At 36.9% G+C, this 67,847-nt stretch overlaps 10 protein-coding genes and 1 pseudogene across 21 annotated transcripts in view; 9 read left to right on the forward strand and 2 right to left on the reverse strand.

The window, feature by feature from the left end:
* Positions 1-7,808: 7,808 nt before the first annotated feature.
* Positions 7,809-12,812, forward strand: LOC147275794 (serine/threonine-protein kinase Nek2-like). 2 transcript variants are annotated; one of them, XM_086253012.1, is made up of 16 exons: positions 7,809-7,854; positions 7,893-7,929; positions 8,533-8,675; positions 8,760-8,826; positions 8,962-9,027; positions 9,126-9,172; positions 9,296-9,341; positions 9,467-9,547; positions 9,631-9,673; positions 9,797-9,846; positions 9,931-10,012; positions 10,144-10,193; positions 10,448-10,521; positions 10,803-10,854; positions 11,362-11,823; positions 11,942-12,812. In XM_086253012.1, the coding sequence occupies exons 3-16, from the start codon at positions 8,590-8,592 to the stop codon at positions 12,575-12,577; spliced, it is 1,842 nt and encodes a 613-aa protein (XP_086109138.1). In that variant the 5' UTR covers positions 7,809-7,854; positions 7,893-7,929; positions 8,533-8,589; the 3' UTR covers positions 12,578-12,812. The 2 variants fall into 2 exon arrangements, with proteins under 2 accessions (XP_086109138.1, XP_086109137.1); XM_086253011.1 differs by lacking the exon at positions 7,809-7,854 and having other exon boundaries at positions 7,895-8,052.
* A 141-nt stretch (positions 12,813-12,953) lies between these two features.
* Positions 12,954-14,614, forward strand: LOC147275795 (2-oxoglutarate (2OG) and Fe(II)-dependent oxygenase superfamily protein). Its single transcript, XM_086253014.1, has 2 exons — positions 12,954-13,327; positions 13,407-14,614. The coding sequence occupies exons 1-2, from the start codon at positions 13,058-13,060 to the stop codon at positions 14,379-14,381; spliced, it is 1,245 nt and encodes a 414-aa protein (XP_086109140.1). The 5' UTR covers positions 12,954-13,057; the 3' UTR covers positions 14,382-14,614.
* A 3,030-nt stretch (positions 14,615-17,644) lies between these two features.
* On the forward strand, positions 17,645-20,932 carry FKD1 (FORKED 1). 2 transcript variants are annotated; one of them, XM_086253013.1, is made up of 7 exons: positions 17,645-18,056; positions 18,168-18,293; positions 19,383-19,824; positions 20,024-20,263; positions 20,371-20,420; positions 20,529-20,586; positions 20,675-20,932. In XM_086253013.1, exons 1-7 carry the CDS (start codon positions 17,694-17,696, stop codon positions 20,881-20,883), a joined length of 1,488 nt encoding a protein of 495 aa, XP_086109139.1. In that variant the 5' UTR covers positions 17,645-17,693; the 3' UTR covers positions 20,884-20,932. The 2 variants fall into 2 exon arrangements, 1 of the variants encoding a protein (XP_086109139.1); XR_015123759.1 differs by lacking the exon at positions 20,675-20,932 and having other exon boundaries at positions 20,348-20,420; positions 20,529-20,557.
* A 1,428-nt stretch (positions 20,933-22,360) lies between these two features.
* On the reverse strand, positions 22,361-24,085 carry BIL4 (Bax inhibitor-1 family protein). The gene is made up of 4 exons (XM_086254133.1): positions 23,524-24,085; positions 23,317-23,430; positions 22,850-23,007; positions 22,361-22,737 (listed from the first exon to the last, which is right to left on the reverse strand). The coding sequence occupies exons 1-4, from the start codon at positions 23,771-23,773 to the stop codon at positions 22,531-22,533; spliced, it is 729 nt and encodes a 242-aa protein (XP_086110259.1). The 5' UTR covers positions 23,774-24,085; the 3' UTR covers positions 22,361-22,530.
* Positions 24,086-26,004: 1,919 nt separating this feature from the next.
* LOC147275798 (chlorophyllase-1-like) lies at positions 26,005-27,447 on the forward strand. Its single transcript, XM_086254643.1, is given in 3 exon segments — positions 26,005-26,329; positions 26,557-27,130; positions 27,133-27,447. Coding segments are annotated over 3 exon segments (939 nt in total). The 5' UTR covers positions 26,005-26,083; the 3' UTR covers positions 27,252-27,447.
* Positions 27,448-28,058: 611 nt separating this feature from the next.
* On the forward strand, positions 28,059-29,837 carry LOC147275799 (putative F-box protein At5g55150; annotated as a pseudogene).
* Positions 29,838-31,130: 1,293 nt separating this feature from the next.
* On the forward strand, positions 31,131-36,040 carry LOC147275800 (uncharacterized). Of its 2 annotated transcripts, XM_086254044.1 has the most exons (9): positions 31,131-31,201; positions 32,060-32,581; positions 32,668-32,817; positions 32,911-33,063; positions 33,215-33,310; positions 33,647-33,760; positions 34,035-34,364; positions 34,497-34,858; positions 35,335-36,040. In XM_086254044.1, the coding sequence occupies exons 2-9, from the start codon at positions 32,071-32,073 to the stop codon at positions 35,944-35,946; spliced, it is 2,328 nt and encodes a 775-aa protein (XP_086110170.1). In that variant the 5' UTR covers positions 31,131-31,201; positions 32,060-32,070; the 3' UTR covers positions 35,947-36,040. The 2 variants fall into 2 exon arrangements, with proteins under 2 accessions (XP_086110170.1, XP_086110171.1); XM_086254045.1 differs by lacking the exons at positions 31,131-31,201; positions 33,647-33,760 and having other exon boundaries at positions 32,050-32,581.
* A 2,423-nt stretch (positions 36,041-38,463) lies between these two features.
* Positions 38,464-43,258, forward strand: EOL1 (ETO1-like 1). Its single transcript, XM_086254844.1, has 5 exons — positions 38,464-39,310; positions 39,418-41,133; positions 41,440-41,731; positions 41,969-42,278; positions 42,839-43,258. The coding sequence occupies exons 1-5, from the start codon at positions 39,177-39,179 to the stop codon at positions 43,057-43,059; spliced, it is 2,673 nt and encodes an 890-aa protein (XP_086110970.1). The 5' UTR covers positions 38,464-39,176; the 3' UTR covers positions 43,060-43,258.
* A 109-nt stretch (positions 43,259-43,367) lies between these two features.
* Positions 43,368-52,767, reverse strand: LOC147275802 (kinase superfamily protein). Of its 4 annotated transcripts, none has more exons than XM_086253056.1 (22): positions 52,447-52,767; positions 52,022-52,280; positions 51,824-51,929; positions 51,585-51,726; positions 51,213-51,477; positions 50,633-51,000; positions 50,149-50,222; positions 49,345-49,495; positions 48,971-49,157; positions 47,928-48,025; positions 47,790-47,830; positions 47,188-47,691; positions 46,834-46,891; positions 46,252-46,336; positions 45,801-45,854; positions 45,624-45,707; positions 45,325-45,468; positions 44,938-45,010; positions 44,361-44,443; positions 44,207-44,261; positions 43,950-44,073; positions 43,368-43,863 (listed from the first exon to the last, which is right to left on the reverse strand). In XM_086253056.1, exons 1-21 carry the CDS (start codon positions 52,730-52,732, stop codon positions 44,008-44,010), a joined length of 3,183 nt encoding a protein of 1,060 aa, XP_086109182.1. In that variant the 5' UTR covers positions 52,733-52,767; the 3' UTR covers positions 43,368-43,863; positions 43,950-44,007. The 4 variants fall into 4 exon arrangements, with proteins under 4 accessions (XP_086109182.1, XP_086109181.1, XP_086109184.1 ...); XM_086253055.1 differs by having other exon boundaries at positions 45,801-45,875; XM_086253058.1 differs by lacking the exons at positions 43,368-43,863; positions 43,950-44,073; positions 44,207-44,261; ... (1 more) ...; positions 44,938-45,010; positions 46,252-46,336 and having other exon boundaries at positions 45,416-45,468; positions 45,801-45,875.
* Positions 52,768-56,963: 4,196 nt separating this feature from the next.
* AT-HSFA7B (winged-helix DNA-binding transcription factor family protein) lies at positions 56,964-60,378 on the forward strand. 6 transcript variants are annotated; one of them, XM_086253062.1, is made up of 5 exons: positions 56,964-57,634; positions 58,505-59,081; positions 59,615-59,671; positions 59,793-59,883; positions 60,000-60,378. In XM_086253062.1, the coding sequence occupies exons 1-3, from the start codon at positions 57,332-57,334 to the stop codon at positions 59,668-59,670; spliced, it is 936 nt and encodes a 311-aa protein (XP_086109188.1). In that variant the 5' UTR covers positions 56,964-57,331; the 3' UTR covers position 59,671; positions 59,793-59,883; positions 60,000-60,378. The 6 variants fall into 6 exon arrangements, with proteins under 6 accessions (XP_086109188.1, XP_086109191.1, XP_086109187.1 ...); XM_086253065.1 differs by having other exon boundaries at positions 59,793-59,873; XM_086253061.1 differs by having other exon boundaries at positions 56,964-57,276; positions 57,351-57,634; positions 58,505-59,671.
* A 4,802-nt stretch (positions 60,379-65,180) lies between these two features.
* IDD12 (indeterminate(ID)-domain 12) overlaps positions 65,181-67,847 on the forward strand; it is a 3,984-nt gene continuing 1,317 nt past the window's right edge. Inside the window, exons 1-2 of the mRNA XM_086254308.1 lie at positions 65,181-65,885; positions 66,001-66,400. Of these exons, the coding sequence (XP_086110434.1) occupies positions 65,690-65,885; positions 66,001-66,400 (596 nt within the window). The 5' untranslated portion in view covers positions 65,181-65,689. The remainder of the gene's footprint in view (positions 65,886-66,000; positions 66,401-67,847) is intronic.

Below are 67,847 nucleotides of genomic sequence, written 5' to 3' on the forward strand. Positions count from 1 at the left end.
ACTATTGACTGTTTATGTTGAATCCGAATCCTTTGTTAGGCTTTCCTCTGCTTGTTTTTCTTCACATTTAACTCTAGCTATATTATTAATGCAGTGGTAAATTTATAAAATTGTTATTCATATGGTCACATATATGATATATCTATATATATGAATTCACCACCACTAGATTTATAATACATAATTAGAATTAAAACAAATAAAAACAAGCACAACAAAGAATTATTTTGAATCTATCCAAAAAAAAGCAAATCATTTTGAATTGAGTAATGTTAAGAAGATTATATTTTGGTACAACATTTAGTCCGCTAGGTGTCAAAATATGGTCTTTAGCAACCCGGTGGGGTAGTTCGATCAGTTGGTTAAGCCTTGGGTTTGCTCCCCAATGGTCATCAGTTTGACTCCTCACAGGTCAGGCTGTGAGAGATTTATCTCTCATGAATTACTTAGTCTCGGCGTAAATGGCCTGCCTTTAACCGGTTCGGAGAGGGGATTAGTCGAGGTGCGCGCAAGCTAGCCCCGACACCCCTGACCCCCTAATAAAAAAAATATGGTCTTTAGCATTATTGCTTCGGATTAATTATATATGTTATGATGTAAGCTGGTCATACCCTGATGCATGATTGTTATATATAATAATAGTACCGCCCAATTACCTGCTCGTAGAGACTGAAGTTCTGAACTTATGCATGCGCACTGCCTCAACACGTGTATGCCTTTATCTATTTTTAGCTTCTATAATTCTCCATGAAAAAAGGACTTCCCAATTTATAATCATGTTTAACACATGTTTATGTTTGGTCTTAGCCCTGGAATATATTTCGGAGTCGCACTCATATTTGGAAATTCTTTTTTAATTACCTCATATTTGGAAATTAATTAAAGAAAGTAAATGCAGAATATAGATTATAAAGAAATAGCAATGATCATACTAATTTAAACAAGATCATTAATAAACATTTTGCGAGAGAAATGTGGTTATTTGTGGAATATATTTATGCATGGAAGTTAGCTAATTTAATATAAATATGATATGTATATAGACAGTGAAGACCAGAAAATTCATAAATAACACTACTGAACATGAATGTGCCAAATTTGTAGAGTTGACATTTTCTCTGAATTTGTTAATTAACTTGTATATATTTTTCGAAACTTCATGTGTTTTTTGTTTGCTATTTTTTGAATTATTATGTCCCTGGCTTTTGTCATTGGTAGGAATCAAATCGAATCCATGATCCCACTTCAATAGATTAATGCCATTGCTAGAAAAACTTTCTGTTCAGAAACACCCTGCTCAAGTTATAACCTTCCTGGACAAAACCTTACCATGGTTTCCATGAAATTTCCATAAAACCCTTCCATAATTTTATTTTTCTTTCGCTTTCAATATGTAAATCATGTCAACTACATTCTGCAGCGTGCCTTTTTCCCTCTAATTCTGGTGTCCTAACCCCAAGTACCTTGATTATCTTAATTTTTTTTTGTCCTTACTTTTAAGCTCATGCATGATTCCATTTAAAATATATTTTTTTACCCCCCACTTAACCTTGATAATGGTTGCTCAAGAAATACATGAACCTGATAATTGAATATAAAATCCAAAACTTTGGGCTGGTGCAATGAACAATCATGCCATATATCCATTAGTCATTAAAGTGACACAATTATTGAAGATAAATGCCTCTATGCAGCAATTCTGCTTTCATTGTTTTGCCCTTCAATTTTGCCTTCAATCTGGATATAATAAATCCATTGTGGATACCACTTATTGGGAACAGGCAAAGTAATAATTGTTGGTTTGTAGTGTTTGCCTACAAGAGGCTAAAAGGCTAAAAACCCTGCTTGTTAAAGAACCAATGGATCATGTGGTAGGTCTTCTCTTCCTCTTTTACTATGTGCGTCTGATGTCTCTTACTTTAGAAACCCAAATTTGATATAATTGTGCAGAACATGTTGAAGTTAGTGACAACAAACTTATATCAATACATTTCCTAGGTTTAACTGATCCGAAAAAGTTCTAATATGTGAATAAACAATGACTTGATGCAGCCTAAGAGGTCCGTTGGTTTGAAAAGCTAGGACTCAAAATTTGTATTAACTATAGGCCTTCTTCAATTGGTTGATTGAAACGTGTAGGTATGAGGAAGCTGTATGATTATCAACTATTCATATGCAAACTGTTAACTTAATTTACCAACTGATATGACATTGACAATTAATGTTTGATTCAAAGCATAACAATGATGTGACTTACTATTTCATTGTTGAATTCAATAGGATCATTCTAATTCTCGTTCTCATTCTCATTCATTTTGCTTTGATGAATGCAGGATTTAACTCATTCTCATTCATTTTGCTTTGATGAATGCAGGATTTAACGTTGACTTAGTTTTTATCTTTATCTGCATTATTGATTGACTTCAATGAAAGATTTCTAGCATTTTGAGGACACCATAAGTGAGTTTCCAATTCTAAAAGAAAAGTGAGAGCATGATAATGCATTTTGGGCATCAGAATTGGTGGCTACAGATAAGGTACTGCATTGACCACAAAATAAACAATAAATGCTTTCCCAAGAGGGGGAAAACAAAACCCAAGCTCCAGCAAGGGTTTCATTTTCCCCCAATAAGAGAAATCATTTCCCTTGGGCGAGGAAATGATTTCCCTTCCATGTACTTACCAAACATGAGAATGAAATTAATTTCTCATTCTCAGGCCTCCAAAACTTGAATCAAACTGGCCCTAATGGTCTAAAATATATTATACCTGAATTATGGTACAAACTCTGCTTTTTTCTGCAGACATACAAGTACTGTTTCCACAAACCCATTATGCTATAATTGAGTAACAGGACATGTGAAAGTGTGAAACATGACCCCCATTCAAATGTGGGAACACTGTTATTTGCATCACACAATTTGTATATTATTGAGTTAAAGATATGTTATGTGGTTGTTGGGATCATTGCAATGCCATGTGTTAAGAGAGCATTGTATTTGTGCCTTACATTGAACCATTGGTTTGTTTTCGCCAGGTATGTAGAACAAAGGAGATAGGCCCCCCAACAAAAGGAATATATGACCACTTCAATAAAATCAGAAAGTAATAGCCTTGAAAAGGATATATGTAGGTGGTGGGGTGACCCATTTTAATGTTTGGGGTGGAAGACCTCTGGCCCCAAATATTATGCTGCTAATATTGCCTTCTCAACTTATAGAAACAAAGAGCAGGTGTGTCCATTGGCAAAGGTTGAACTCTAAAGTTCGAGAAGGAATGTATGGTTCCAATGCTGTCCTTTCTTCAAGGCTCATGGAGGTCAGAGAATATGTGGTTACATAAAAACAGAGGAAGAGTGGAAGAGATTGACAAATATCAAAGTAACCCGGTTCAAGCTGTGTTAAATGACAATAAAACAAACTAAAGTTTGTTCAAGAATTTTGTGTTGTCACTATTTAAATGGATTTAAATTCTAGTGAAGTTTATCAAGTAACATTTGCTTTATTATATATGGTCACAGACTCACAGACACAGAGTGTTATCACTATTATGAGCAATTTTCGTATGAGCTTCTCTTCCTCCATTTTCATTAGAAAACACCTAGGCCTTATCAGAAATGCTCTTTTCAGCCATATTAGGCCCATCAATGCATTGCCATATCTCTTGCTACTTTCTGGAAAGTTAGGAGGGTAAGATCCCCCGAACTTTGTACTCCATATTTCAGCATCCCATTACTTTTTCTATAAAGAATATATAAATTACAAGATATATGGATATATACACAGCCACACACAAGTTTTTTCTTTTCTCTTACCAAATTTCCTTTGCAGAATGTTATAATGGCATAGTTATATGATCCCTATACCTAGAGACACATGTTCTGATCCATTGCAGGATACCCAGGTGGCATTTTGCAGATAATATGTGAAATTTAATGTAATTATTTATTACTTTTGCATCTTAAATTGATATGATTCGACTGCTATATACCACTTTTGGGGACTGTTCTCTCTCCAAGAAGATATGAGTATAAACTAAATATATTATAACACTACTGATCAATGCAGAACATCTAATTTCTCATAAATGAATAAGAAGAGCATCAGCTTAATGTAACCATATTATAACCTTTTCCCATATAGTGTAGGCAGACAAAAGATAATGTGTAAGATTGGATCAAGAAGAATAATACAGAATAAAGGAGTGAAAGATATATAAATTAGAAAAGGATAGAGATATATAGGTGAAAAGTGAAAGAAACTGCCACTTCTGCTATACTACTGGCTACTTCCATCACTTGCTTTGCTATAACCAATAAGCCAATACATTTTCCACATGCCACTTCCTTCCCTGATAGAGACGGTGCTTATCTCTTGTCCTTCTCCAAAGGCCTCTTTCCTTGATTTTTAAAAATATTTTCCATGGAAACAAACACACTCTTTGTGACTTGTTGTGCGTCAGATTCAGGCTAACTAACCCAGTACCCACCATTTGTGACTATAGAGCATCCTAAGCAACATATAGTGTGCGTGCACAAAACTACTGCAATTGAATGTGGGGTGAGGATAGCAGTGGTCCTGCAGATTCGGAAATATGCTAATGGATCTCTTGAAGATTGTGAAGAGGCATTGATTCATTGCCACCCCCTTAAACCCACTTTAGAGCAACATTTCAAGATTGTCCCTACCTTAAACTTATTACCTTCACAAATTAAGCACCATGGATAGACAGCTACGTCTCTATCCCATGCCTGATGATGTATCATTCTATATGGTGCCACTTGCAAGTTGGCTTGGTACACAAGTACCCTGGCTGCTGTCTGGACTCACCACGTACAAGAAAACAAATCAAACAGAGTATATAAAAGAAAGTTTCTTGCATTTTTCTCTACTAAAGTGGAACCAGCCAACCAGGTGCATGACCCTATTTATTGGGGGTGGAGTTGTTGGAAAGTTAAAAAAAAAAAAGGAGTTGTTGGAAAGTTTAAATGGGCTTCTGCAAAGGACTACATGTGTGATGGGCTTATTGCAGTTGTGAAATATATGGTAATTGCAATGAGACACTTGGGTAGGCATCACCATAATTTACAGCAACAATCATGAATGCTGAGGTTGTATTCATGTATATTGTAACAGCAGACACTTCTTACCATGTACCCTTTTCTTTTCCTTTTAAGAATTGCAGTCAGCAATGGAAGAGTTCAAAAGTGCTTTAGAAATACACTGGCATTCACAAACAATAAGCAAACGAAGTGATGAATGCAGACTTGGGTTGAAATTTCAGCCCAAATTGGTTCATGAGTTGGGTGGTTCTACTAATCAGGCCAAAAGGCTCAAAACTTGTTGCTGCTGCTTCTGAATCCTGCACCAAGACCATGTTTAGAAACAATAGAAAATAGAGACAAAGTAACAAATATCCAAACGCACTATTAAGCTGCCAGATTTTGAGATAATCAAAAATGCTAATGGAAAGTTTATCTGGCAAAACACCTACACTATCGATGAATCTGTACAGAAGTTTGTCTTATCATCAACCCCTTCTAGTTCGACATTGGATTACATAGTCATGCTTCTTTATGGGTCTGATAGGTTGGCATTTTGCAGACCAGTAGAAGATGAATATTGGACAAGTATAGCTTTAGGGGATAGATTAATATTAGATGTAACTTATTATAAGGGACCGTTTTATTTGGTGGACGTGAATGTCAGTGTTTTGTTTTGTGTGAATATTTCTTGTTTCTTCTGTATGTAAGGCCAATTGCATATACTTCATGTTACAAAGAGAAGGAGAAAATAAAGACATGAATTGTTTTAATACGGACGATGGAAGAATCGAGCAACACTTTAGTTTATTTTTTTAAGGAAGCGAAACCCTAATTGTCGAACACCCAATTTATGGATTCAATCTAATTTCTAAGTAGGGATGGTCACGCCCTTTCTACCATCCGCTTCTATATATTTATACTAGTGGGTGGCATTTGGTAGTTGATCCTGCTAGTGCTACTGCAAAGCTTTTACTTTTCAAACCCAAATTTGGTATAATTATGCAGAACCAGGTTGTATTTAGTGACAACTAACTTATATCAATTTAATTCGTAGGTTTAACTGGACTGAAAAAGTTTTATTATGTTACAAAAAAAAAAAAAAAAAAACAGTTGGGGCAACCTAAAAGATATTTTGGTTAGATGAAAAGGATTTAAAATTTGTATGATCTATAGGCCTTCAATTGGTTGATTGAAACATGTAGGTATGAGGAAGCTATCTTAACAACAATGGAAATTCATAAAATGCATTATCTCCTTTTTGCAATTTAATTAAGTGCATGTCAAATGAATTATTACCCAAACTGTGACAAAAAAAATGCTTCACCTACAAAATTATATTATTCACCAATCACCACAAATCAAGCAAGCAACAATCTCTTTGGTGTCATCAGCAGCTAGACCCAAAATATAAAAAACACCACATCAAACAACAAAGTCAACAAAAGTATAAAACAGTAATATGTACAATAATAAATCGTTGTACAAGATCCGAGGTTGGTTGGGGGATGACCACCTTAAATATAGTCTGAAATTTAGAGGCCCACTCACCAAATTCCACTTTCCAAGCTGGACTGATAGGGATAGATTGGTTTATTAAGGTTTTTGGATCCAGTAAAGGCCCACCAAGCCCATTATGGATATATAAATCCGTTGCTCTATACACATCACTTCATTTTCTTTTTAAGTATTGTCTTTATGAAGAAAAAGAAATATCATATTATTGAGGTGGTTTGTTTAGGGAAAGAAGTATTGAAGATTTGGTCAAACTGAGCATTTTAGAATTGTGATATAATCGGAAAATATTATAATGATGTGATATGTTGATTTATTTTAGGTGTAATACATGAATGATTAATACATCTTTAACTAACAAAAAAAAAATTATAAAGACTTGATATTTATTTTCAACAAGATAAGCATGAGAGGTGAGGGTTATACATCTTTGATTAATACAATTTTTTTATTCCATTTCCACGTTTGATTGTGTGAATATGAAACAAAAAATGTTCAGTTTTTTAATTATACTATTATTTATTAAATATATAAATTATTCACATTTTACGAAAAAATTTGTATTTTGGATTGTTAAAATGCGTAATTTTGTTTTGAAAATTTGTAATAAATGTTTTCCATGAGAAAGGGAAATGAAACCCAAGTTAGTTGGAGATTTTATTTTCCACCTATCCAAACATTATTTTCCTGCGAAGCATTAATAATTTTTTCATGATTATATTTATTGAAGATGGACGCGAAATTATTTTTTCATTCTCAAACTTCAATGCCAAATGGGGCCTTGCGGTAGAGTACTTATATGTACTTGGCTGACTCTTAATTCGACTTAAGGTTGCAACGATTGAACGAGTTGAAAAGTCGATTGAAAATCCAAACTCAATCCATTTTTCACAATTCAAAAGTCAAATAATGTGTGAATACACCTTATTGTGATAATAAATGAGTTTAATAAGTCGATGTATAAATAACCATCGGATCCGACCCAAATGCAAATCCTAATCAGGCCTCCGTGAAATTTGAAAATCCCGACAGAGTGAGAAAGACAAAAAAGGAAAGTCCGTTTGAAGGACTCGGAGGACGAAGACTACACGAGTATTGAGAAGTATGAAAGGCGTAGAGAAGTGGAGCCCTTTTTGGGTCTTTTCCGCACCCGTGCAGTGGTCCCCACTCTTCGATTTCCAGTCTCTTTCAAGAATCTTTTAGTTTTAGAAACCTCTCTCTCCCTCTTTCTCTTTCTCTCTGCATTTTGAACTTGAATTCTTCTTCGCTTGCTTTCTTTCTAATTCTTTTGCCGCTCACTCACTCTCTCTCTCTCTCTCTCTCTCTCTCTCTCTCTCTCTCTCTCTCTCTCTCACTCAGGAAATGAGGAGTAGGTAAAGAGCTTTATCTGAGTTCCTAATTTTGTTCCATCCATGAAGCTGTGCTCGTCTAAATTAGCTACTTTTTCTTCGTAAATCTTTACTTTTCTTGGACATGTTTGCTGTTCTTGAATCTTGGTTCACATCCTTTACTTCCTATTATTACAATTTCTATTTCTATATGCATTTTCTTTGGTGGGTTATCTCTTAATTTACTACAATTTTTGTGTTTGTTAATCTAATTAGCTCGTTCTGGGGCATAGTGAGACCCCCATGTTCATAGTTCATAGTTCATAGTGAGAGTTCGGATTTAGCTGAAATTATAGCTAATTTTATTCCTTAGTTAAGCACAATAGGTTCATTGCTTACGGTTTGGTTTAATTTAATTCTTTATTTAAGCTAATTCACTACTTGCTGATCAAATATTTTACCAATTACTCGCTCAATTCGAACCCACGTTTGTTTCTTCATGTGTTTCCTTGTCATGTTGTTTTTTCTGGGTGGGTTTAGGGTTTAGACCTCTGCACAGCTCAGTTAGTCTGAACCCTCAACTATAGAATCCAGGTTTGAGTGGTTGGGTCTTTGAGACCTTGACGTGTGCTATGGTTTTGTGACTAGGAATCAAAATCTTTTGTAAACACTGAAGACTGAAGAGGGAGAAAGGTAGAGCATAATATGGAGCAGTACGAAATTCTAGAGCAGGTTGGGAAAGGTTCGTTTGGTTCTGCTCTTCTCGTGAGGCATAAGCATGAAAAGAAGAAGTGAGTATCCTTCTAATTTACGTCTAATATTCATTTTGATTCTGAGAGAAGAAATTTATTTTTTGTACATACATACATGCATAGGTATGTCCTGAAGAAGATCCGTCTTGCTCGTCAAACTGATAGAACCCGCAGATCTGCTCACTTGGAGGTTGGTGTTTTATAATAATAATAATAATAATAATTTTTATTATTATTTTCTTGCTTAAAACTAACAGTAATGAGTAATACTGGATGGTGCCTGTAAAATTTAGATTTTAAATTGCTGTCGTTCGTTGTGATGCAGATGGAGCTTATTTCTACTGTACGGAATCCATTTATTGTGGAGTACAAAGATTCCTGGGTTGAAAGGGTCAGCATCTAACCTATGAGTTTCTATCTTTCTATGACTTCATGTTCCTCCTTAATCTCTAGTGCTGTAATTGATGCTTCAGTGCCTTCAATTTTCAGGGTTGCTTTGTCTGTATTATTATAGGGTATTGTGAAGGAGGAGATATGTAAGTTTTCTTCTTGGTTAAATCAGTTCATTACTAATTGAGGAATTATTTGACCGGACTTGTTATAGGGTATTGTTTCTGCTGCTCTCTGACCTTTGCATGCCACTGCTTGTTGTTTTGCAGGGCAGATGCTATAAAAAGAGTCAATGGTGTTCATTTTTCAGAAGAGGTTGTTATTTTTGCAACGATGTATCCACTTCCGTTTATAAATCTCACAATTGTGTGCTAGATATTTAATCAAACTGTGATACTCCCAGTAATTTCTGTTTCATACTTGAAAATTGGAATGTGCAGAAACTTTGTAAATGGTTAGTTCAACTCTTGATGGCGCTTGATTACTTGCATGCCAACCATATTCTTCACCGTGATGTCAAGGTCAGTGGCAAGTTAAACGGAGATTAGTTACAGAACTTGTTTGAAATTCCAGAATTTGCTCTGACTGTGTTCCTTTGCTTCAGTGTTCAAACATATTTTTGACAAAAGATCAAGACATACGTCTAGGTAAGTTATTACCCTTTTTGTATCCATTACGTTGATTCACACTCCAAGTTACATTACACATCATTCAGTTAGCCCTTGGTAATTGTATTTTATAATTTTATTAATAGTACATGTTGAATGTAGGTGATTTTGGTCTTGCTAAAATGTTGACTTCTGATGATCTAGCTTCCTCTGTGAGTTGTTCAGCTCATAAATACAATTCTATATTTTGCACACTAGCCTCTGCATGATCTAAGATATTTCTGCTCCACGTGCAGGTTGTGGGAACTCCGAGTTATATGTGCCCTGAGCTTCTTGCTGATATACCTTATGGTTCTAAGTCAGATATTTGGTCTTTAGGTAAGTTTTCTTTTTTCTTTGGCAGCTCTTAACATCTTCTAGACTTGCATTCCCCCCCCCCCCCCCCCCCCCAAAAAAAAAAACTGTTTTTCTGGCTTTTTAGCACACATATAATGTGATGCATATTCCAGGATGCTGTATATATGAAATGGCTGCTCACAGGCCTGCGTTTAAAGCCTTTGTAAGTTTTCTGATTTTCAGTTAGTAAGATTATGATTTTTTTATCACCTCTTTGCTGTATTTCTGCATAAAACAACGAATATAAGGAATGAGGAGTTTAGTGGAATAACAATTTCAAATTTTTCCCCCGTAACTTAAACATTTTGTTCTAAGTACTTCTGCTCATGATTCATAAATGTTGCATTTACTTCTGCATTTCGCTCTAGCTTACTTTGTGCACACCTTTTAATTACCTTTTGTTTTTGACCCCCCCAGGATATACAATCTCTGATTAACAAAATAAACAAGTCAATTGTGGCTCCACTTCCAACGTTGTACTCTGGTGCATTGTGAGTCTACTCTCTTCATGTGTCTCACAGTCTCAAGTTCTTTTGGTGATTGTAATTTCATTTATATACTCAAGTAATGCTAGTTGAGTTTATACATTGTCATTGGAAATTTAATGGTATTTCTCTTTTTAATGTGAGAAATTAATTAAAGGCGCTAGCACTACCCAAGTGTTTGGATTTATGCGAAAGAAACACCTTAAGAAGGAACTGAATCCATTTTCTAAGAAATTTTGTAATGGGTTTTTTGAATGATATATCATCCAGTTTCTTCCTTTTTTCAGTCGAGGTCTTGTTAAAAGCATGCTGCGGAAAAATCCAGAACTTAGACCAAGTGTAAGTTCTATTTATTTATTTTTCTTCCTTCAAAACATTTTCTTTTATTGGTACACATGTATTACTCGGTCATTGATGATTTAGTCTGAATATAAGTCTGACTCCATGTTCATTGCATAATTGTCTGTTGAGTTACATGGACTTGTTTATGGGCTTTTGTGTGGGTATGGGGTGGGAATTCAGTTATGCATGACATCCAAACCTTCACATCTAGATAGCTGGTATTGGGTTGGAAAGTTGAAATTGAATATCTCAACTACATGGTAGTTATATTCTGTTATTTATAGGCAGGTAATTGAATTTTCCTTGTGTATTACAAAATCATATTTCTAAGTTGATTAAGACTTCCATTTGACGAAGCTTATGCTCAAATTTGAAGCATGGACACATAATCTAGATCAAGATCCACAATCAAGTCCATGTTATGTCATTGAGAGCATGTTGATAGAAATGATTTGGTTTATGTGGATTTGTTGACGACATTGAAGTTTATCCATATTTTTTCAGGCTGCAGATTTGCTTGGTCATCCCCTTCTTCAACCTTATGTGGTTAAGATTCATCTAAAATTGAATAGCCCTCAACGGAATACTTTCCCAGTTGACTGGTCTGACTCCAGTTATGTAAAGAAAACAAGATTTATGGAGCCAGAAGCTATTCTTGTTCATACTATCAGAGAGAAAATGCAGTCATTCAGCAATGACAGGACCTTAAATCCTAGCATTTCTGGAACTGAACAAGATTCTCCTTGTTCTAGCCTGAGGGCACAGGACTTTCCAGGTTGTTTAAATTATAAGTTCACTGAACTATCTATTGGAAGCGCCCATGAAGATTATGATATCAAGAAGTCGGTAGCCACAAAGCTAACTGTTGCTAATACTCCAAGAAGGACACTGTCCAAAGTTTCTTCTACTCCAAGGAGACAGATACCACAGTCGAAAAATTCTCACATCAGCTCAAAACGTGATTCAGTAAGTTCATAGTGAAGTGGCTAACAGTGCTTTTTTTTTCACAACCTTGTGGGGGGGGGGGGGGGGGGGGAATGTGTAAGTTGCTAAATATAATTGAACCTTGTTCTCATGATTGCAGCTTCCAGTGTCACCTTCTCCAGCCAGAAAATCTTCCCAGTCAACACGAAGAGCATCTCTTCCTTTGTCAACAAGAGCTGCAGCTTCCCATACCCCATTTAGAGCCAATGTTGGTCTCCTCGGGAGCTTGGAGTCTCCGAATGTTTCTGTCAATGCCCCGCGGATTGACAAGATTGCTGAATTCCCTTTAGTCTCTTCTGAAGATCCACTCATTCCAATCCGTGGAACTTCGTCAACATCAGCACAATGCTCTTCTACTACGCCAGGCAGCATCAACCGCTCTATCACCAAGGACAAGTGCATGGTCCAGGTTGTTGACAGAACCGTTGCCAAGTCCACTGGGATTGATGGTAGCCATGGAGCTGATCGAAATGGAAGTGAGTCCTTGGAGCAGAATCCCACCACTGGTGTTTCAAGCCATTCATCTTCTGAATCACGACAGCATCGGTTTGACACCTCATCATTCCAGCAACGCGCAGAGGCACTGGAAGGGTTGCTCGAGTTCAGTGCACGTCTTTTACAGCAAGAAAGGTTTGAAGAGCTTGGGGTGTTGTTGAAGCCATTTGGACTTGAGAAGGTTTCTCCCAGGGAAACTGCCATTTGGTTGACCAAGAGCTTCAAAGAGACTTCGAGCTAGTTCGAATTCTGACACCGTGATTGCTTTAACTTGTAAATAACCCCACTCTTTGATTTCTGGAGTTCAAAAAGAGTAATGGTTAAAACCTTCATGCTGAAGGTGGTATAGAGAGTGTTCAAGCCTCAAAGTGAGTGTAGTTTTTTTTTTTTGCTCTGAAGTGAGTGGAGTTTTAAATGAAAAACTAAAAACAACTTTAAATGGTTTTAGTTGTAATTTTATTGGTTCTTTTTCTTCTTTTCTTCACCACTTTCAAGTTTCATATTTCATTTTTCATCAATCATCTCTCTCCGTAATTAAAAATAAGTAAATAATAACCTTAACAAGGCACCTAGCTAGCTACTGACCCATCTGGGCCTCAACAATGTGAAAGGCCCACAATGCGGCCCATGTGACAGGATTTTGGACTGGGCGGAATTCTGCATCATCTTCCATTAACAACTTCGACCAGTACGAGAAAACTACATAGACGCACAGACGGACATGGAAGACACCGAAGTCCTGCAACTCTACGAGCTCAGCTACTCGGATCTACTACTTGTGTCGTCAAACGATGTATCACTGTCGTCAGCTGAAGAGCTTGAAAGGGTCGAATCAACGAGCAGAGCCGTAATGGAAGCCTTAGGGCCCATGGGCCCAGGCCTGCTGTCCATCACCGGCGTCCCCAACGCCTCCGCTCTCCGCCGCCACCTCCTCCCTCTCGCTCGCAAGCTCGCCCTTCTCAACCCTAACCATCGCAAGCACATTCTCAAGGTATTAATTAATTAATTAATAGTTAAACCTTATAAGAAAAAACCTTTGCTTTTTTTAATTAATGTATGTGTTCGTTTAGGATCACAATTTGGGGAGTGATGTTCCTTTGAAAAACCCAGAGAGAAGTGTGTCCTCCTTCGCAATGCAAATCAAATATTCACATGCTTTTGATACCCAATTGAATTCAGAACATGGGCCAACAAGTGAATTCGAGAATCTTGGAAATGGGTTTAGAGAGTTAGGACTTTGCATGATGGAGCTCGGTCTAAAACTTGCAAGAATATGTGACAGAGCCATTGGTGGGCAAGAGCTTGAGCAGAGCTTATTGGAGTCTTGCACCGCTAAAGCTCGTCTTATACACTATCATTCACCTCTTGATAGTACAATTCTGCTTAAACAAGCTATGGGCACCAAGGGAGCCTCCAAAAGACACTTCAATTCTAAAAGGAATCAGATTGGTGATGAACTTAAACTGCCAAGAGGGATTTGTTCTAGTAATCTATGGCAACAGTGGCATTATGATTATGGGATTTTCGCTGTCCTCACAGCTCCATTATTTCTCTTGCCTTGTTGCTCACAAGAAACTCAAGAAGGAGACCAAGAATGTCCTTACCCTAATGGGCATACATATTTGCAAATATTTGATCCCAACAAGAATAGGGTATTGGTGGTGAAGGCCTCTCCTGAGAGTTTCATCATTCAGGTAGGGGAGTCAGCTGATATCATGTCAAGAAGAAAGCTTCGTGCCACCCTTCACTCTGTTGGAAGAGTTCCCAAGTTCGAAAATTTGAGCAGAGAAACTTTTGTTGTGTTCTTGCAGCCTGCATGGAACAAAACTTTCTCCTTATCAGATTATCCCATGAACCAATGCTCGGGGATGTCCATGGATCTAAAGCATGTTGATGAGACAGAACGGAGTAGGCTAACTGAAGAAATACAGAAAATAGTACCACCACTGGCCTTGCGGTTGAAGAATGGGATGACATTTGCGGATTTCTCACGTGAAACCACCAAGCAATACTATGGTGGCACTGGCTTACAGTCTAATAGATAAACTGTTCCTTGGATTCATGCATTGCTAATTGCTAATTGCTAATTTCACTATGATCAAGTAGATTCTGTAATCAGATCATGTAACTTTTTTTTTGTTCATAGATCCTGATTTTATTTATTGTGTGCTTTAAAGGAGCTTTCTTTTAGATCTTTGTAATGGTTCTTGAATGTAAATAGTTTCTCACTTCTGTGTGCTGCCTTATAAACACTTGGTTCAGAATTTTGGTTGCCTATCGAAACTTATTTGTGCTGCCTAGTGTGAATGTTTGTCATGTACTTCCATTGGCACCCAAAGAATTCCAATCATATTATTTTGAGGATATGAAAGAAATCTGCGTCTCCTTTGTAAGCGACTAGCAAATAAGTCAGTGAAGTGCACTTTGTTCAAGCTAAGTACATAATGCTGCTTAGCAACTGGGACCTGGATCCAGGTCCTAGCAACTGACACTTAGGAGGGTGTACTCAATCCAGATTTTTAAAGATTTTTTTTAAGTGACAGACTTTTATAGACTTTCAGAATTATGACAAACTTTCAAAGACTTTTATAGACTTTCATGAAGTTTTATTAAAAAACTTTCATATACATTGATAGACTTTCAATGACTTCTTGATACAAGTATTATTGTGAAATATTGTGAGATAACAACATCCGTATATCACAAAGGGTAATGAAAACGCAATGAAATCAAACAGAAGGGCAATGAAAAAGCAGTGAAATCAAACAGAAAATGGCAAGTTGATTAAAGAATAACCTCCAAGAAATCAAGATTGTTAAGAAACCTACTAATATATTGAATGATATAAAACTGGTCTTCAATATTTGTCGAAACTTACTATTCAATGTTACATGGATAATGTTAAATCCAAGTAACGTTGACGAAAATGAGCTTCCAAGTGTGAAGACAATTAAATTAAAAGACAAAATAATACATAATGAGAAATGTATATAAGTTTAAAATTTGAAAGAAATAATGTTGTATTACTACTTAACATATAAGTCAAAAATTTAAATAATGTTGAACTAATTTCTTCATTATTGTATCTAACAGATAAATCTAACTCAAGTCATCCTTGAAACTCTCAGCGTAAACATTCAAAGAATAAAAGGGTGGAATAGTATATTATAATTGACATGTTGTAAACCCAGAAAACTAACTTCTGGAGCACTGAAGTCTGGAGTTAGAACCGTATATGACAGGTCTATTTATATGTAATGGCATAGTGATGAGACAATATAAGGAATAGGTGTATCAATGTTGGAAGGGACATACACGCGCGCAGACAATGCTAAAGGAGGCGAAGAGAGAAAAGGGGAAGCCTTTTCTCAAAAGTCTTTCAAAGTCTTGGGGGGGAATGGAAGAGAAATAAAAATATTTGGTATATATACTTTAATGCCAAAAGTCTTTCAAAGTCTATGAATTTGAGAAATCTGTGAAAGTCATTGACATTTTGAGTACCGTATGACTTTTATAGACTTTTAAAAAGTCTTGATTGAGTACTCTCTGACGTTTATATACTTTTTAAAAGTAAATAAAAGTCTTGATTGAGTACCTTCTGACTTTTTAATTTAACAAAAGTCTTTAAAAGTCTTGATTGAGTACACCCCCCTTATCAGTCATCAATGCAAATAACTTGGTATTTGTCACAAGTGAAAAGTGGGGAGTAATTGAAGCTACTAAAGCCAGATTCAAACACCCTTTAGTAGGAGTAGGCCTCTTTCTTCAACTAATGCCATAATATGTTTAGCTGGATGTAATAAATTTTGGGTTGCTCTATTTTTTGCCAATCAAATTGGGAAAATTCTACCATTCAAACACCGGATGACATTTTTCACTATTAAGGTGTAGATATTTCCGCCATTAGTTTTGTTTGTATTTTATACGTTGTCCATACTATAGACAAACTCATCAAATTGATTCCATAGTAAAGGAAAAAGAATCTGCAAACTCTGGCTGCAGAAACAGATTGATGGAATAGTTTCAACTTTGAACCAGGCAAAGGTGGTACCGGGGTCTGATCTCAATGCAGTACTGAATTGTTTTCATATGCTTAAAGGGTTATTGAGTAATTGAAATGTAATGTTAAACAAAATGTGGCACATATGATATTATGAAATTATGAGTGGAAATGAGGCAAAAGGAATAAAGGGTTTCCCTTTAGTCAACAGTCATTAGGTAAGAAACAAAAAAAGCCTTACAGATTAAAAAGAAGGCTGATTCTCTTCTTTCGATCCTTTTTTAGTCAGAAAACTTATGAAAAGGGTGTATTTATACGATGGAAGAGCCAAAGGTTGTAGATGATGACGTTTTCAGGCACGCGCATTTTAGCATAGGTCCCTCTCCAGTGCGCAGCTTTGTGTCCCAAAACAGTTGAGGAAAATGGTTCGTTTAAATTTGTCTGGACCTCCAAACATGTCGGCCTTGGACGTTGCCAAGACCTTTAGGCTTAGGAACACAATCACTTAGGTCACTACCCTACGATTCCAGCCCTTCTGAAATCATACTCTTATGCTATCACCACTGCAGCCTGCAACTTGGTGGGTGAGGATGAGGAGAAACACTGTCTACTGTATACAAGTAACAAGTTATGAGAGAGAAAGACAAAATGTGTATATATATATTTGTTACATACAAATTTTACTCGAAAATAAAATAGTATGTATACATCGTGTTACACGAAAGTTAAAATATGTTGCTGAAAAATTTTATTGGAATATAAGAGAATCTTCAGGACTCTCACTCCAGCTTAATTATTGCCACAGACTTAAAAAAAATAATAAATGTTTCGTTTGATGTTTGTTGTTAATCAATGTTAGATAAAGAAACCTCCTTTGGTTTTTTGGGTGTGTGTGTGAAGACTAAGTAGTGTAGTGCTTGATAACTTTCCTATCATTTTAGCAAAAGCTCCTTTGAAGAAAGATGATTAGTCACATGATCTATCTAGGTCCACTATAGAAGGGGGGGGCTAAAAGCATCCCTAAAACCTCTTTTGTACAAATGCATAAATGCATAATGCTTACAAAATTGCTATTTTACGAACTAATCTTTCACACCTTCATTAGCCCCAAATAAAGCTACACAAAATATCCACCTTTCCAGGTGGCACCACAAAAGACAAAGTACTTCCACTTCACCCCATTCAATTTGACCAATGACCACATGAACATACATATTACACAGTGTGACAGGTAGTGTATGTGTGTGTATATATATAGAATGCCCATATGTTGATCCCAAAAACCCACCACCTCTCATCAAATTCAAACCCACTTCCCTCCTCTGCTTCCCAAGCAAAAACCCCACAAATCCACTTCATGGAAGAGACACTACCAATGTTAAGCAGTCGCCGGCCGGAGCAGAGTCCAGTCAGCGTTGACCACCTGCCCAAGAGCCCAAGGGCCCCAATGGAGTTTCTGTCAAGGTCTTGGAGTGCCTCTGCTCTTGAAGTCTCCAAAACTCTGTCTCACCCTCCTCCTCTTCCTCCTTCATGCATGGCTTCAAAGTCTGCAAACAGCTCTTCTTCTTGCACCACAACAACAACCACTTCGATACCTGAAGACATAGCTGGAGAGTCTCATGAGGAGCTGCCAGTTCTGTCTGGGAATCAGTTCTACTTTGCTTCCTCTGCAACTTCCCAGCAAGTCCTTGACCGCATAATGTCACAGTCCATGAGAGAGGTGTGTAAAGTTCTCAACTTTTCATGGCATTTTATTAATTTCTGCTTTTAATTTAATGATTTTTCGTCTGAATTTCTTTTTGGGTTTTGTGGGATTTCTTTACTTTTACAGGAAGTGTCGCCATTAACATCAGGTAGGCTCTCACACAGCAGTGGACCTTTGAACGCTGGAGGTTCTCTAACTGAGACAGATAGCCCTCCAGTTTCTCCCTCTGAAGAATTCGACGACGTCGTTAAGGTCAGTCATTCCTCTGTTTCCTAATTTTGACTCATTTAATTAAAATTTAAAAATAATATTAAATAATATCATTAAAGAAAAATCCACATACTTGTCCAAGAAGTCAAGAAGGAGACCAATGTGACAATGTGCTTCAGCTTTCTCTGTTTTTTCTCTTTCACCCCCACACTAACTGATGCTGTGTGTCTTTTCTTACTAGTAATCTTTGTTCCATTTCATTAAAATCTTTTTATCTACTACAGAAAAAAAAAACAGGGGATGCTTTACTCTTTTTCTCTTCTTTCAAGAAACCTTTATTATTTCCTTAAAAATTAAGTCTTATCAACTAGGCCTTATTTACTTCAAGTCAAAATAAATAGAATAAAAAGTTAAAAAAAAAAAGAAAAAAAAGAAAGAGAGGGGTAATGGACAAAACATGGATGCTTGCCAGTTGGGTTGGCCTTGCTTGGAAGTTGGAACCAAAAGTCCAAGGCTCTGCCTTGATCAGCTCAAGATTAAAATGAAAAGATGGGTTGAGTGTAGAAGAGAGTAATGCAGATACTTAAGTTGGTAAAACTACAGGCTCGTGCCTTGTCATGTTTTTCTGCAACTTAGCTTATTTTGGCTGTATCCTGCTCAACCTGTCACTGATTCTAAGCTTGCAGACCCAATCACACTCCATCGGTCCATCCCAGCTCACAACAATATATGAACAGATTTTACAAGACACCAAATAAATACAAATAGATCTAACCATAACCATAGAAAAATCTATATTAGTGGAAAAGTGAATTTATCAAGTTTTAAGGTTAACATGTACTTGGCCAAAAAAAAAGAGGTTAACATGTACTTGTATGTCCTACTTGTTTGTGTTTATGGTATAACATGGAGTATCTCAGACCAAAAAAAAAAGCATAGATCGAGTATCATAATTATTTTAATTATACTCCTATTTCCCAAGTTCTTTGTGATTATGACTAGAAAAGTGAATGACTTTGTGATTATTCCAAGCACAACTCTATGATTGACTCTTTTCCAACAGAAATATTTTGTTTAGATACCCTTTTTAGTTTTCTTGACCATGATGGAGTTGTAATATTGTGCACGCAGTTCTTTCGTACCCACAACAGCATACAGCACCTATTCAACGGTAGTCGGAGCAGTGCTGGAAATGCCACTTCTACCCCTGCTGCTGGCGGAGGAGCCAAGACAGTGGGGAGGTGGCTGAAAGACAGAAAAGAGAAGAAAAAGGAGGAGACAAGAGTCCACAATGCGCAGGTTCACGCTGCTGTTTCAGTTGCTGCAGTGGCTGCTGCTGTGGCAGCCATTGCTGCAGCCACTGCAGCCTCTTCGGCATCAAGAAAAAATGACCCACAAGCAGCCAAGACAGACTTGGCTGTGGCCTCTGCAGCCACACTTGTGGCTGCACAATGTGCCGAGGCTGCAGAGGCCATGGGAGCTGAGCATGACCATCTCACTTCCGTGGTCAGCTCCGCTGTTAATGTCCGCTCTCACGATGATATCACCACTCTCACTGCAGCCGCTGCCACAGGTACCAAGGCATACGAATACAATTCATTTATTCAAATTTAAGTTCACTTTAAATCATACTATTTCGAACAAAATAAATACGTATACGTGTACTGACACATCATTTGCGCCTGAAATTCAAAGCCATCTAATTTTTCTTGACCATACCTAAGAATTGATTATTTGACTCTTTCAATTAATGTTATGTGATGGGTGTGCAGCTTTAAGAGGAGCAGCAACTTTGAAGGCAAGGGCAATGAAGGATCAAGTGTGGAACATTGCAGCAGTGATACCAGTGGAAAAGGGGATGGGGATAGGAGTGTGTGGAAAAGGTAACAATGGTGGAAGCAATGACAGCTTTAGTAGTGAAGAGCTTGTCCCTTCTGCAGACACTTTTCTTGGGGTTTCTAACCAAGACCTTCTTGCTAGGGGCACTGAGCTCCTCAAACGCACCAGAAAAGGTATTAATTAATTAAAAGTCTCATTAAGTCATCTCATCATGATATATATTAATCTATTAAACTATATATTGATCTATTAATTAGTTAAACTATGTCTTAATGTGTAGGAGATCTCCACTGGAAAATAGTATCTGTTTATATTCACAGAACAGGCCAGGTGAGAGTACTCCTAGCTAGCTGCTACATTAATTAATTGATTATTATTAGCCTTTACTTATCAATTAATTATCATTAGTCTTAATTAATACTGGTCAAAATTTTATAGGTGATGCTAAAAATGAAGAGCAAACATGTTGCAGGAACTATCACCAAAAAGAAAAAGAGTAAGCGAACTATACTTAAATTACAAATGAACTCAATTATAAGCTAAGTACTTGTAAAGTGATGTGAAACAATTTGAGATATATGCAGATGTTGTGTTGGAAGTTTGCAAGGACATGCCGGCATGGCCCGGAAGGCACCTGTTTGATGGCGGAGAGCAGCGTCGTTATTTTGGGCTGAAAACAGAATCGCGAGGAATCGTAGAGTTCGAGTGCAAGAACCAGAGAGAACATGATGTGTGGACTCATGGAGTCTTAAGGCTGCTCTCTATTGTCGCTGAGAGAAAGAACAGGCATTAACTAATTAATTAAGCCTGCAGCCTTATCATGTCTACCTGAATCACAGCAGATACCATCGATATATGCTACTATTGGCCTATTGCTACCATTAATTTACATGTTTATGTAGCTAGTTTGAGCTCAAAGGACATGACCTGCATGCTATATTATTGTTGCAGTATGTTGTCCAACTGCTAGTATGTGACATTAATATAATTCCCAACTGTGTGCTGGATTTTAACCTAGTCAGTCTTCACTTTTGACCGACCCACTTCGCCTCATGATTGTTAATCATGTTGAATCATATATGTACTTTGATTAAAATAATATTAGCACCACTTGGGTTATGACACTATCACTATGGGACATTGGGACCACACTATCACTATGGGCTATTGGTTTGTACCTCCGCTAAGGACCATTCAACATTGGTTTTTGGTAAAAATGGACCAGGATTCAACAGAGTTAATGCATTTTCCATGTGTTCCTCAAGGCCCATATGGCCATTTCCTCACCTATGTCCATCGCTCTATCAACTTGTCCATTCTGGTTACCGTGACTGCCTGATTGGTACTGGCCTGTTACAAGAAACGATGAATAATTGCATGTCACAAAAATGTGGTCCAGCCAGATGGTTTGTGCTCATTTTGGTGATAAGGACAATGGTCATATGGACATGTTAAGTTGTTATTTGTTAACAATATGATCCTCCATTACTATCTTCATGCACTTTTGACAGACTCAACTACATGGAGAAGGAGATCACGACCATGAAATAATTTGTTCGATTACTTTGTTTGGGTTCTTTTACTCTCTCTTCTTGCAAGGGATGGTGTATAGGAAGGCCGGCCATTGTGTCTCAAGGTGGTTGTGAAAGTGGAACCACCTCTGCAACCACCACCTCTACCACGAGGCACCGCTGATATGTTTCCAGTGTGTGTGCAGCTTTACAAGGACTGGAGGCAAGGGCAATGATCGATTGATCAAAAGCACCACTTTTTATTTCAAAGGACATCCAAATTGGTGACATGCTTTAAGGAAGGACATATATTGTTGTTACATTTTGTTGCCAAAGAATGAAAACCATGGTGAACACATCAAGGCTAACTAGACATACACCTTGTTTGACAAGTCTCGTCAAATACCACATGCCAAAGATTTTAGGCAACTCAAACAAGTGCTCCTCCTAGTCAGTCTTCACCCTTGACCGACCCACTTCACCTACTGTTGTTTATGCTTATAAACTTTGATTAAAATATGTAGTACTCCTTGGCCAAAAAAAAAATATGTAGTACTCTTGTAGATTTCAAATAGAAGAGAAAAGCACAAAAGCAAGCAAAAAAGATAACCCTAGCAAATTGGTCTCACTAAGCAATTCACAATTGACATTGCAATTTAAGCATAAAAGCAACATCGACACGATTCTAATTGGTCATCATCACTGCCCTTTGTGAAAAAAAAATATATATATATGAACAGTTCTCCAAGCCAATGGATAAAAAGAAGAGACACATATATACTTGCAAGCCAAAACAATTCTCCGTGAAATCAAAATTCATCAGTATAAAATGGACAGTTTTAGTTGTTTATGACATTCACAATTACTCCTAAACCCTAACTACAACAATATCCACCACAATGCGAACCAGAGATTCACCAATTCACTCCTCAGCTATCAGCAGCTCTGAAAACAGTCAGCAGAGAGAGAAAGAGGTTGATGACATCCAGATACAATGCGACTGCAGCCCAAATGTATTCATCATAGGTGTAGCGCTTAATCAGATTGTCGGTGTCATACACAATGTACCCACAGAATATGATCGATGCCAAGCACCCATAGATCATCACAGAGATCCTACCCAGTGGGAACAAAACCTGCAACCGAGATGAACAAATGAACCCAAAAGTAAAAAACCAAAACACAAAAGAAAGACACATTGTATAATACAATAACAGCAAGAGGAGTGTTCAAATAAGCACAACACACCTGAATCAGAGAGAAGACAATGAGAACCAGCAGAGCTCCAAATAAGAAGGGACCGAGAAAGTTGAAATCCTGGCCTCTCTTTGCAGCCCAAAATGTGTACAGGGTGAGACTGATCACTACCACAGCAGTCAGAATTGCAGACTCCAAAATCACCTTCCCTGTTTTCAATTGAACAAATTACAGAATTTCACAATGTCAGCCAATTGGAGTTGAAGTCCATTAAAAATTAGTCTCATTCAACCAGTTATTACAAAAACCATTATATCCTAAATATATACCACTCCCAACATTGGATTCGCATCACAAGCACTCTAGCAAGAACATTAGTTTATCAAAACTCAAAAATTATATATTTATTGAATTAAAATTATCAAATCAAATAAACCCCAGATTACAACGAAATATAAACCCAAAACGAATTAAGCAAAAAAAAAAAAAAAAAAGGAAGGATTACAGCAAATGCTTACCGCTAGTAAACGCACAAGTCAATCCGACCACAAAGGCAAGAGAGATGGTGAAAATCCCAAGCAGAATGTAATTCACGGGGTGCTTCTGGTGGTAATAGTACAACGGGCACAGCACTGCAACACCAAACAACAATCAAACCCTAAATTTCACAACAAGTTCACAAAAACACCAAAAACGAGTCAGCTCCAAGGTTAAAAAAGCCGTACCGATGAAGGGCGTGATGATGAGAACGATGTAGAGGGCCAAGCCGGCGCCGGTGCTGACAAAGAAGGTGGAAATCGGACGGACCGAAACGACGGTGGCGGCGACGGCGATGGTGGCGAGCAACTGGATGGCGATGATGGAGTATATTTTGCGAATGAAGGACCAGCGGAGCTCAGGGCTCTCCAGCATCATCGGGTACAGCGGCCGAGCTCCGGCCTCCGCGTCGTTCTTCCGGTACGCCTGGTTCCACATCTTCAAGTGATTCTCGAGGACTCGAAGTAATGAACTAGAATTAGCGAGTGTTTGGCTTCCGAGATTCTTTGCAGGAAAGTGAGGGAAAATGTGAGTTTGTTGGGCGGAGGGGTTAATATGTAGTGAGCGAGAGAGAGAGAGCGGGTTTTTGGAGTTCCGGAGTTTGGGTGCGGTTAGAGGCTTCGCGATGGGTCTCGCTTACAGGTGTGGGAAAGACGCGGTTCCGTTGGGGAGTGACACGTGGACGGGTGGATATTTCTGGATGCGTCTCGGGTTTGCCTTTGCGGGGAAGGAAGTTGAGAAGTTCGGTGTTTGCTGTTGGTGTCGCTGCGAGAATATGTAAGAATTTTGGTAAGTATATGCTTTGCTAATGGGCCAATGGGCTAATGGGCCCAGGGCCCAGTTGCCAATTATATGAACGAATATGAGTCCATTTTTCCAGAAAAAGAAAAGGATAGAAATAGAATCAGATGGAAAACAAAATTCCCTTTAATGGGTTACCTTACAAGGTGGAACTTGAAAGTGGTACTTATTGGAAGACAAAAGGTTTGATTTTGAAAGACATTAGTGAGTAGCTCATCTAGAAAATTCTGGTTTCTTGCATCAGATTTGATTGAAAAAGGAAAAATAGTTTTTCCAAACTTTTTTGTCCATTTCAGAAGATTAGATTTTCAAACATTTGATCTCTAAGCTGTGAGCTTGTAGTTTTAGTGATTAAGGGTATTGTTCATATGATTAATCATCTGGGCATAACGACAAGTCACACAAAGCTTAACATCATGTCGTTTGGGCCTAGACCTAAAAGCTAAGTCCCCGCTAGGCTCCGGCCTCCTAGGCCTTGACCTTCTGGGCTCCGGCTCCATAGGCTCCGGCCTCCTAAGCTCCGGCCCCATAGGCTCTGGCCTCCTAAGCTCCAGCCTCCTAGGCCCCGACCCGTGTCAACTCACTCGGATCCTCGAGACCGGTGACACGTGGCGCTCCTACAGTGCAAGTCATCACAAGGGACACGTGTCATCACCGGATTGGTTGACACTCTTCCCAAGGTACTATAAAAGAGGTACCTTCTTGTCACAAAAGGACAACTGAAATCATTATTATACTATTCACTCACTCTGCTCTCAGATCTCTCTGAACACTGACTTGAGCGTCGGAGGAGCTTTGGCCGGCACCACACCGGTGCCCTTCCCGCTCACTTTTGTGTACTTGCGCAGGGTGCTTTGGATATCATTCTCTCTCATTACTCACCAGTCGGACCCAGCTACCCGTTCCTGCCCCACTTCGACGTGTCGTCCTCTCAGTGGCGGGTCAACGGGCCTACGTGGTTCGACTCGACGTTGACTGCTTTACCATTTTTGAGCATCAACAGGTATGTACATCTACACATAAATTTCTAAGTTTAAATCCTATTACCCCAATAGCGTTTGATGAAAAATAAATACATTTTATTTGTGGAAATTCCAAAATGATAATTTACCAATTCTTATTTTACATGGGTGTGTCCTTTGTGTAAACTTTTTATTCAATCACTGGTAGGACATGCCTCAAGTTTGATTATCCATGAGGACTCAACAATACACCACAAAAAGCAACAAAACATGACTTGATTATCCATAAGGATGACTGGATGAGGGACCCAACAAGCCATGCCCTTTTTTGCCACATAGGCTTTTCTCAATGCAAAACCAACTCCAGCAATCAACCCACTTGTTTCAGAATTACACTCCAAATTCTCCTTGATTAAGCAAATTGCTACCAATTAATTAGTTCTTTTACTTGAAGACGAGACTCAGAGCTTTCATCAAGTTTTTTTTTTTTTTTTTTGTCCAATAGAGCTTTCAACTCGTTAAACAAGTGAAATAATATCAACACAGGTTGGGACATGGCCCATGGGACAACATTCTGAATAGGCTGTCAGCCTCTCCACTAAAATGTGAAAAAATAAATAAATAAATAAATAACTAGTACTATGATACCCATCCCTAGTAGGCCCACTTTTGATTGGGCCTCTGCTTTCGGCTATTTAACATTGGGCTGGTTAAATCGACCCGGTAATTAAGTATTTAACAGTGATGATGCATTTTCCATATGTTCCTCAAGGCCTTTTCCTTCTCTTTTGCCTTATTTTCCTTTCATTCATCTAGTTTTCTTATCAAGTTTTCAGAAAAGTCCAAACTGATCTGCCCAAGTTGACTGTAGGCCAACCATTGATTTACTATGAAGCATTTAAGCATTACTATAAAGAATAAACCAAAGCTTATCTTACATTTACATACCACTCCCTTCACAGTTCACAGACATTGAGCACCATATATGGCAGTGACTACATCTGTTTTTGATGAAGGAACCTTCCCCTTTACATGCATTACAGAGGAGACACCATGCTCTTCCTGCTTCGATTCTTCAGCACCTCCAAAGCCTCTGTTCATCGTTACACCAACCGTAACTGGAACTTACCCTGTAATCTTGCTTCTTCCTGGCTTCTACCTCCGCAACTACTTCTACAAAGAGCTACTCCAACACATAGCCTCTCATGGGTTCATAGCTGTCGCTCCTCAGGTAACTACATTTTTCACCTCAACTATAAATATACTATAATGGGTAATGCTCTTGTATCCGACCGAATGTGAATCTCGACTACACATTCAAGCAAGATTTAACTTAATCAATGATTCAGATTCAGGTCAAACTGTCAGACAATCTTAAAATCTGGACCACACATTCAAGCAAAACCTGACTTATCAAACGGTCCAATCTGAATTTTTAAATTGGTTTTTGATTATTAGTTATATGGGTATAATTTGCTTGCAAGCGGGCCTGAAGAAATAGAGTCAGCAGCAAAAGTCACAAACTGGTTACCAAAAGGCCTCCAATCTCTCCTCCCTGAAAATGTTGCACCAGACTTAACCAAACTTGCTCTGTCAGGCCACAGCAGAGGTGGGAAAGCAGCATTTGCACTAGCACTTGGACATGCCAAAGCTCCCCTGTCCCTCAACTTTTCAGTGCTCATAGGCATTGACCCTGTGGCCGGTGCTAGCCAAAATTGCAGGACCCAGCCCCATATCCTCACCTACGTCCCTCGCTCTTTCGACCTCAACATTCCGGTCAACTTGATTGGCACCGGGCTTGGACCGGAAAAGAAGAGTGATTGCATCATGTCACAACCATGTGCTCCAGATGGCGTGAACCACAAGGAGTTTTTCTATGAGTGCAAGCCCCCATGTGCACATTTTGTTGCTAAGGACTATGGTCACATGGACATGTTGGATGATGATCCACCGGGTTTGGTTGGGGCAGTGTCGGGTTGTATGTGTAAAAACGGGTCGGGTTCGAGGGACCCAATGAGGAGATCTGTGGGTGGATTGTTGTGGCGTTTTTGAAGGCTTATTTGAAAGGTGATGATGGGGATTTTGAAGCTATTGTGGGTGATCCTGCTATTGCTCCTGCCAAGCTTGAACCTGTGGAGTATATTAGTGCATAAAATCCTTCTCAAAGCTCAAGTATGATTATGGATTCTGGAGTAATTTTAGAATTATTAGATCAATAATAAAATCAATGTGCTCATGTTAAACGGGTTGATCTTATGTAATAATAATTGATAAGTTGTTCTTTGAGTGACATTTTTAGGGGTTGAATAATTGATAAGTTCTTATTATCATTAAAGGAAAAGCAGATAAATTGATAAGTTGCATAAGGCATATAAGTTGAATATTGCTAGGCACGCAGGCATACCGAAAGGCTGTTCTAAATTTACTGCAATTACAAAAAGCCAAGTGAAGCATGGAATTTGCGTAACAACCAAAAATTGATATTCATATTGAGTAACCATAACTAAACCTCAAATTAATGACCATATTATAATTTATGAGATGGTAGAGTCTAAGTCGAAAATACACTAAACTTCAAGGAATGTTGGGGTATTGGTTCTAAGTTCCCATCTAATTTCATATGTTAGTAATAACTAAAACGCAAAGACAGGTCACATGCATGGCTGGTTTGAGTGTTGGTTTCCATTTGTTTCAGTAATCCTCCTTCTATTGTTACTATTTTAGATAATGACTTCTTAGGTCTGGCCAGGCTGGTTCTGTGCCTGTGTAGTTTTTGTTTTTTTTTTTTTTCGGGCTTAGGCCCGCCATATTACACAAGGAAACCATTAAAAAAAAAAAACAACTAAAGGAATCCAAATCCTCTAAAGAAACATATGTGTTTTATTATAGCCTCTCTTCTGAATTTTGCTCCATGTATACGTTTTGAACTCCAATTTTAAGTTTTCAACAGTGAAATCTTGATGGCCAACTGGGGTAATCTTCCTCAAGATATGGTTGTCTCTTTCACCAAACGAATGGTTTGCATGGAGGATTTTATTGTGTTTGGCGCAGTTTGTAAAGTCACGGAGATCAGCTGCGACTAAGGAAAACTTTACTAGTACATTTGGATTAACACATCAAGTTCCATTCCTTGTGCTCCCAATGAAGGTGGGTGATGTCATCCGTGAGTTTTACAGTCTCACAAAAGGTAAGATTCAGAAACTCAATCTGCCAGAAACTATGATAAAGCATCGGTTCTATTCTTCTCTAGGATGGCTGCTCACTTTTTCTATTCCAGATTATTTACTTAGTCTGTTGCATCCTTTAAACCATTCTCAAATTGTGCTGCCATGTTTTATCAACGAAGACTTTACTTGTCAAAGCACGAACGATATCCATACAATCATAAAGAAGTTTGTCTTATCATCAAACCCTTCTTTGTCGACATTGGATTACACAGTCATGTTTCTCTATGGATATAAAAGTTTGGCATTTTGCAGACCAGGAGAAGATAAATATTGGACACGTATAACTTCAGAGAATAGATTATTTGATATAACTTATTATAACGGACAATTTTATGTCTTGGACTATGATGGGAGTGTAAGAATTATTTATGGACAAACCTAGTTTACTTAGGAAACAGAACAACTCATCATGTTTAAGAACAAAGGAATTGAGCTCTCCATGGTCTATCCGGATTCACCCCATATGACAGCTATGTTAATAAGTTTTAAGGGATGAGGGACTTATAGAAGTTGTAGGACTTCACCTAGATATGAACTAGGACTCTTAACCTTAGAGGAGCAGGATTGTATCTCGGCACAAAGTCTACTATGGGAAGGACTTGCCGAGACAACCTCTATAAAATAGAGCTAGTCCCTGCTCTCATACACACTGCAGAATATTGAGCCCCATAGAATCAATTGCTTCAAGTTGTAGAGAGAGAAGAAGGCTAGCTTGTTCATTCCACCATGTCTTCCTCATCTAATGGTAAGTTTGGACTTGCAGGTAGTGATGATTCTGTGTTCTTATACATGTATGTCTCAAGTATATATAACTGGATGTTTTATATATAGCTTACAGGGAGTGTTTTGGTTTGTGAGATTGAAGACCCTAAGCAACTAAGTATGAGGGTTGTTGCTCCAAAGTTACCAACCCAACTTTTTAAGTCAGGGTTGCATACACTATATCTGGTGGAATCAGGAGGGACCTTGTTGGTGGTTTTGTGTTATGAGAAGCAGGGAAGGTTAGGCCAAAGCTGCTTATTGGCTGGGTTTAGGGTGTTTAAGGTGCCATTTGGTAATGACAATGAGTGGTTGGACTTGGAGGTAAAGAACTTGGGGAATAGAACGTTGTTCTTGGGTGATAATAATTCTTCTTTCTCTGTTGAGGCTTCAGGCTACTCTGGATGCAAGGCTAATTGCATTTATTTCACGGAATATATAGACTGCACTTCTTTTGGTTGTTTTAATATGGAAGATGGAAATATCAAGCGACATTCTGTCAAATTTCCTAGTTTCCTTCCCAGAGAAAGCGGATCCCGTAATTTCCGAACACCGTAGTTATTATGGATTCAACCGAGTTTTTAATTTAGTGGGATGCCCTGCTACTGCATCTGCAAAGCTTGAACATTCATTACATCAGAAAGTCATGCTTGATCAGGTTCAATTAATGGTCTTCCGCGTATGATTTTAGTGCACTTATTTGGTCGATTTATCTTCTTGACATGTAAAACTGGTTGCTTATTAGTCATTATTAAGTCCTCATTATATAAGTTTTATTAATTAGGCAGCTGTCTTGTTTACACATGTTGCTAGTAGTTAATTTAACAGAGATACTGCATTTTCCATGTGATTCCATGTGATCCCGTAGTATAGTTGCACAATGTGGGATTTATAATTTCACAATTTGGAGCTGTATATGCTACCTTTTGTTTCCTGTGCATATTCTGCAGACGCTAGAACAAGGTAAATGGAATGAGTAAGAACCTCACAAGACAGAGGTCCAAGTAAAACTTGCTAAGCGTGGTACTTGGTGCAGCAGAGAACAAGGATAGCAAAATAAAAGCCCAATTAACTGGGATCTGATCTAAATTATAAATGGTCCCATCTAATTTTTTTATGTCAATGACTCTTATTAGTGTTCAGGAACTTCGTTCGTAAACTTTTAAATTCATGAATTGGCAACTCAAAATCTTACAAAAACCGTACACAATTCTGACAAAACCCAAAAAAGATATGGTGAAATTTAATCAAGCAATTGGTAGAACAGGAAAATTAAATAAATAGAAACTACGAACCATTGGTACTTTTGTTAATGGAAAAAAAAGTGTAAACCAAGTAAATCTGTGACAGCATCAAATACTTGAAGTGCAGAAAAAGCCATATTCCAAAATCAAGAAGTGTAAACCAAGTAATTAATTAAATCTGTAGCAGCATCAAATGCTTGTAGTGCAGAGACAGTCATTCCAAAATCAAGAGCTGAAAATGATCAGGATTTAGATGGGATGTGTTGCAGTCTTGCTTTTCCAATCCACAGGAAATCCCCAAAATGAAAGGGATGAGAGAATATATATATATATATATATATATATATGGAACAGCTAGCTTAGCTGTTGTGACAGTAAAAGAGTAAACAAGTGTAAAGGGTAGAGAATATATAAATATAACTGGGCCAAAAGAAAAAGGGTAAAGATTAACGAGACAATTTGATTGACATGATATATAACAAGTGTAAAAATTATACCTTCCACATACCAGTGCAGCAGATCTTTCTTCTAACTTCCACCAATGGATGAGTGATGCAAGTTCCAAAAAATATACCTTCTTTTGGCCAGAGAAAAACTCTAGAAATTGGAGAGGTTTAACATTGAAAATTGCGCAGGAAATTAAATGATGTACGTAAATGGAGGTATTAATTATAAGCTCCTCGGACTCCCCTGTTACTCTGTTTAATTTACTGAATTTACAAGTTATATGAGACAGCTTGTTCAGTTGTTCCTTCTCTTTCTTGACCACTTTGTGGGTATAGCTGCTGCTGATGGGTCTCTCAGTTACCAAACTCTCAATACTAGATGTCTTTCAGAGTTTGAGTTGCGTACCTGGGGATCAACGAGACAAAGGTAAAAGCAGAAACGAGTCAATAATTGTTTTCTTTTCTAATATATAATTACAAAGACTGAAAGACTAATACTTTTATATGTCAATGAATCATGTTACTAATGTTCAGCAACTTTGTTCGTGAACAGTTTAGTTCATGGATCAGCAACCCAAAATCTGGTTTGTATGCTCACTTTATATGAATCTGTAATTCATCAACAGACTGTTTCCACAGGCTTCATAGTTACTTTTAAATTTTCATATATATTTTATACTGAAGAGATATTTAGATTCAACCCCACAAATTTCATATACACACTAGACAATTTTGACAAAACCCAAAAAGATATGATGAATTTAATCAAGTAATTGATATAACAGGAAATTGGAAAAGAAATCAGGAACAGTTAATACTTTTGGTTAAAGGGAAAAGAAGTGTAAACCAAGTAGATCTATGGCAGCATCAAATACTTGAAGTGCAGAAAAAGTCATTCAAAAATCAAGCTGAAAATGATCATGATTTAGATGGCATGTGTTGCAGTCTTGCTTTTCCAGTCCACAGGAAAACCCCAAAGTGAAAGGAATGAGAGAATATGAAACAGCTAGCTTAGCTGCTGTGATAGTAAAAGAGTAAACAAGTGTAAAGGGTACGTAGAGAATAGAAGTAACTGGGCCAAAAGAAAAGGGTAAAGACTAAAGAGAGAATTTGATTGCCCTGTAAGTTAACAAGCGTAAAGGGTAGAGATATACAGAACTTACTTAAGATCCAAGTCTTATAGACCCCATCTTAGAGATATACTGACTTAGTAGTATTGTTTCAGTTTCTTTAAATATGTATGAGCACAAGCGTCAGTACTAATTGTCAGTCTCAGTTATAGCAGGCAGAGAAGAAATGGCTTCCCCCACAAAGCCTATGGACACCGAGCAAATCAAGAAAGATTTGTTCAAAATCGCGATGAAAAGCAAATGGGATGACGTTGTTAAAATCTATAGGAAGCACCCTGAGGCTCGCGAGGCAAAGATCACGAAATCAGGTCACACAGCACTGCATATAGCAGTGTCGGATGGGCAAGAACGTCATGTTGAAGAACTAGTAGAGCTTGTTAGCAAAGAGGAGCTTCAAATTGAGAACGAGCGAGGGAATACTCCTCTTCACCTGGCAGCGTCAATGGGGAATGTGAGAATGTGTGAGTGCATTGCCAAAAAAAATCCTCAGGTGGTCGGAACAAAAAACAAAGAAACTGAGACCCCTCTGTTCTTGGCTGCTCTCCATGGCAGAAAAGATGCCTTCTTGTCCCTGCACTACATCTGTACCCCTGATGGTCAACCCAAACACTATGATTATTGTCGGAGGGAGGACGGCGAGACCATCCTGCATCGTGCAATTGCAGGAGATTACTTCGGTATTCATTAGCACTTTGATCGCTTATATTCTTCTGTAATATGTAAAATAAATCAATTAACAATTTGTACATTTTGTGGTTGACAGATTTGGCATTTCAGATAATTAACCTGTACGACGGTCTTGTGAATTCTGTGAATGAGGAAGGGCTTTCCCCTCTCCATCTTCTGGCGAGTAAGCCTTCTGCCTTCAAAAGTGGTAGCCACCTTGCAGGATGCAACAAAATCATTTACCACTGTAAGTAAGAAAAAGAGTAATGTTAGATGTACCACATTTATTACGATTGAGTTTAGTTTTGTATTGAAGCATGGTTATTCACTTATTTGGAAGGCATATATGTTGATGAGCTCGAGGTGGAACAGCCGGATCGCTTTCATCAGCGGATAGATAAAAGATTCCGCGATGAAAAGGATCCCAAATATCCAGAAAACTACAAAACCTGCATCAATTTCCTTCGGGTGTTCGGGGATATGATTAAAGTTGGTATGTGATCAATTAAATGATAGTCTGATAGAACATCTTGCATGTAATGGCAATTCAATCAAGATTGGCTTTTAATTTAGGCTTGCATTTCTGTAAGAATCTATCACACTGATATCATGTGCATGCTCTATGTACTATTTGCAATTTGCAGTTACCAATAACCACGCGGAAAGGGAAGAAGGAAAAAAACTTACTGATGCAGAGGACCCTGTAGGTGCTAAACAAGCTCTCAACGGAAGAAAACCAGGTAAGGAATAATGCCTATTCTTTCTTGTATGCCTACTCGATCTGTTACACTACACATAAACTGCTTCAAGCCTAGCTAGCACTGATCATGATTCTAAGTCATTTATTTACACTAATAAAGTGCTTCTAGACTCGTGCGAATTGAAAAAACAAGTAATGCTATAGGGACCATGATACCATATTTATTTATTACATTGTAGCTTAGAATTACATCTCTAACAGAGAAGGAACCCCTGTTACAAGTGGATGAAGCATTCCTCCATTGGAGATGTGCTCTACAATGTGGTGCTCAGTCATGAAAAATCTCTTTATTAATTATATGATACCACACATATAGGATCCCAATCGAATAATGGACATCAACCAGCTGCTCCCGAACTTTATAATTACAACGCATGCTTCGAGTTTCTCAAGCTCTTATCAAAGGCAATGCTGATTGTACTTGGACTTGGTATGGCACTTTTTTCTTTTATCCTAACATCTGTGTGTGTATATATATACTTGCCGGATCGAGAGTCTTATGCATATTGTGAATCTCAACCATTAACTATGTCAATTTTTGCTTAAACGGTGGTCCAAATTCATAGTCTGTTAAGAGAACATTCATGTTACCTATTTCTATACATTTTTAATCTCATTATGCATATCTTTTTAAGATCTACTACACATATCTAGACATTTATGCATATGCAATACATTAATTTTGCCTTGAATGCTTGAATTAGGGTCTAGCGAGATACAAAGGATAAGGGCAAAGAAAGAAAAGCACAAGTGGTCTGTTCAGGTCATGAATGAACTACTAAATGCTTCCATGTTGTACGAAGACAGTGGTCTGAGTATGTACGAAGACAGTGGTCTGAGTATGAATCCGCTGCAGGCTACAGCACCATCCCAAAAAGACAGTGATGAAGAGACAAAGCCTTATGCAATTAGGGATGGTGGCTCCATCATTATCGGAACCATTGAACAGATGACTCCTCCTGGGACAGCAGATTCTTCAGAAACTGACCAATCAGGCCATAATAACAACGGTAAAGAAAAGACTCCATCACATGGTAAGTGCTCTTTATCCAGCCTCTGTATGCATAATTTTAGTCCTATTTAGTATAGTCCAGTCCAGTCCAACTCAATCCAGCGTAACAAATGAGCCCCTGTATTTGACAATTACTTAAAATGTACGTACCTAGGATTTTTTCCACAAGTGACAAAGAAGAAAACCCCTGAAGCAAAGAAGGGGGAAACCCCCATATTGATTGCTGCAAAAAATGGTGTGACTGAAATGGTGGAGAAGATCCTCGAACTTTTTCCGGTGGCCATCCACGACCTTAATGCAGACAAGAAGAATATAGTGCTACTGGCTGTGGAACACAGGCAACCCCAAGTGTACCAGCTCTTGCTAAAGAGAAATTACATCAAAGACAGTGTGTTCAGAAAAGTGGATATTGACGGGAATAGTGCCTTGCATCTCGCAGCAAAGTTCGGAGACTATAAACCTTGGTTAATTCCTGGGGCTGCCTTGCAGATGCAATGGGAAATCAAATGGTATGAGGTAAGGAATAAGGATTTAAACCCGGCCATATATATATATATATGGTCTTCATTAATTAATTTTTTTGCATAATAATAAAATGACCACATTTATTTATAGGCAAGTCTCACTTTTGGTAGAGGAGAAATTTTTTATGAGGCATGTTTTATCTTTCATAGGAGATGAGTCTCATGTTTGGGGGCCCGCTTTATTGTGGGTAGAAGCTTCGGTTATGACAAATTTTTATTGTGTGCAATCTTAATAGTTAACAGTAGTAGTATATATCTATATAATAATTTAAGTATATTAATAATATTATATCAGCATGTCACGTGATATTATATAAAAAATTCTATAATACTATACGAAATTAGCATGCCCCATATATACAAAATTGAGTACTATGAAAAATGTGACATAACAAAATATATTACATCAAACATGCATTATGTTAACAAAATGATGTTATTAAGATACAAAGAACATTTGTTATGCAGTTTGTAAAAAGCTCGATGCCACTACACTTCTTTGTCCGCTACAACAATGCATGCGAGACTGCAAAGGAAATTTTCACGAAAACCCACACAAGCATCGTCAAAGACGGAGGCAAGTGGCTCACAAGCACCTCCGAGTCCTGCTCAGTGGTGGCGGCGCTGATAGCCACCGTGGCCTTTGCCACCGCCACCACCGTTCCCGGCGGCACCAAAGAGGAAAGCGGCAAGCCAACCCTCGAAAACCAGCCAGCTTTCGACGTTTTTGCCATCGCATCATTAGTTGCCCTCTGCTTTTCGGTCACGGCCTTGGTGATGTTCCTGTCCATCCTCACGTCTCGGTACCAAGAGAAGGACTTCGGGAGAGACCTCCCGAGGAAGCTTCTCGTGGGTTTGACGTCGCTGTTCGTTTCCATAGCTTCGATGTTGGTTTCTTTTTGCGCCGGACATTTTTTCGTGCTTATAGATAAGCTCAAATACGCGGTGTTTCCGGTTTATGCCATAACGTGCTTGCCTGTAACGTTTTTTGCAATGGCGCAGTTTCCACTCTATGTTGATCTCATATGGGCTACTTTCAAGAAGGTGCCACAAAGGAGTTTCAAGGTAGCTCCTCTTTAATATATAATTAAGGCCTTAATTATGTATATCTACTTTTGCATGCATGTTTTGCTCTTAATTACAATTGTCTGGGTTTTGTGTACATATGTATTCTATTTATGTCCACGCTTGTTAATTAGCTATATATTATCTTGGTTTCACATTATAAGTTTTTTGTTGTATATAATCAATGTAAAACGTTTTAGACTTTAACATTGTACGTGGAGAGAAATATTATTAGATCATTACATTACATATATGTAATTGAACAATGTGAGAGATACATGCATGAACATGATGGCGGTGATGATAATTCATCAATAATAATAGAATATGGGAAGATTATACTAGAGAGGAACTAACCTGTCCGACACAGAGACAAATGGTATGCCTCCATATTCTCTCTCTCTCTCTAACTGTAACTGAGATAACACATTTCTCTATAACATGGACATGTAAGTTATTCTCGCTATACTATTAGTATAAATTAAAAATTTACACCAAAAAAAAAAAAAACCGGAATTGGTAAAAGAGAATCACAAAGAACCTGGTTACTGGATTAACAACGTGGCTGAGGACCCTTATTTAGCCCATTTTTATGCATTGGGCTTGTCAATTAAAAGGTTGTTGCCCTGGCCAAAGAATGGGCTGGGCTAAGGTTTGTTCTTAGTGGGTTTTTTTTGCCCAAATTTACATCATGATGACATCAAAAGAACAAAAGTAAAAAAAAAAAAAAAAAAAAAAGGATTATTAGAAAATAATTGATTGGCCACAACTTGTTCAAAGCAAAGCAAGCTATCAGTTATAAAAACGTATCTAAAATGTTATTGGGGTCCTAGTCTTCTTCCCATGATGATGGAAATGGCACACGACTATAAACGCACCAAAGATGACACTTTAGATTTGTCTAATTCCAACTATTAAATGATAGTGTATAAAATGGGTCCCGGATTTCTTGGGTCTTTATATTAACTTATAAGATACATGAAAATTTAGTGGTTGACTATTATTTTATGGGATGATGTGTAGTTAAGTAGTAATTAACTTATAAGATACATGAAAAAAAGAAAATGTGTGATTGCAAAACAATGAAAATGATAAGGCCCATGAGTTCATTGTTTTTTATGTTTTGAAAATACCAATTTGTTGGAGACTGCATCTGAATTCAAATTGGGTTCATATTATTTCATGTCTAAAGTTGGAGAGTAAAGTCAAGTTTCCAACTCCCAATCTCATTCTCATTGTCCCACAGGGCCACAACAACAGAGGATGAAAGGCTGTTTTGTCGTTAAATCAAGAGAACGAATGTTAGGGTGATTTTGGTCATTTTGATAGTTATTTTTCCGAGAATTCAAAGGCGAAAACATCGCATTTGCTGATTGCTAGAACAGCATGTGCTGTTGATCGTTTTACACTTTCTCAGGGGAAGAGAGAATCTTACATATAAACACTCGTACCGTAAATTCTTGTGATATAAATATTGGGCTACATTTCATATCAACAGTCATGTCAAATTTGGAAACCGATTTTGTTAAAATATTCGTACAAATAACATAGATAAGCAAATAAGTTACAAACACAGAAGATTACCTTAAAAAAAACAAAAAATTCAAACAACAAAAAGATAAAACTACTTGAGTATGTTGAAAAATCTTCAGATAAAAATAGATAAGAATGCATGATAAATGTGAGCAATTAAATTGTAAGATTTTAATGTGTTTTGTAATTATATTACTTATATTTCTTATGGTGATGTAAATTATGCATTTGTGCTTATGTATGCTTATATTTATTATGATAATATATTATTCATATTTATCATGTTTATATATGTTCTCATTTATCATGATATACGGTCATTATGCTTGCATTTCTTCCACTTACAAAATAATGTTCTCATACTTACATTTTTGTAGTAGTATCACATTTTTAATAAAAATATATGTATTTCACCTCTATTAAATATATGTAGTATAAAAAAATGTGATATATCAACATCATTCAACTAAATATTATGTGGTCTTTTTTTTTTTTGCCAATAAATATTATGTGGTTTATCTATTATAATAAATATGTGTCTTTGACTCTTTGCCTCTTTGGTATGAGTGATGTACACAAGAATATGTCCTTCAATTCTTAATTTATACTCACCATTCTATAATTTCTAATAAATTCGATAAGGTACCCATTCTGAAAACTGGAAAGTGAATATTTTTTTTCGGGCAAAATAAAAACAACTGACAATTATTGATTGATGTAATGTAAACCAGACAATTATTGATGTAATGTATGCCAAAACGATAGGGTTAGGATTAACCCCACGCCAAAATGACGTCGTTTGGCTTGCACAAAGTCCAAATTGGCCATATCCTCCACAATCGAATGTAATTATTGTCATTTTTTGTTTATCTTGTTCAGAATTTCAGATTAGTTTGTGACTTTGTGTAGCCCCAACCCAACAGTGGCTGTCTATTATTATTTCTGGTGTGCAACGGAAAAAAAACAGGTGAGAAAGAAAAAAAGGAAAAAACTTTCCCTTTTAACAAACAAAAGTCAGGCAAAGTTAAAGTGGGCATTTTTCATTTGGATTCCTTCACTTGGTCCCATGCCTCCGAAGCTCTCAGCTCGCAATCTGTGATAAGGGGTTCTGCAAATTCAAGCCATAAGTGAAGTGGGTCTCTTTCTCCTCTCTCTCTCTCTCTCACTTGTTTGCTTATGGTGTTTTGGCATTTTATGAGGGGATTGGGTGGGCTCTAATGCGAATGTTCGGCCACATTTCTGGTAGAGATCTCACGTAACTGTTAGTGGGTGTTTGGTCTTTTGTGGTTTTATCTGCTTTCGTGCATTGAGATTTGACGAGAGTAATGATGTTTGTTGTAAGCTAAAAAGCATCAGAACTCAAACAGAACATGTATGTCCGTATGATTCTGTTGCTAAAATGAGCAAACCTTGATTTTTTTTGGTGAATGAAAATAGGACCCATAGATTTTTTTGGGGTGAATTTGGTGTGTATCAAGTTGTTGATATAGGTCCACATAGACATTAATAGTGTTTGTCTGTTTGTAATTTTTAAAAGCCTAGTGATTTGGGATCACTGGTGATTTGGGAAATCTATAAGCCTAGTGATTTGGGATCACTCGGAAATTTTGTGTGTATTTTCCTTTCCCCAATATTTGTTGTGTTTGAGTTTGGAGAGAGAAACCCATCTGGCTGTTTTGGAGATCTGGGATTTGTTCAGTCTCTTATGCCCTATGAGGATCTTTTTCCCCTCTGAGTCCTGTAAAGAATCACAGCTCAATGCTCTCAATCCACAGTCCTGGCTCCAGGTTGAAAGAGGGAAGCTTTCCAAGCTTTCATCAAGCTCCTCCTCCCCCTCTTCTTCTATGTAAGTCATTCTTCGGATTGTTTTATTTTCAATAACTATTTTTATTTCCCATTTCACAATATTGATTTCATTTTTTTATTTGGGGGTTGGGTGTGCAATTGTTGTAGAGAATCTCTTATCAAGGTCCCTGAGCCGCCAATACTCCCGTTCTATAAACCTGTTGATTATGTAGAGCTTTTAGCTCAAATTCATGAAGAACTTGAGTTGTGTCCTCCACAAGAGCAATCGAATCTTTGTTTGTTACAATTCCAGGTCTTTAGGGGCCTTGGAGAAGTCAAGCTGATGCGAAGAAGCCTCCGTGCAGCTTGGCAGAAAGCCAGTACCGTTCATGAGAAGCTTGTATTTGGAGCATGGTTAAAGTATGAGAAGCAAGGGGAAGAGCATATTTCTGACTTGCTTGCCACTTGCGGTAAATGTGCACAAGAGTTTGGACCAATAAATATTTTGGCTTTGCTTCCTTTTGATGTAACTGTGAGTAGTACCCATGAGACTATTTCAATGAATGGGAACCAAATTTCAAGAAATGTCAGTTTTAGAATTGAAGATGAGAAAATAGTTTGTGATAGGCAGAAAATATCGAGCCTTTCTGCTCCATTTCATGCCATGCTTAATGGCTGTTTCTCAGAATCACTTAGTGAGGACATAGATTTGTCGCACAACAATCTCTCTGCATCAGGTATGAGGGCAATCAATGAGTTCAGTATGACAGGCAGTTTGAGTGAAGTCCCTTCACATCTATTATTGGAAATATTAGTTTTCGCCAATAAATTTTGTTGTGAAAAGCTCAAAGATGCTTGTGATAGGAAACTTGCATCCTTGGTGTCTTCTAGAGAAGATGCAGTAGAACTCATGGAATATGCTCTTGAAGAGAACTGTCGTGTCCTTGCTGCATCATGTTTACAAGTTTTCTTAAATGATCTTCCTGATTGTTTGAATGACAACCGGGTGGTGGAAATATTCAGGCATGCTGATAAACAACAGAGATCCATCATGGTTGGGCCAGCCTCATTTTCACTGTACTGTTTATTGAGTGAAGTTTCTATGAACCTTGATCCTCAGTCGGATAAAACAGCTTGTTTCCTGGAACGGTTGGTGGAGTTTTCTGAAAATGATAGGCAAAGGATGCTGGCATGCCATCAGTTGGGATGCCTAAGGCTCTTGAGAAAAGAGTATGATGAAGCTAAGCGTCTTTTTGAGGCAGCTTTAAATGCTGGCCATATTTATTCTGTTGCAGGTTTAGCTAGACTGGGCTACATTAAGGGTCACAAACTTTGGTCATATGAGAAGCTGAGCTCTGTACTCTGCTCTGTTACTCCACTTGGATGGATGTATCAGGAGAGGTCATTATACTGTGAAGGTGATAAGAGATGGGAAGACCTTGAGAAAGCATCTGAGTTGGACCCAACTCTTACTTACCCTTACATGTATCGTGCAGCTACATTAATGAGAAAACAGGACGTTCAAGCTGCGCTTGCAGAAATCAATCGGGTTCTGGGGTTTAAACTTGCATTAGAATGCTTGGAACTCCGGTTTTGTTTCTATCTTACTGTCGAGGATTATCACTCAGCCATTTGTGATGTTCAAGCAATTCTTACTCTCTCCCCAGATTATAGGATGTTCGAGGGACGGGTGGCAGCATCCCAACTTCGTACACTTGTGCGTGAGCATGTTGACAATTGGACAACAGCAGATTGTTGGCTGCAATTGTACGACCGGTGGTCTTCAGTTGATGATATTGGGTCCCTCTCTGTTATTTTCCAGATGCTTGAATCTGATGCAGCCAAAGGTGTTCTGTATTTCAGACAGTCATTGCTTCTCCTCAGGTATGTTTTGAACCTCAATTTTTGGTGGGGACTGTGATATAATTCCTTGTATGTCAACAGGCCCAAGCTTTTTGTTGGTTATCATGTAACTGTAATTTATTCATGTTCAACCCAAAAATTATGAGTACCCAAATAGTTGCCTATGCCAAATATGATGATTTCCAAATTTTAGTATTGGATTTCAGTGAGAGAATTTTTGGTTCCCAAATCCTGCCTTTGGTCCATGCTCTCTTCCATATGATATTTTTGGTGGCATTGTATCCTGTTAATGAAATGTCTGTTGAAATCTCAAGTCTTTTTGATCAGGTTGAACTGTCCTGAAGCAGCCATGCGGAGTTTACAATTAGCACGTCAACATGCATCCAGCGAACATGAACAATTGGTTTATGAGGGATGGATATTATATGATACAGGCCATTGTGAGGAAGGGCTCCAAAAAGCTGAGGAATCTATCAAAATTAAAAGATCCTTTGAGGCCTTCTTTTTGAAAGCGTATGCACTGGCGGACTCTAGCCAAGATCCGTCTTGTTCTTCAACTGTTGTTTCTCTCCTTGAAGATGCCTTGAAGTGCCCCTCGGACAGGCTGCGGAAAGGTCAGGTATGGTTTCTGTAACCAAATCATGAAAGTTTTCCTTATCCTGAATTTCTATGGGGGTTGTCCAACAAAAGTGTATTTCATATTCCACTGGACCAAGTGCGATATTCTGTAGAATGCTCAGTGATGATTAGAATTGCTTATCTCCATCATTTCCAAGTTGAATTTTGGACTGCTGATCCTCCCAGGTTTCAGCATATTCTGACCTTTCTATGAATCCTTCAATTTTTCTTTTGCCAGGCACTTAACAACCTTGGAAGTGTCTATGTTGACTGTGGGAAGTTAGAGTTGGCAGCTGATTGCTACATAAATGCTCTTAAGATCAGGCATACCCGAGCCCACCAGGGCCTTGCTCGGGTTTATTTTCTCAGAAACAACAAGGCTGCTGCATATGATGAAATGACCAAACTGATTGAGAAGGCTCGGAATAATGCATCTGCCTATGAGAAGAGGTCTGAATACTGTGATCGTGAGCTCACAAAGACAGATCTGGAGATGGTCACCCACTTAGATCCACTTCGGGTGTACCCTTACAGATACAGAGCTGCAGGTTTGATTTTTCTTCTTTCTTCTACCTTTATACCTGCATAAATGTAATGCTACCTAATGTTGGTGGCATTAAAATATCAAAATATCTAAAACAATTGCATAATATTGTGCCGCAATGGCCCTACTACTGGTATATCAAGCAGTGGTGAGGCCCATGAGGCAACTTTAAACAACTGATGTTGATAATGTTTTATGGAGTCTCTTGCATTGAAGTCTCTGAGTGAAACAGAGATCCCAGTTATTGGTGCCTACCCAGTAAGAACAACAATGCCAACAACAATCATTGACCATCTTTGTTGCTGGATTGTCTAGCATTTAGGTCTCTGGCTGGAATTCTGATTCAAACTCAGATTCTATTTTATCCTCCATGCACATTGAGCTGGGAGAATGGGAAAATGCGTTGACACATGACATGATGATAACACTTTGCCTTCGTTTGTGTGGGAAATAAAATTCAAAAATTGTGATAACAAGACAGGCATTGTACTATTACTGTTTGTCATTATCCCAGTTTTATTTCTGATGATAGTGAAGTGGAACTCTGTTTTGTTGATGGAACAGTGTTAATGGATAGCCACAAAGAAAAAGAGGCCATTGCAGAACTATCAAGGGCAATTGCATTCAAAGCCGACCTCCACCTTCTGCACTTACGGGCTGCATTCCATGAGCACATTGGGGATGTAATGGGTGCCTTGCGAGATTGCCGAGCTGCTCTCTCCGTCGACCCAAACCATCAAGAGATGCTGGAGCTTCACAGTCGTGTAAACAGCCATGAGCCATGAACATAGAAATTGAAAACTAAAAGTCTAAAAGATGAAATTTTAGTTTAAAGTTGTATCACCACCGTGTATACTGAATGGCAAGTATACGAGTGGTACCTCCATGTCATATCTCTTCTTTTTTACAGGTCAAAATTTTTGTAATCTATGCTTTTGGAAATATAATTTATCAATTGCAAGTTACCCATGTTTTTCTCTTACATACACTGTCCAATGTCCGTATTTTTATCCATTCTCTCCTTTTCTCCCCGTTGGTGTTTATAATGAATGTTACACCTCCCAAAGAGTGTTACCAGAGTAAGAAAGATAAATAAAAGATAAAATGAAAAAGTAGTTGAAAGGTAAAAATGTTGACATTTAGTTGAAAAAATAAAATACAAGTACTGAAATTAATAGACATCAAGTGTTCTTTCATTGCTCCTGCCTGGAGCATAGACATATATCATGCCAGAGATCATAACAAATCTGAATAAACTATACGCCTAAATGATCTTAAGATCAACTGCTCATTTACTTGAAGTCTTGATAATGAAATTTCACTTGCAAGTGAGGCACAGATGTCCTTGAACCAATTTGCTGCATATTTACAGTTTCAACAATTAAGTAAATAAAATATGGCTTGTATTTCAGTGTGAGGGTGTCTTTGTCAAAACTTAGGTCCACTATGAATTGGATGCTAACGTTGATGAAGAAAGAGCTGGAAAAGTGAAGGTGCCCACATGTTGTGTCTATCAAAATTGTGGTATCAATCGAAGACACTAATGCCCAGAAGTAAAGGTCTGAAGTTGGTGAAAAGAAATATAAAGCCTGCATTAATAGGGAAAAAAAAATCAAGTATTAATGATGATGGTAAATACATTATATGTTTAGTCAGTACAAAACAGGAATTATACCTTTCTGAATGCTAACAATGTGTAAGACAATGTACATATAGGTACACTTCCAATGAACTCATTCTCTGGGAGGAGGTTGGAAATATGGATGCTGCAAAGCATCATCAACACTCAACCGCTCTTCCTATAATTCAAATGTTTCAACTGTGTCAAATTCCTAAAAGCAATATAGTTTCTAGAAAACCACATAGTGCCAGATAAAATTTAGCAAGTCCTCCATGAAAGGGAGAACAAAGACACAATTATCTAAAACTTACAGGGTCCCAGAGTAATAGCCGGCGCACCAACCGCATAGCCCAAACATTTGGAAACCTGCAGAATTTTTCCAAGTAAACAAAATGTTATCAAGCAAAAATAAGTACAACACAAATCATGTATGCTAAGACAGAATTCATATAAACATTTACTAACCCTATCTTAAGAGGATCTCTGCTCTTTATTTGTTGGGAGAAAAATTCTTCTGAACATTTCCAGGAAGCCGGTGATACTCCAACCTAGTCTCAAAAGTGAAATTCCATCAGATAAATATTGGAACCAGAATATCTGCAAAAGCTAACATGCCCTGGATAAAGAGTTTCAGAAAGAAGCAAAAAAAATAAAAAATTTAGGTGCACCATTAGTTAGAGCTCTAACCAGTTAGAAGCTAAATTTGTCAACCTCTCACATATAAGGGATAAGGGGAACAAAAGTAAAAGGATGTCTACAAAACATCTTTTGCATTATTAACATATCGAGTATTATGTTCACAAATTTATCAAGAAATGCTTGAAAGCATATTGTAGATCTATGATTTGTTAGACGCTTCTATTTAAAAATTGGTACGTCGGTGTCCAAACTTGTTTGGAAACAGAAAAAAAAAAAAAAACTACATCTATCATCACAATGTCACCTAGAGTGAAGGGGAAAAGAAAACTGAGGAAGAATGTGAGAATATGTTGTCAGAAAGACACAAATTCACAAAAACAAATTGCAATGACAGTAAACTTACTCGGCCCATTGTGTGGGGATGTTGTAAGAAACTCCCAGGGATTAAGATACACAACTCCATGAATGCTCTAAGTCTGTAAGCAGAACATACATATACAAATAAAAAAATTTAATCATCAAAATTAGAAAATAAAGAACGTGTCATACTGTCTAACATGTGACGAATACATGACATGATAAACAATTTTGTAATAAATCAGGGAATCATCTGTCATCAAACTTTTCTGTCTATCATAAAAAACTAAATACAAAACTAAATCATGTTCATGGACAGGTGTAACAGAAGCAACTCTAACAATAGAACCAATCCAAAAGGTTTAATTCCCACTCAAGGAGAATAATTTGGTTATTTAACAGAATATAAAGTCTCCTTGATGACAAAACTCACTTATATGCAAGCTCCTTTAACTCTTCATTCCAGCCCTCAAGATGCTGATCTAGAAGAGCGCGTGTGTAACCAGTAATCTGGAAAACATTTGGTGATCCTAAGATCAACTCTAAGATCACAACACCAACACTCCACATATCATACCTGCCAAGTAAATATATAAATTTAGTCCAACAGACACGTGGTATAGCATTTAGGTTTAATAATTAACAAATAAGATGCATACATAGGGTGATCACGTAAAAGCATTTTCATGAATGTGGATCTAGAGCTAAATTTAATATCATATATGAACTTACTTCAAAGTCGTGTTTGTTGGATTCTGATACCAGTTAGCATAAAGCAAGGCTTCAGGAGGAGTATATTCATTAGTCTGTTCAGCTCTGGAGAAACACAGAAATCATTATCTATCATGAATTCATTACGATTTTGATAAATAGATAGAATACCAAAACGAGCCACTATAAAAGAGATACCTGGATGGTCCAGTAGAACCATATAAATGCTTCAGAGTGAACTCATCCAATGCACTACCAAAGTCAATAATGCGCCTAAATGATTGGCCCATAAGGAATCAATAACCAATTTACAACATGACAGAACACAAAAAAACCACTTGTTCATGACAAAGGAATTATACAACACACAAGCTGAAAGCAAAGTAAATCTTAAAAGCGTGAGCATTCAGAGTATCTTTTAATCAATGCAAAAAAAAAAAAAAAAAGGAGGGGGGATCAGAGCCATTTCTTAAGTCATCAACATCATTTAATATATACGATAATACATTACTCAAATTACGAACACAATCCAATCAAAAGTACTTTGAACATACCTGTTACCAATAAATGAATAAAAAGCTTACAACATAGAACTACACAATTCAAGAAAGAGCCAAAATGCAGGTTAAAACAGTAAGATGAACTCTACATTTTGGTGGTGAAATTCTCTCCATGTGGAACTCCTTTCAAACATCTCCCCGTGTCTTGCTCTTCAAAGCATAGCACCATATTTTCTACCAAATACAAAAGCATTTAAATCAGCATATAATGCCAAAAACTAGTTTCTACAAGACAGGAAGAGAGATCCAGACAGCTATTTGCATAAATTCTGACAAAAAGAGAAAAATGATGAACCCTAAAACTTGAAAGATCAACTCAAACTCGAAAGCTTTCTAGATCTAAAGGTGCATCTAATTAGGTAAGTATAGATGTTTGACTTTCAATCATTCATATAAAAACTTAAGTCAAAAATGCAAATAATTAAATGGCTGAAATATGCCCCACCAATCTCTTATGTCTTCTTACCATTAAATGAAACAACAGATTGCATGCCACAAACATTTAATAGATTATTATTTATTGGCAACCAATAAGGAACTGAAAACAAAATGCTCGGACAACCGATTCTAGCCAATTTTATTCCTTTTTAACGCTATGATACATATGCACAAATTATTTTTTATAAAATATACACCTAAGCTGTAATATGACAAGACACCAATGCACTCACCAGGTTTGATATCTCTGTGGGTGATGTTGCGGTCATGACAGGACTTCAATGCCATCAACTGGGAAAAATGAAGAAGATCAGGTGTCTAAATGAATTCATTGCTCCAAACAAAAAAGAGGGGGAATATTGAACAAATGTGGTACATAAAAAAACAGAAAGAAACTTAACAAAACTATGCCAGCATGATATTTGAAAAAAATCAAGTTTAAGACCAATTATAGGATGGCATGAAGGTGTGACATCCATCCAATCCAAGCAGCCATTTATAAAGATAGCAATATGTAAATCAATAATTTACTTAGTAACAAAACAGCTGTCATGCAAATTAAAGACAACCAAAAAAACCATTTATACCAACTGCCATATAAGACTGCGCATGTGCTCCTGTCCTGCTTTTGTTGTCTTCAACCAATGCCACCATTTTGATGGACGCAACATCTGTATATGGTTCACTTTTTCAGCCCTCTCGTCATCAGCATTAGCGTCTTCTTCAACAGTATACATAAGCTTTGATAAAGACACACCCTCATAATGAAATACAAGCCATATTTCATTTGCTCGAGATTCGAAAGACTCTACATATCTAGCAATATGGTTCAAACCTTCTTCGTAAAAATTCCCATGCAATCTCAATTTGTTTTGGAACAAATTTTCAGATGGCCTAATATTTCCAATTTCATATGCCATTGAGTCAGTTGTTTCTAATAGGCCAAAGAAATCGAACTGTGATTCATTCAAGACAGAGCTCGATGTTCCAGCTGTTAGAGAACCTCCGAGAGAATTAGAGGCGTTTAGAAAAATTTCTCCAAAATACTTTTCCCGTAAACCACTCAAGTAAACAGCAGCCCCTCTCTCCACCTGTTACAATTAGCATTTTTATAGATGAATTACATAATCAAAATAATATCAAGAGGCAGTAACTCTGGTCGCAAAATTTAAATGATCAAAATAATTACCATTATACGTTTTAAAATGAACAAGTTTTCATCAGAAAGGCCTGCATGAAAATTTTGAGCAAATGAGCTACTATCATTGATGTACGAGTCAAAAGAAAAACAGAAAGAACTAAATGAGATGCTCTTATTTTTTCCCACTTGAGTTTGAAGCATTGCTGCCTTGATGACAGTTCCAATTAAAGGCCATCCACACTTCTCCATATGATCCACGACCAAACCTCTTCTTTAGTATATACCTGAAAGCCAGGAAGGATAATGTTTCATAGATGTCTGTTCCAAGATGAAATAAGATATGGAATCAAATCCACATATGACCTACTTAAAGGATAACCGACAACATGAGCATAAATGGGGAAAAAAATATGATGCCATACTCAAAAGTCAAACCAATGATAACAAATGTAGGAGAATGGATAAAACACCACAAAATGATTTCAAAGGAATATGTGCCTCGCTTGAAAGAGAAATTTTATTAGGACGGCCTTAAATGAATGAAAAGTTGATTTTAAGATCATTTAGAGGTATAGTTTACTCTGGCATGAATGTGTATATGCTCCAGCTAGAAGGAGAAATGAAAGATTGTTGATGTCAATTAATTTCAGTAGGAGTATTTTATTCCTTTCTGAATAAAAGCTAAAAACTATACAAGTGAGTTTGCAAGACTGGATACTTGAAGTTAAATGAAAAACATTTTACCCTCAAATTTTTTTCTACAACACTCTTTGAGAAATATAAAACTATAGAAGTATAGAATTCATTCATACTCTTCTGCTTTCCATATCCTCCTTATCTCTTTCACAATTTGTTGTATGCATGAGAGTGATCGTGTAGATATACATCAAGTTACAACTAAGATCAAAGACTCATAAAAATGCCATATTCACATTTTTAAACAAATGCCATTTTCCACTAAGAAGAGGGATATTAGATCTCGAGAACCGAGGATCCGTAGTAGTTCACAAACTTAAGTAATAATTAGATGATGCCCGCATAACTATAAAGACAATGTCTGCATAACAATTTAGCAGTTATACAATATATCAATAAGGTGCATTACTTATACATATATACAACTGAGATCTCAAGATAATTCTCTTATGTAAGTCACAACATTTGAGTGTTCTGATCTAGATGACCTAGGTCGCCAAGTAGAGACAATTAAGTAAAGAAAGGATCTATACCTCCTGTCAGGCATTGAATATTCAGATGATCCATTATTCGAACCAGCATCATGGAAAGGAATTGATTCAAGCAAAGTAAGGAAACTGGCAAAGCCTTCAGGATTTATGCATTGATCTTTAGCATCCTCAAGGATATTTCCAAGATGCATGCAAAAATGCTGGTTATGGTACACATTTAAAGGTCCGCCTAAAATCAACAAAGAAAAATTAAAAGTGGCTCTGTATAAACAGATACAAGATACATATGCAACATAATTCTAATAAAATCCATAATACATTCTTATTTTTTCTACTGTATATCAGGAATGTGTACACTTATGTGTGTTAGCCAATATAATAACAATGCAATATCGTGGATTGACACCTGCACTTACCAAAGTGTTGGTCAAGGGCCTCAGGAAGAGCCTGAGGCAGGTCGTACAGAGAATTTTCATGGTCATCCTTTGATTGCAACATGTACTCCACATGTCCATCAAGGTTCTCAGATAAAAAAAAACAGCCAATGTAGCCATGTTTTCCTTCTACCTAAAGGAAGAAAGCAGTCCACATCATTCATTCAATATTCGTTGAATGGAACAAGTCATCAAAAAACATAAAGACTGCCCCATCCAATAAAGTGAAAATAATTACTTTCAGTTGAAAAAATAGATTAACTAACTAGTTTCAGTGGCCTTGACAGTACATAAAATTTCCTTGATGGCTTAAAACACAATAGAACTCCATCTAATTTAGTGGTAACACAAACATAATAGTTGAATGTCTACACTCAGTCAATCACAAAAATATTTTGTATGAGGTATTTTTATGGTATGCGCGCAAGTAACCACACAAATTCAGATAAAATAATATTTAATTTCACAATAACTTTTTAAGAGCCCATAAGTAGCTTGTCCTTTATAACTAAAGAAACTATATTTAAATGAAAATAACTAAATAAGTATACCGCTTTTGGGTGCAAAAGGACCCTGACATCTTTCTTATTTAAGAGAAAAACAGATTGCAAAGAATGCTATAATCATATAAAATTGACAATATCAATACAATCTTTGTATATATGAACTGAAAAGTTATTAATTCCAAATGAGATAATAAATCATATTAAAGCCTCCAGCAGGAAAAGCAATGGCTAACATGAATAAAGAATAGGCTATGATAAAATATTTATATTTATGACTTACCAACAACCTCTCAAACTTGGCTATAACTGGCTGAGAATACTCCAATTGCTTTAGGTCATAATTGAAGTCATCAGCTGATCAAGGTGGCAAAAGTAATCAAGAATACATGAGGAAATGAACTATCATCAAAAGTATGTATGCAAGAAGAAAAAGACTACTTAAAAAAATAAAATAAAAAATAAAAAGAAGAAATTCATCTGATGGTGTTCTAAATTATAGGCTTTGACTTGTATGCTCCACACTTCTATTTGTCATTTACTTCCTTGTTTGATTTATTTTTATGGGGTGGCAATTTTTGTACTTAAATGTAACAAGGTTCCAACGCCCATTCAATACCTTTTAATGATAATACTTGTCGATAAATATGAAGAAAACTCAAGACAAATGGCAAGAGGCCTTGTCTTGTGATCATACAAAGTGAGATTCCTCATCCTCACCGTGCAATTAAGAACCAGAGGAAGGTTTAAAAGCATAAGAGATTCACCTGAGCCTTCATAGGTGGACATCTGTAGTCCTAATGCTGCGCAATTTATGTCTCCCTCTCCAACTGACCTTTCTTTTAACGAACTTTCAGAAAAACCAGTAGATACCAATGGAACAACAACAGCTGCCACATTATCCATACTGCCCTTTTCATATGCGGTATTCACTATGCAGTCAGCTAATGAGTATGAACATGAGGAAGAGAGCTCTGATCTCCCATGACCATAACCCCGCACTTCCCACAACAAATCACAAACGTCTTGCAAGCTCAGCTTCTCAAATACTCCATCAGATGCAACCACGAGATAGGTATCATTTACAGTCAGGGGTTGCCAATCTGTCAACTCTGGTGCAGATATAACGCCATAACTGATAACAGCCCAGTGCAAAAATTTAACTGAGTGCCAACTTAAATCAGGTTGTTGTGTGATAAAAGACAAGGAATGTTACTTACCACACCTAAATTAGAAACTCTTTTGAGAAAGTGCAATAGGACCAAAAGAGGAAAGAGTACAAAATCTACATATTTTCCTGTTTCTCAACCTCAACTTTTCTCAGACCCAAAAAAAACAGAACCTCACCTTTTAAAGGAGACATCACCAATGGCTCGGGAAATAGCCAGCTGACCATTTACTCGAGGCACACCACCCCATTCAACAACATAGCCACCAGCAGTTTCCACCCTATATCTTTCATCATCCCTGTCAGGATGATGATCTCTTGTCAATTCCTTAACTGAAAAATGCACCAGTCCAGTGGAGGAAGCCAATTCAAAGTTTTTATAGTTTTTCATACGTGAAAGAGCACCATTACGTCTTTCCTGCCTGTATAATCTTAAATAAGCAGCTGCAATACATAAGCACCAGAAAATAAATAACCTCTACCATGTTCTTAGCATTTGAAATGTGAACAAAACAGTAAACATCTCCGTTTGAAGATAAAATCATTCTGACCTTTAGCCTCTGCAGGAGATCGAAATTTTTCTGAGCACAAAAAAGCTTTTGAGTCTCCAATATTGGCAACTAAGATTTGACCATCAGCAAGTAGTATAATTGTGGCTGTGGAACCCGAATAAAGATTTTGTCTAGATGCTTCCTTATAACACAATAGGAGGAATCAACAAAAGAGTAAAAAGATGGCATATTATGCATAACAATTTGAACCAAGCAAAGAAACATCAAATAGAACATACCTTGGAAAATTTTGCATCAATATCATGAATTGTCCTCAACAATGCTTCTTTCAAAATTTCCAAGTGAAAAGAATCATCAAAATTTGCTGGGAGTGAATGCTTAAACCTGAGAAATCATTAAAAAACTAGAGATAAACCAATGATCGTTCCACTCAAGAAGCAAATACTTACGAAGGAGTTAATTATATAAAAGAGTACCTTCCGAGATCGAGTCCATGCTGACCTAGTACACCGTCCCAATTATGCCATTGAAAAGGAGTATGATGTTCTTTACTAGTTTGCAATGTTCCTGAGCCTTTCTTCAACATAGCAGAATACGATGCATCGATAAGAAAGTACGTATGCAAAACGAAATACTCCAATAAAAGCTTGGAAGCCATATCACTAGCTTCAGCGCCATTATGACCATCGAAAACAGCAACAACTCCAACTGTAACCTCCTTAATCCCTACTTTACCTGCTCGAATATCACATTCTAAATATTACAAGGAGCATTTCTATAACATAATCCAATGAGCTCGACACAATTACAACAAAACCCCAACCCCAATTAAAATGAGCAATAAATATAGAAAATAAAATAAAATAAAAAAACAATGTATGAGAGTGAGAGATTGTAGCACCAGGGAAGGGAATGCGAATGTCGAGAGCGCAGAGAGTGCGATCTTCTAGAGACTTCCGGCGACCTTGAAGCATGGCGGTTTGACACCGCGCGGTGCTGCTGCTTCGAGAATGGGAAGTGCAATCGGAGTGCTTCCAGCGAGGGCATTTTGGGGATTGAAACACTGCCGGAGCACCGCCTTCTTTGTACACCGTCAAGCAGGTCGACGATTCTCCGTGGGAGTTTTTGGTAACGGCTAGTAGTACCCCTAACAAGAATAGGTAAACCCTGGACCTTTCTATCATCATAGAGGGCTACTATCCCTTTGTGGAATTGACTGACGATTTCAGAGTGAGGACTGAGGAGAAATTCGGAAATCAGATAATGCTCTATTTATACGTTTCCTTTCTGTTACAAACAAGGCAGTTGGTTCTGTTTTTTTTTTTTTTTTTTTTTTTTTTTTTTCTTTCCCTCCAATTAAATACCTTTTTTATGTGGACGAATAAGCCACAAAGGGGTTTGGTATTCTTTTCAAAATTTGTTTTTGAAAATTTTATTTTTTATTTCATGCATAAATGAAAACCAAAATTTGAAAGTGATATTAAACGGACCCTAAACTCTCTTATAAAAAAAAAAAAAAAAAAAAAAGGAAGTACTTGTTTATGTCACACGAATAGTTGGAGATTCTTATAACATTTAGTAGTCAACCAATGTCACACCCACAACATAGCTAGTATCCAACAAACAACGGCTCATAGTTGTTGTTGATGATTGTGTCTAGCAAATCTCAACACTCAAAAATCGTGATTTCCAAATGTGTACCAAGTAGGGGTGGGCATTTGAAACCAAAATACCGAAACCGAACCTGTACCATTTCATATCATGTCAATTTTGTGCCGAAAAATAATATCGATTCCAAATCGGTATGGTATTGGTTTGAAACTTTCAATACTGTAATATACCGTACTATACCGAATTATATTTAATTTAATTATTTAATATTCTTTTAATTATGTGTCGTCATATTAGTGGCTATTTGGGCAAGTTTATAGACTATAGTAGACTTGCCCACAGCGAATTCCCAATCCTCTATTCTAGTATTCTCCACTCCCCAACGACATTTTGACAAAAAAGTTAACTAACCTAATATGTAAGAATATTAGGTTAGAGTTAGACAATTACTAGCAAAGAATTGACAATTAATATGTAAGAATAAAAGTGTAAAGGATTGATAATATGTCTTTTTGGTTGTTAAATGTTGTTTTTTGACAAAAAAAAAAGTTTAAAATGTTGACACATACCGAAATTATACCGAACCATACCGAATTCATAGAATACTGGTATGGTATGATATGATAACAGTTTTAAAAATATTCATACCGTACTGATACCGTACTGAATAAAAATTTTGATATGATATCAGTATAGGGCTCATATCGTCTCATACTGTACCGTACCGTACCGTACCCACCTCTAATACCAAGAGAGACATATTTGTAACCACATAAACAAAGGTGATCATAGCTGTACTGAGTGGGCTTGAAATTTGGATGACATGCAAGTTTTCATGAGAGGATTAAAAGAGAGTAGAATCCAAAGAATCAGAGAATGAGCCAAGGGAGTACCTAATTAAGATTATATATGAATTATGAAGAGGGTTTGCTAATTGTAGTGGGCTTTCGAAACTAGACTTTTGTGACCACACAATGGACAAACTACAAAGCCTAGGCCGAGTTCTTGTGATCACAGCCCATGAGCCCAGGAAGGTCAAAGATTTTTATGTCCTTGGGTGTGAAGACAGTGAAGCTGATGTAGATGAACAGTATTGCAACCTTAACACGAGTCCAGCTGTCCAGGTGACAGGAAACCACAGTATGATAAAAAAGTGTTGAGGTTAGGCTGGTCAATGGTCAATGGTCAATGGGTGTGCAGTGCATATCCTGCCAGGACACTTTTACACACGAATGTGGGTAACATTTGGATTTTGTTCGAAATATTAGGGCCAAGTAGGTAGGTCTGAGAAATCTTAAAATCAAGAACAATATCCCAGGAGGACACGTATGCAGTTACATGATTTGATGGCAAATCCTGGGTCTCGGCTCAATCGGTCCTTGTATATTTGTGTCATCTTCCGCTATCTTCTCTGTATAACACGTGTATTCTGAGTCACTCAACCAACCAAAGACACAAAGTCCAACATGTATATGCCTAAACTCATGCATTTCATGGTTTATGGTTCAAAATCCATAATTTTTATGGAAAGATTCGATTTTAAATTTAATAACAACTTGTGTGAGATTATTCTGGTCAGTTTAAATTTAAACTGGGCTATATTATTACTCCATATTGGCACACAACATAAAAAACACCACACAAGTTTTTCTCAATCGTACTAATTATTATTTGTTTCAAAATATAACTAGTAGTTTCCAGAATAATGTAGAAGATTTATGAGATAAGTATGAGATTTATGCTCTAGTTTCAATTTTCAATACAATGGATCATAGATGTGGTCCTAGAACTTCTACATTGAGAATTTATACACAGTTTACATGATTATATAAAAAATTATAATCATGTTGCATAATATAGTTAGTAGTTTCTAGAATAATGTAGAAGGTTTATGAGATAAGTATGAGATTTATGCTCTGGTTTCAATTTTCAATATAATGGATCATAGATGTGGTCCTATAACTTCTACATTGAGAATCTATACACAGTTTACATGATTATATAAAAAATTATAATCATAATCATGTTGCTTAACTTTTATTGATTATATAATTGCAACTTGGTGCGTGGCTCAGAGTATGAATATTATATTGTGCTAGGGAACACTGATGGCTTTGTGCTGACCAATCCCATGGCACCCACTTTCATACACTTGCACCGAGGACATAGCGTGTCGACACTACACCGGAGAGCACCACGTACACTATTTTTTTGGTAAAAAGAGCACCACGTATACTGTCCTATAAATAATTCATTGGTTTATTTTTTAAGAGTAATTAATTAATTCAATAGTTGTATGATTAGGTAAGCATTAACTTATTAGGGAAAGATAAAACATATAATAACAACAAGTTGTACATACGTGTCGACTAAAGATTGGTCCACGTATGCACAATGAGAATATATGTTTGCTGAGAGCCTGAGACCCAATGTGGTAATTTTCTTTGCTAAGTAGCTTTGGTCATGCTTTGTTTGATTAATTAGGGACGATTCCATTTGGATTTAGAATATTACTTCTAAGAATATTAGCATTGGTTTCAACCCCAACAATAAAAAACAAGAATATTAGCATTGTGATATCTTCTTCTTTTACTTTTTATTTTCTTTCAAATTCAAAAAGAAAAAAGAGGAGAATACCATGGCTAACTAGACTAGCCACGATCAACACATGATCACAGGAGACATGAGAATAGAAGGGGAATAAGAACGAAGCAACAAATTGGAATAAGCGATAATTATTCTTTTTAATTATTGGTATAAGAGATGAGAATTCAAATCTGAGATATCTCATACATAGAGAGTAATATAATTTGTCCATTATGAGATACGTTAGTGGTTGAGATTTGAAATTCTCCAAATATCATTTTAGCATGTAAGTTAAAAAAAAAAAAAAGAGAGAGAGAAAATCATAAACTTGAGCAAGAAACGCGTACAACAACCAAAACCTAGTTTGAAAAAGTTGAACTTTTATCCATGTGTCCCTTAAAAGACCCATAGAGCCTTAATCTTTTTTCTTTTCTATCTTCCCAAATCCCAACCATAGAGCTTGAATCTCTTGAAATTTATATTAAGAATTTAAGACCAAGGCAAAAAAGCTTTCAAAGAGAGAGAAAGAAACAAAAACTAAGAAAACAAGACAAAAAATGCCGTCAAAACCTCTCAAGATAAGGTGTTTTAATGTACAAAAAAAAGAAAAAAAAAATTTATAAGATAAGGTGTGTTAATGTACGAAAATAAATATTAAAATCAAAGGGTTAATAAAGCAAACATTCTCAACGCAATAACAATTCCACTTATTGTCCCATAATAATTCAATTATTCCCTATTCCCTAGACTCCCCACCAACCAATCAAAACGCGCTTTCACCTCTAAATCATTTATCACATAAATTTTTGTGATTTTATTAGCTCCGTCTAATTTTTGTGATTTTCACATGATGTCACCCAATTATAAGTGGGGCCCATTGTCCAGCCAATGAGATTTTATAAATTCAGAAAAACCAATCTCATCTCCATGAACTAGACCCACCCACCGTGCCTCCACCATTACCACCTCACCCCTTGGAACTTCCAGAACTTTCCTAAGGACCACCCTTTCTTTCCAATATTTCCCGAATGAAGAAAGAGTTAGTGGCACATTAAAATAACAAAATTAAAATTTCACCCCCAAGGATCTAGAACCTTCCCAAAATAATTTTTTCTAAAATGATTAAAAACTCTATAATTTTTAATTAGAACAAAAAGAAAGATGCGAACTCTATTTAACCCCTTATGCTTTCGATTCCGCAACTTCTTAGCTTAGCCTTCTTCTTATGTGCGTGTGACAAACTACTAACTTTATAACGGCAAAAACGACTTTCCCAAATAAGAAAGGAGAAATCCAAACTCACTGTGCCCCCTCTCGCCCTCTCTTTCCCTTTTGGAACTTATTCTTAGTCAGATTCAGCTCATATTTTCCTTTTGCAGATCAGAAATTTCAAGAATTTGTGAAGATTATGAGCTTATGACAATAACCCATGTCATTTTTTATTCTCTCTTAGCTGCTTTGTTGCTCAATTAATGATCAAATCCACCTTTGAATCTTACCCAGTACTTGATATAGAGACAAAGTAGTAAACTTGGTACAAGAATCAAAACCCATCAAGATTTTTTGAGTTTTTTTCTGCAACTCTAACCATGAATTATTTGTACCCAGTGAAGGAGGAGGAGTATATGGGGTCGAGCTCATCGGGTGGTGGTGATCCGGTGATGGTGGGCCCACCACAGCCAATGGAGGGCCTCAATGACACAGGCCCTCCTCCATTCCTGAACAAGACCTATGAAATGGTGGATGACCCATCTACCAATCGGGTCGTTTCTTGGAGCAGAGGAGGAAGGAGCTTTGTTGTGTGGGATCCTCATGCCTTTGTCATGAATGTCCTCCCTAGATACTTCAAGCACAATAATTTCTCAAGCTTTGTCAGGCAGCTCAACACTTACGTAAGTGTCCTCTCCAAAGCTGAGATCTTTTATTGGTTAGTAAACTTTCAATCCTCCATCAAATTTCAGCTCTTGAGTTTAAAAGTACATGGAAATAACTATGCGATCATTGCTATGAATTCCCAGAGGTAACCTTGTGATCCTCTGCTATGTTGTTTGTCTGAGTTCCTTATTTTCTTTCATGCTTATTTCTCGCCCCTCTATTTATTTTAATTTTACTTAAAAATTTTCCCCTGTTCCTAAATGTTCTTTCTTCATGTGGATTCTTTCTTTTGAATTTTCTTCTTAGTACAGTTATTTCATTTGGGTTGCTAAAATTTCTCCATACTGGTGGTTTTCTGCAACTTAAGATTATTATTATTTTTTTTTTTAAATAAGAGAATATATATCTTTGATTTATATATGTGGTTTTCACATGCTTGTATTGTATGCTCATGGAGAAAAAGTTATTAGTATGTTTAATTAGTAATTACCTGTTGTTTCTTTCCTCCTCCACCATCTATTTTTTTAATTTATTTTGCTTTCCACAGTGCTGTCTTTATTAAATTTCTTTCTTTCTATAATTTCTCCAATCAATGAATCTTTCTTGATCTTAGACCTTGTTGGATTTCTAGTTGGTGTTATTTCAGCACTATTCAAAGCTCTTGTCAGGTGCCGGATAATTTAGTCTGTGTAGTCTCATTCCACTAATAAAAAAGATATATATATTTAGTCTCTATCAAATATTTGATGTGTATTGGGTAAAAGAGTTAATGGAGAAGCTTTAATTGGGCAATTTGTTTTGTAAAGTCATTGGCTCTTGGGAATTTGGCCTTGGATATAATTCTTTTTTTCAGAATTTGGGTCTTGAATATAATTGAACTTCTGCAGGGGTTTAGAAAGGTTGATCCAGACAGATGGGAGTTTGCCAATGAAGGATTTTTAAGTGGTCAGAAGCATCTCCTAAGGAACATTAAAAGAAGGAAGGCACCTTCTCAGCCTCTTCCTGCACAGCAAGCTGTAGGCCCTTGTGTGGAAGTAGGCCGGTTTGGGCTAGATGGAGAAATTGATCGTTTGCGGCGTGACAAGCAGGTTCTACTGATGGAACTAGTGAAGCTTAGACAGCAGCAGCAGAATACTAGAGCCTACCTTCAGGCCATGGAGCAAAGGCTACAAGGGACAGAAATGAAGCAGCAACAAATGATGACTTTCTTGGCAAGGGCAATGCAGAACCCAGCATTTCTTCAGCAGCTAGTCCAACAGAAGGAGAAAAGGAAGGAGCTTGAAGAAGCCATAACTAAGAAAAGGAGGAGGCCAATTGATCTAGGACCTAGTGGTGTTGGTGGCAACGAATGCAGCCGAAAGGGCAAAGGAACAAACCCTGTGAAAGCCGAACCTCTTGAATTTGGAGACTGTGAATATGGAATGTCGGAGCTAGAAGCACTTGCAATGGAAATGCAAGGACTAGGTAAGGCAAGAAAGGAACATGAGGAAGGGTTAGAGCCACCAGAGAGTAGGGATAAAGAGCTTGATGAGGGATTTTGGGAAGAACTATTCAGTGAGAGATTTGAGGGAGACTTAGGCATTCCAAGTGCTGAAGTAGGCAAAGATGAAGATGTGATTATCTTGGCTGATCGCTTAGGTTACTTAGGTTCATGCCCAAAGTAGACTAGCTAGCTAGCTGCACTTCTTCTTCCTATCTCTCCTTTTCATTTCACTGCTTTGATGACCATTTCTTTTGGGTAGGAGGCTATGGCCTTCAACAGTTGTTTTCATAGTCTCTCCTTTTGTGTCTCATTTTGTGTCGATAGAGTCTCTTCAAGTGCCACTTGGCCATAACTTTCATCTGGATTTCTTGGAATTGACAGGATAGGGGGATTAGCAAGCTGTTTATTCGTGGAAACCATCTTTGTTTCTGGTGTTTCTAACCCTGCACTTATTTATTTATTGCCTCCTTTTCTCATCTAATAATGCTCTCTCTTCTTTCTTTATCTTGGCTAGGTTGCAGGCATTGCTTGGACAGATTCTGTGGTTGTTTTTATCATGATTTATCTTAAGGTTCTTGCTCATTCATCATCTCTAAAACCACTGTTCCATCTGTTCCATGTACCATCATGCATCAATGCATTATTTGTCTCTGCCTGTTGTAATCTATTTTTGGCCTCTTAAATGAATGTAGATTGTTGAGAAGCTGTTGAACTTGAAAAGGAGTAGCCGCAAGCTCCAAGAACCATAAACAGAATGTTGTTTTTGGATCCAAGTAACTATTGGTAGTTAACTTTGTCAGTTTGATTTCTTCTGTTACTATTGTCCTATGTTGTTTAAGTAATATATAAAGAGAGGTAGTAAGCAATGAACTTCATGATGCTACATTTCTACCATGTAGATCTCTTTTCGTGTTGGGCAATTCGGTTCTCATCAGTCACTTTCTTCAGCTGTGGTCTCCCAACTGGTACAGTATAACTCTTTAAACCATAACCATAAAAATGTGTTCCTTACCCCTTGATGTCTTACAGATGAAGACTGGACCCGAGTTCAAAAGTAGAATGACTGGATTGAACTTGAAGTGCATAAATATGATTCTAAAATCCATTGTTGTCAATTATACAAATAGCCCCAATTTGTTTGATCTGTATGGGTAACCATTGAAACTTTGTTCAGCAAGATTTTGTAAGCTGAGGTTCTTAATGCAAGGTGGTCACTCTGGTATCAATATCATGAGTCTTCTATGACCACCATCTTAGTGGAAAATGCAGCCTAATATTGTATACTGTCCTATATTTTCATGTATGTTATGTGCTTTGGTAGTCATGAGAACATGGATGGGTTAAGTTCAAACATGTCCTTCCCATGTGCCTATGTTAGCCATGAGAACATGGATTGTTTACCCTTAAATACTTTAGGCTAACCAATTCATGACATCAAAAGAATGTTTCAAACAGCAATCAATTTTGAGAAATAGTACAATCGAAGTTGATTGCCGTTGCTATCCAGATCTCTGTGGTGTTTAGGGGGCTAGAAAATCATTTTAAAGTTTCAAAAGTTCTTAGAATTTGTAAGAATTTGAAGGGTTTTTTATACACAATTTTATAATTTAATTCTCCCTCCAATATATGCATAGTGCATATCAAATAAGACAGGAGAGTTACACACTTACACTTACACCTTCTAAATGACACTGTTCTCACACGCCTCAACCTTTTCCCTCTTTTTCAAAACCAACATCCACTAACATAATTGCCAACACTTTTAGATGGACTTTTGAGAGACAAAATTATTACTACCATGGAAGACAGAAAGGTCCAAAAACGTGTTGAAATGAGTCCAAATCTGCAGCTGTCTTCTTATCTTATCTAGTCGAGCCAACTTGTGATAAGAAAGAAAGTGATGAGTTGATGACCCATTTGTTGACATTGCCATTTGTAAGTTCGTTCATGCCAATTTGAAGATGGTGGGTAAGAGGCTAAGAGCCTAAGACCTATCCTATCTTTAAGGTCAACCATCTAAAAGAATTCAATTTCGTCGTTTACTTTTTTTTTTTTTTTGGCCATAATTTCATCTAATTTGAAGATGGTGGGTAAGAGGCTAAGAGCCTAAGACCTATCCTATCTTTAAGGTCAACCATCTAAAAGAATTCAATTTCGTCGTTTACCCTTTTTTTTTTTTTTTTTTGGGCCATAATTTCATCGTTGACCTGGATCGTCACCCTTTTGTGTTGTGTTTTTGTCCTGCTTATGTTGCAGACTTGCAGTTGTACCTAAATAGGCCAACATTAATTTTCACTGAAGAGGTCCATCACTTAAAAGACTTAAAGTCTTAAACCCATGTATAATCGATTTCATGTTGGGTCTATAGTTGTGCCCACTTACAACCAACGGCCCAATTAGATGAAGCAGGACTGGCCCATAGTCTAAAGCCCTGCAACTCTCAGCCTTCAACTGGGATTGGACTTTGGAGCCCTCCTTTTTTCAAAAATAATTAAATCTTTGTTTTTTCTGTAAACATTGCCTGTGAAATTTTAGGCATATATATTTTATTAGAGGCTGAGCATGCAGGACAGGCATGGTATTAGTTATTCATAATTCATGAGATACTTGCAAGTCTGGAGAAGGTTAGTGAATGTAAGTATGTAAGTATGTAAGAAGATTAATATTATTTATTTTTTAAAAAAATTATTAATATTATAACCATTAACCCATGTCATGCATACTCCAAATCATAAATGAGGTGTTGATTGAATTGACTAATACATTCTAAAATTAGGCCCCAAATTAAATTCCTCTAATTAAGCTTGAATTGGGTTGTACAGTTGCACTATTAACCAGAAATGACAAGCTTTGCTATATGAATCTTGTGAGTTGTGAGTGGATGGGTTAAAATTAAATGATGAAAAAGTGTGATGGAAGATACATAAAAAGATAGAGATATAGGCCCTCCTGTGTAATTATGCCTTTTCATGGGCCCCTAAAGCTAAAACTTGCATGTGAGAATCTGGTAATAGAAGAACCCGTGAATAAGGGTATGGCCCGCAATGGTGTTTTCTTTCCCATTCATGAATATGCCTATCTCTCTCTGCATGCAGAACAGAACACAGACTTATAATAAGCTTCAAATATTTACAATCAGCAACCAACAACAATATGAGATGGATGGAGATGGCTATCATAACTTCATGTGTCCTTCAGTTACTTGAAAGGGTAATTATTTGATTTTTTTTTCACCCTACTTGGGTTCCTCAACTTGGGCAATTTAGGGTCACTCTCTCATACCCATTCTACTTTGTCAATAAAACTTATAAGTTAGTTGTATGTAACAATGTTTGTATTTTATTAATTAATTAAATGACTGATAATCGTTGATTGTTATGAGTTTCATATTAGTTGATGATTAAAAATATGCGCATGCGCTTGCAGACGACTATATTTATTTTTAGAAAAAAAACATAATGTAAATACTGTTTTACTTTATTTTCACACTATTCTCAATTGGGTCACCTAGAGATGTCTAAGAATATAATCAGACTAAGAGTCTAAGACCAATCCCCAATTCCCCATGGAACACTTTGGGGGTAAATGCCACTAACTTCCAGGAGCCTAGCTGGATCCATAGATGGTCCTCAAGGACAAAATTTGACCACTATTTGTTCCTAAAAGGCTCTCCCTGTTTGTCAAATCTCTTTCAATTTTTTTTATCAGCTAAAAACCAAGGTTTCTGAACAAGGAAAAAACAGTAACAGAACATAAGCATCCCAAGCACTGAACAACAATGAAGAGCCCCCAAAAACCAGAGCACAGCCAAAGGCAAAGGATCTCCCTGTTTGTCAAATTTCAATTAAAGCAAAATGGGTCATTTTGCCCCCTTTTAACTTTTACACAAATTTAGGCTAGCTTGGTGAAAGAGCCAAGATGGTGTTGGAAATTTTGTGGGAAAATGATGTTACCAAGAATTTTGCCTAGCTTCTTGAGTTCACTCCCTTTGGGACTATGATGTTACTCAAAATGGCTTTACTTTCATTCTAATATATATATTTTGATGGGTTTTGTTAATTTGGGCCATTGTACATTGCACCTGTTTGCCTTAAAGGTGAAAATCAGTGAAGCATAAATCTCATCTTATCCCAAAAGAAAAGAACAAATGAATCTCACTAGAAAGCCCTGCATATTCAAAGATTTAGATCAAAAGAAACCCACATAGGATTCCAAAGCATTTATAATAATAAAGATATAGAGCAAAAAATTAGATGAACATGTAGCTCACCATAGGTCTGAAAATGTAGATGGGTCCTATGTCCTACACGCCTAAGGCTTAAGGATTGGTTTTTGCATGGTTGCTGCCATGTTTATTAGGCCACGCATGGCTTCAAAAGGAAGGGAATCCCTCACAAGGACAACTTTGACCATCAATATTATAGAAAGTAGGAGCAAAGGGCTTGCTAATTTTGGTAAATAAAGGGGGGCAAAATGGTCAATTTGGTTATGGCTTTAGATTTGGGTTTGGAATAAAGAGTTTTAAGGAAAAAGAGAAAAGAGGGAAGAGGGCCTTCCAAATTCCCCCATGGTGGGGTTTGCTTGGGTACTTTCACTATACACTAGGATCTGAGAGAATAATAACAAAAGAAAGAGAGACAGATCGAAAGGGGAAAGAAATCCTCAACTATATTATGGCAAACAAGAATGAATTGAAATTAAGATTCTAAGTACCCTCCATAAATCATAATAATTCAATGGCAACTTTATGAAATAATTGCAGATAGAGCTAGAAGCTAGCTGGATTACTCAAATCACCCAAAAATCATTGTATATGTTTTCAATAATTATTGGTTCAGATGGACTTAAAATGGCAATTAATTGTTTTTATAAGTAGAAGTAGAAATTTTGTTAATAAACAATGCTTAAAGACAGTTCATTAGCCAAATTATTCATTTCTTACTTGTAATAATAGGAAAAGGATGGATTTGAGAGGAACAATTGAATAAAGATAGACTAGAGGTAACATATATATTGCTAAACAGTTAACATATTATATTATTAGCATGTCAATCACATCAAGTAAAATAGAAATGTGAGATTCAAATTGATAATATATAGTATAACACGACTTCCTAAATATTTGATAAGAAAACAGTAAGAATATAATAAAATATAGTATATGGTTGTAGTCAATCAATGGAGCAATCATGTTCGTAGTGGGGTATGGTTGAGAAGGGTCGCTCCATCTCTCTATATCTCTTTGCCTTTTACCACCCTTGACACCCTTGCCTTACAAGTCTAATTCTTATAAGCAATGCAATGCCTCTCGGCCCTCTCCTTTTAATAATATTCATTCCCATTCAAATCAAATCAAGGCCCTTTTAGAGTTTGGGTGTTTTATTACAGCAACAAAGGAAAAGACAGAAAGTGCCAACGTCAGACTTGAAAAGAAAAAGAAAAATAGAAAAATAAATTAATAAAGAGAAGCTAAAATTTGCTGAATTGAGTGGATTTGGGCTTCTTCCTCTTCTTTGCTTTGGCTGACCTCTTTCTCTCTCTCCTTTGAGAATTTCTAGCTTTTTCCTTGGGTTCACTAGCCTTTTTCCTATGCTACTTGGGTTTCTTTTACTTTTATTTTTTATTTTTTATTCATATATTTTTCTTTTCTTAGTCTGCCATTATAATCATCACACTCTTTGCACTGTGTTAAGAATAACGTGGAGCAATATTCATCGAAAACTAGAACTTAGCATATATACGTATAAACTAATCTTGAGTCTCTTCACCTATTGCTAATTGATTTTGAATTTGATGCTCTAATTCTATCATCCACTACAATCTACATAATAAGCAGCTCACGCTGCTACTAAAAAATATCCTCTTCATGATTTCCTGTCGCTCTCTGAGTGCAAATAAATAGCTAGGGATAGAAAGGAAGGGTTATTGGATAGTGAAGAGGTCATGAGAGCAAATTTTTTAAAAAGCAAAATAAAAAACAATAAAGGACATCTTATTGTCTGTTCTTTCATGTTGGATTTTGCATATATTTGCATGCACGAGAGCTCTTTGATGGTTTGAGAGAGAGAGAGAGAGAAATCTGTATTGGGTGTTGCAGAGTTGGTCAGACAAGCAATCCATGGCCTAAGACTAGATAGTGACTTGGAGAATAACCTATCATCATCCACATCATCATCATCATCATCACTACTTCACGAGATTGAATTGAAGAATTTGCTTTTGCCACCCTAATGAATTAATATATCATCATATATGCCTTTCTCTGTGGCTTCACGTCTCTGCTGCCACATGTTCTTCAACCAAGGCTACTAGCTCTGCTTCATTAGTTGTGTCCATAGCTGCAGGGATTCTCTATTTATGGGCTAATTAGTCCTCTCTTTCTTTCCCTCTTGTAATTCAAAGGTGCAAAAGTAGGGTACTAATTAATACCATTCAAGAAGAAGAAGGGCTAGCTAAAGTATTTGGAGGAGAGAAGATCATCATCATCTTAAATATCTAAAGAGATCTCCTCATCAGCAGCAGCAGAGTGTTGGGTTTTCCCTTTATAATTTTGTTTTTTTCTCTGTTTGGAGTTTTCCTCCAAGGCAATATGTTTCCTTGTGCAGCAGCCATGTCTAATTCAACAGCTTCTTTGTCTGAGGAAACTGCTAGTGTTTCTTCTGGTACTACTAGACTTCCAGTTGACCACTTTGCTGCCTTAAATCCAATGGTTTCAACCATTTCTCCTCCTCAGCACCAGCAGCCTCAGAAAAGTAAAAAGAAAAGAAGCCTCCCTGGAAATCCAGGTAATGAATCAAAATTAACAAGTCTTGCTCTCTTTTAATTTAAATTAATATCTTAATTGATTTTTTCTTAGTAATCTAGCTAGCTAAGTATATGATGGTCTTGGATGTGTTGCAGATCCAGATGCTGAAGTGATTGCATTATCCCCAAAGACCCTAATGGCCACCAACAGATTTGTGTGTGAGATTTGCAACAAGGGGTTTCAGAGGGATCAGAACCTTCAGCTTCACAGGAGAGGCCACAACCTCCCATGGAAGCTGAAGCAAAGGAACAGCAAAGACATCATCAGAAAGAGAGCCTATGTCTGCCCTGAGCCTTCCTGTGTTCATCACCACCCTTCAAGAGCCCTTGGTGACCTCACAGGGATCAAGAAGCACTTTTGCAGAAAACATGGGGAGAAGAAGTGGAAGTGTGACAAGTGCTCAAAGATCTATGCAGTTCAATCAGATTGGAAGGCTCACTCCAAAACCTGTGGTACAAGAGAATATAGATGTGACTGTGGAACCCTTTTCTCCAGGTGATTTCTAATTAAGTTTCTTTTTTTTATAAAAATTAAATTGAGTTTTGTTTTCATCAGTTTGGACCCCAATGGGGTTCATTCAAAATATTGGTCTTTTGTTTCAAAGTGGGAATACTCTCATGTCATTAAGAGGACATATCATAAATTGTTTTCTAGCTTTGTCTTTGTTTTCCATTGGCTTTTTTTGGGGTTGCTGTTACACAAGAATGGTAACCTCTGGTGGAATATATCTGAAGATTTACATGTAGTGGCAGGTTGCATGAAAATGGACACCAGTAATACAAGTGACTGTTTTTGGGGGGCATTGCAATAAAAACTGAAAGCAATATTTCTGAAATCTGAACCAGCTAGCCATGTTCATGTTTGAAAGACAAGTAACAATATTCAATATAATCTTTTGTTTCATATATATATTAATTGTGTCAATTTTGTGTCCCCAAGTTCTTACAAGTTCTTATATATATATATATATATATATTGGGATTCTCACTTTGATGAAAACAATCCCAGTCGGTTTTTTAGATAGAGTCCATGCTTTTCTTTTCTTTTTTTGGTTGCCCCTTGTTGTATTTTGTATTGGAGTGACTGCAGTCTGGAAAACAATGATGGGAAACTACTTCTCTCTAAGAAAAAGTTTTTTTTTTTTTTTTGGTCACTTTCTCTAAGAAAAAGATAAGAGTATCAGAGTATGTACTTTTGGGATTTCATGGTGTAGAGAAAACCCGTGACCAGTTTTTTATTTTATTTTATTTGTTGGCCATGAAGCATGGCATTAATTTCTTGCAGAAGGCAGAAAACTCTGAACTTTGGTCATTATGAGAAAAACTGATAAATCTGCAAGAATATCTGGTGCCTGGTCAGCCTGAGTTGCTTTCGATCTTTCCCTCATCTCATGATATCAAGTATCAACATATATCTGATACCATGAGTTTGCATATCCTTGTTTCATGCACGAGTCCTTGTTTCAATAAACTTTTCTCATCGTAATTCTATCCAATTGCATCTTCAATGCCCATTTCTGCATGCATGAACATCAATCAATTATAGCATGCATCGATATATATATAATAATTAATTTCTTGAGAAAAAAATATATAATAATATTCTAGACTACTTACAAAAAAATATGTTCTATTTTTAAATGTAACATAAAATATTTATTATTAGACTGTGAATCTGGACTAGACACTCAAATGTGTGTTAACATAATAAATTTTTTATATTCATAATTAGATAATATAGCATTTTATATTGTTAGATTGACTGATCATATATAAGTCTACCTGATATAATCCCTCTTTATTTTCTTAGAGATAAACAAAGGAAAAGACACATTTGCATCATGATCAAATTCACCACGTTTATGTACATTGTTTTGCTATGCATGCGTGTCCTTGTTCTTTGACTGCCATTTCTCGAATTCAGCTAAGTTTCATCAAGTACA

The sequence above is a fragment of the Dryas octopetala genome, chromosome 8, assembly GCF_963921425.1.
Source record: "Dryas octopetala chromosome 8, drDryOcto1.1, whole genome shotgun sequence".
NCBI lineage: Eukaryota > Viridiplantae > Streptophyta > Magnoliopsida > Rosales > Rosaceae > Dryas > Dryas octopetala.

What these genes read in the sequence shown, in the direction of transcription:
- LOC147275794 (XM_086253012.1), top strand. Translation starts at nt 8,590, where the DNA reads ATGGAGCAGTACGAAATTCTAGAGCAGGTTGGGAAAGGTTCGTTTGGT. An exon ending in TATTGTGAAGGAGGAGATAT is followed by an intron (nt 9,173 to 9,295) that starts GTAAGTTTTCTT and finishes GTTGTTTTGCAG; the next exon opens with GGCAGATGCTATAAAAAGAG. An exon ending in TTCTTCACCGTGATGTCAAG is followed by an intron (nt 9,548 to 9,630) that starts GTCAGTGGCAAG and finishes CCTTTGCTTCAG; the next exon opens with TGTTCAAACATATTTTTGAC.
- LOC147275795 (XM_086253014.1), top strand. Translation starts at nt 13,058, where the DNA reads ATGGAAGACACCGAAGTCCTGCAACTCTACGAGCTCAGCTACTCGGAT. An exon ending in ATCGCAAGCACATTCTCAAG is followed by an intron (nt 13,328 to 13,406) that starts GTATTAATTAAT and finishes GTGTTCGTTTAG; the next exon opens with GATCACAATTTGGGGAGTGA.
- FKD1 (XM_086253013.1), top strand. Translation starts at nt 17,694, where the DNA reads ATGGAAGAGACACTACCAATGTTAAGCAGTCGCCGGCCGGAGCAGAGT. An exon ending in AATTCGACGACGTCGTTAAG is followed by an intron (nt 18,294 to 19,382) that starts GTCAGTCATTCC and finishes TTGTGCACGCAG; the next exon opens with TTCTTTCGTACCCACAACAG. An exon ending in CCTCAAACGCACCAGAAAAG is followed by an intron (nt 20,264 to 20,370) that starts GTATTAATTAAT and finishes CTTAATGTGTAG; the next exon opens with GAGATCTCCACTGGAAAATA.
- BIL4 (XM_086254133.1), bottom strand. Translation starts at nt 23,773, where the DNA reads ATGTGGAACCAGGCGTACCGGAAGAACGACGCGGAGGCCGGAGCTCGG. An exon ending in GACTTGTGCGTTTACTAGCG is followed by an intron (nt 23,008 to 23,316) that starts GTAAGCATTTGC and finishes AATTGAAAACAG; the next exon opens with GGAAGGTGATTTTGGAGTCT. An exon ending in TTGTCTTCTCTCTGATTCAG is followed by an intron (nt 22,738 to 22,849) that starts GTGTGTTGTGCT and finishes TCTCGGTTGCAG; the next exon opens with GTTTTGTTCCCACTGGGTAG.
- LOC147275800 (XM_086254044.1), top strand. Translation starts at nt 32,071, where the DNA reads ATGGCTTCCCCCACAAAGCCTATGGACACCGAGCAAATCAAGAAAGAT. An exon ending in AGAAAAGACTCCATCACATG is followed by an intron (nt 34,365 to 34,496) that starts GTAAGTGCTCTT and finishes GTACGTACCTAG; the next exon opens with GATTTTTTCCACAAGTGACA. An exon ending in GGGAAATCAAATGGTATGAG is followed by an intron (nt 34,859 to 35,334) that starts GTAAGGAATAAG and finishes TTTGTTATGCAG; the next exon opens with TTTGTAAAAAGCTCGATGCC.
- EOL1 (XM_086254844.1), top strand. Translation starts at nt 39,177, where the DNA reads ATGAGGATCTTTTTCCCCTCTGAGTCCTGTAAAGAATCACAGCTCAAT. An exon ending in TCCTCCCCCTCTTCTTCTAT is followed by an intron (nt 39,311 to 39,417) that starts GTAAGTCATTCT and finishes CAATTGTTGTAG; the next exon opens with AGAATCTCTTATCAAGGTCC. An exon ending in TTACAGATACAGAGCTGCAG is followed by an intron (nt 42,279 to 42,838) that starts GTTTGATTTTTC and finishes TTGATGGAACAG; the next exon opens with TGTTAATGGATAGCCACAAA.
- LOC147275802 (XM_086253055.1), bottom strand. Translation starts at nt 52,732, where the DNA reads ATGATGATAGAAAGGTCCAGGGTTTACCTATTCTTGTTAGGGGTACTA. An exon ending in CATTCGCATTCCCTTCCCTG is followed by an intron (nt 52,281 to 52,446) that starts GTGCTACAATCT and finishes ATATTCGAGCAG; the next exon opens with GTAAAGTAGGGATTAAGGAG. An exon ending in TTGATGCAAAATTTTCCAAG is followed by an intron (nt 51,727 to 51,823) that starts GTATGTTCTATT and finishes TTGTGTTATAAG; the next exon opens with GAAGCATCTAGACAAAATCT.
- AT-HSFA7B (XM_086253059.1), top strand. Translation starts at nt 57,332, where the DNA reads ATGAATTATTTGTACCCAGTGAAGGAGGAGGAGTATATGGGGTCGAGC. An exon ending in TCAGGCAGCTCAACACTTAC is followed by an intron (nt 57,635 to 58,504) that starts GTAAGTGTCCTC and finishes GAACTTCTGCAG; the next exon opens with GGGTTTAGAAAGGTTGATCC.